The 69,973-nt window shown below is 38.4% G+C and overlaps 2 protein-coding genes across 7 annotated transcripts; one reads left to right on the top strand and one right to left on the bottom strand.

Annotated features, from left to right (window-relative positions):
• Positions 1 to 15,254: 15,254 nt before the first annotated feature.
• On the bottom strand, positions 15,255 to 30,786 carry TATDN3 (TatD DNase domain containing 3). 5 transcript variants are annotated; one of them, XM_004275261.4, is made up of 10 exons: positions 30,579 to 30,786; positions 28,656 to 28,688; positions 27,660 to 27,733; positions 27,362 to 27,446; positions 22,792 to 22,854; positions 21,764 to 21,873; positions 21,544 to 21,599; positions 20,068 to 20,180; positions 18,413 to 18,493; positions 15,255 to 15,466 (listed from the first exon to the last, which is right to left on the bottom strand). In XM_004275261.4, the coding sequence occupies exons 1-10, from the start codon at positions 30,642 to 30,644 to the stop codon at positions 15,323 to 15,325; spliced, it is 825 nt and encodes a 274-aa protein (XP_004275309.1). In that variant the 5' UTR covers positions 30,645 to 30,786; the 3' UTR covers positions 15,255 to 15,322. The 5 variants fall into 5 exon arrangements, with proteins under 5 accessions (XP_004275309.1, XP_012390421.1, XP_049565380.1 ...); XM_012534967.3 differs by having other exon boundaries at positions 18,413 to 18,490; XM_049709423.1 differs by lacking the exon at positions 30,579 to 30,786 and adding an exon at positions 30,033 to 30,566.
• An 11-nt stretch (positions 30,787 to 30,797) lies between these two features.
• On the top strand, positions 30,798 to 69,052 carry NSL1 (NSL1 component of MIS12 kinetochore complex). 2 transcript variants are annotated; one of them, XM_004275266.3, is made up of 6 exons: positions 30,798 to 31,031; positions 32,891 to 32,969; positions 38,684 to 38,814; positions 40,534 to 40,588; positions 65,317 to 65,384; positions 67,512 to 69,052. In XM_004275266.3, the coding sequence occupies exons 1-6, from the start codon at positions 30,798 to 30,800 to the stop codon at positions 67,788 to 67,790; spliced, it is 846 nt and encodes a 281-aa protein (XP_004275314.1). In that variant the 3' UTR covers positions 67,791 to 69,052. The 2 variants fall into 2 exon arrangements, with proteins under 2 accessions (XP_004275314.1, XP_049565374.1); XM_049709417.1 differs by lacking the exon at positions 67,512 to 69,052 and adding an exon at positions 66,780 to 67,020.
• The last annotated feature ends 921 nt before the right edge of the window (positions 69,053 to 69,973 follow it).

The raw sequence follows: 69,973 nt of genomic DNA, 5'->3' as shown, positions 1-69,973 counted from the left end.
GACAATGTCAAAATTGAGTTGAATTGTTGGACACTCAGAGGGTGTCACAGAATTGCTTGACATGGAAAAAAATCCCACACATCTGGTGTCGGAAGCGTTGTCAGTGTGATAGTAGTGTCAGAGTAAAGAAGAAACACATGGGAGGAAGAGTTTTCCCTATACAGAGCTTTCCAATAAAAATACTACAAGTGAGGCTTCCCCGGTGGCGCAGTGGTTGGGAGTCCGCCTGCCGATGCAGGGGATACGGGTTCGTGCCCTGGTCCGGGAGGATCCCGCGTGTCGCGGAGCGGCTGGCTCCGTGGGCCGTGGCCGCTGAGCCTGCGCGTCTGGAGCCTGTGCTCTGCAACGGGAGGGGCCGCAGCAGTGAGAGGCCCGTGTACCACCAAAAAATATATATATATACTACAAATGGGGGACTTTGCTGGCAGTCCAGTGTTTAAGACTCCATGCTTCCACTGCAGGGGGCACAGATTTGATTCCTGGTCAGGGAACTAAGATCCTGCATGCTGTGCGGATCAGCCAAAAATAAATACGTAAACAAACAAACAAAAGGACAAAAAAAACTACAAGTGGAATAGCAATTAAACATAAATTAAAATCACAAGTCTAGTAAGTCAGATTCTCTAATATATCAGGGTCTCTTAGCCATTCATATATTTAAACTAACAAAATTCATACTGATTATTACGATTACAAAAACATTACCAAAAATATTATGATTTCTTCATTTTCTTGTAAGCAAAAAAATTAATAAACAGAAACCGCAATTAAATAGAGTTGGGAGACCAGCAGGGGGCGCTCTCACACCCTGCAGCAACAGCAGAACGCAACAGGAAGAAGAAAGACTCCTTTCCTGAAAAGGACTCAGCCAATGAAAAGCCACGGACTCTTTGTCTACTATAGCCCTCCCAACTTCTTTCTCCCCTCAATAAAAGCATTCTCCTTTCCTTACTGTACAGGGAACTTGCATGTGGCTCGCCATGGTTGCAGACCCTGAATTGCGATTCTCTACTGATCTGAATAATCCCACCTTTGCTGGAAAAATATCTAGCAGTCTATTTGTTTCAGGCCAACAAGTCATGCAAACAAAGCTCAATTCAGTCCACTTTGTGAGACCAATACCATCTGGGTCCTCTTCCTTGCCTGCCTCTGGCTAAACTTACCAAGGTCAATAGGAGACAATCTCCGGATCCAACCCCATCATCTGAGAAAATTCCCACACTATCAGTTTTTGATAAATCAGTCATTTACGGGAAATCAGTCTCTTAGTCCTTAATTTTGTCTTCCTGAGGGCACACGCGAAAGATTCTCCATTTTATCTCCTCCAGTTCTATTTTGGATTGCAATTCTTTCACACTACCATAACAAGTCAAATTCCTCATGTCCAGGCTTGGGAGGGTGAGGTCGCTAAGACAGTGCCCCTTTGGTCAGGAGTGGTGAAGGAGCTGGGCATGGCTGAGTGTAGAGTGGAGACAATAACTAGAGCAGAGGAGGAGTGGCAGAGCAGAAAATAAATCACACCACATTAATCCTCGCAGTGCAGGCAGGATGCCATGTGCATGTTTATCATGCAATCGAACTCATGATCTGCTAAGATTTGCTCTCCATATTCTCTCAGTTAGGCCTAACTACCCATCCTTTAGGGTCCAAGTCAGCTCAGCTCCCACCTCCTTCCTTAGTCTTTCTCCATGACTGGAGCCCCTACAGACCTCTCTCTCTTCTGACCTCGTAGCACTATTAGAGCCACTAGCCGAACTCTTCCTGGCAATGTTACTTAGCTTCCCTTTGCATATTTTATCCCTTTTCTGGATTTGAGCTTGCTAAAGCCAGGGACTGTATTATATAGTATCTTATTTTATAACTCCCTCAGTACTTAAAAAGGCTTTTTACTTGGCAGTTCATGCTGTATGGAATCACTTGCACGTAACTTGGTAAATGCTTTTAGATGGCAGTGACTAACATTAGGAAGATAGCCTGCTCCATTATTGTAAAATTTTAATCTATATTACACATTAAATCATGCCTCTGTCCTTCTGAAATGTAACTAAACACAGTTTAAATTTAATTTTACATAGTTGGCCACAATTGTGCATGCCTAGTGTTGTATCCTATAACCTTAGAGTGGGGATGAAGTAAGACCTTGGTAAGGTTTGGTGAAATGTGAAATAAAATAGATTCACTTATGTCAAGGGGTTTTAAAATGGAGCCAGGAACCCATTAAGGAGGTGAACCTCACACACGGATGGAACCATGGACTTCTGAATTGGGCCAAACCACAAATATTCCAAGGACTCTGCAAGAACACCTGAAACTTGTCACAGTTATGGACCGGACTTTCCCCTCCCTTTAGTGTTAGCCTTATCAAACCTGTTTAGTCAACACTGGCTTCTGCCTCCAACTACAATTAAAATTCTTTGTAATACAAATCTCCCGTCTTTGCCTTTAAAAGCTCCTGACTTTTACTCCCCAGCAGGACGCTGTTTAGGTTGCTATCAGAATCTATGTGACCTGAATTACAATTCTTTGATCCCCAAATCGGTTCCTTCCAAGACACAAATTCTAAACTTTCTGAAAAAGATTTCTCAGTTACAGAAGACTGGTAACTCTTCTGTCACCCCCTCCAGCTCCTCAAGTCTGTCCTCCACACTTCCCCCCATCTCCCTCCTTCTTTTCCTCTTCCCTTGCTGAACTCCCTTTTTACTCCCCAAACCCTGAGGCCTCCCTTGATCCTCCACCCCCAACCTCTTTCATTCAACCAATTCAAACTCACAGGTTTAGGGAATTCCCTGATGGTCCAATGGTTAGGACTCCGCACTTCCACTACAGGGGTCACGGGTTCGATCCCTGGTCAGAGAACTAAGATCCTGCAAGCTGTGCAGTGCAGCCAAAAAATAAATACATAAATAAATAGACAAAATCATACATTTAAATTGAAACCTAATAATGAGAGCACCCTTTTAAATCTGATTTACATACTTGGGACTAAGGCAGAATTGCTAGCTATAGCCAAAGGGATTTCCAAGCTTACTGAGAACCCTCACCATTTTGCAAAGGAATTTAACATTGTCATTCAAATCTATGAGCTTGTGTTTCCTGATCGCTCAACTTTGGATGGCTAAAACTAGCTGGAATAATCCTTTAGAGGATCTTCAATGTTTCCTGCCAGCTGACAGCTCTGAAGCCAAAGAAATACCAAAAACTTTACATGAAGCCATTCCTTGGGCCTTCCCAAAACCTGTTGATTGGAATAAAATCAAAGCATGCACTCAAGGACTAACAAACTTGTGCATGACTATTACAACAGACTTGAAATTGTTTTCAAGGAAAATCCTGAACTTGTAACGGAGCAGGACCTTATGGGGCCTTCCCAGGACAGGCCTTCCCCCATATCCTCTGTTTTAGCTTCTCTCTGAAGTACCTAGATAATAGTTGTTTTTTTTTTTCTTAGAGTTCATCTCCATTTATGTCAACATTACATGTTTAATGATGACTTCAACATTATATTTGCAGTTTTAATATAAACTTAAGTAGGCTTTAATTTTTTTTAATAATTATCTATAGAACTACTTTTAGGCAGGCAAAACATGTTCAGTGATTTTTTTTATCCTCAGCCATTGTCTTATTGCTCATTTTATCAAATTAATCCTTCCTGTCCCAAAGAAAATTAAGAGATCACTATTATCTATAAAGTGGGGGATGAGTTATAAAGTTTTTGTATATTATATGTTACATACATATATACAATATACATATGCATTTTATATATGTAAAGTATCCTCCAGTTTTACAAATTTTTAGTTACAAGTCCTAAGAGGGATAGAATATATAGAGACTACTTATTAAATCTTATTTGGGAATTACTGAAATAGAATGTTACCATATTTGCCTCCTAATAACAAACACCATAAAACATAACTCAGGCAATAAATGGAATTCAATGAAAAATTTAAATATTCTTACAAACCACAGAGACTACAAATGCCAAAGAAAATCTGATGTCTATTTAGGTCACTAAATAAACATTTTTCAGTAAAATCTACAGATAAAGAAGATTTCAGACTGAATAAAAAAAAAACATTTGGAGGAAATTTATCTTTAAGTTCAAAAGTCACAAAATTAATCAACTGTGTCAAAAATTAAGTTCAACACATTTCTTAACAAACACAAAGAATTCCATACAAGAAACTGATTATAAAATTCTGATAGGACTTCCCTGGTGGTCCAGTGGTTAGGACTCTGGGCTCTGAACGCAGGGGGTCACGGGTTCGACCCCTGGTTGGGGAAGATCCCACATGCCACATGGCAAGGCCCCCCAAAATAAATAATTTACAAAATTTTTTAAATACAGAGAAAGGAAAAGAGAAATGAAAAATAGTAAGGTCTAATGAATAGTAAATATTATATAAATGAAAGCAAATAAATCATTTATTGCAAGAACTTTTTTTTTTTTTTTGCGGAACGCGGGTCTTTCACTGTTGTGACCTCTCCCGTTGCGGAGCACGGGCTCCGGACGCGCAGGCTCAGCGGCCATGGCTCACGGGCGCAGCCGCTCCGCGGCATGTGGGATCTTCCCGGACCGGGGCACGAACCGTGGCCCCTGCGTCGGCAGGCGGACTCTCAACCACTGCGCCACCACGGAAGCCCTGCATGTCTTTTTTTTTTTTTTTTTTTTTTCTGCATGTCTTTTTGAATTATGGGTTTCTCTGGGTATATGCCCAGTAGTGGGATTGCTGGGTCATATGGTAGCTCTATTTTTAGTTTTTTATGGAACCTCCATACTGTTCTCCATAGTAGCTGTATCAATTTACATTCCCACCAACAATGCAAGAGGGTTCCCTTTTCTCCACACCCTCTCCAGCATCTATTGGATGTCCAGGATGGACATCTTTAGATGGTTATTAAGAAATGGAATAAATAAAAATGACATTAATGGAATTAAAACAAAGGTTTTAATACAACACCACCTGTAACAGGGAAGAGCCCATTTTGACTCTTCGGATCTGTTTCTTCGACTTTAACCTTTGCTTTTCGTTGCTTTTGTTATTATAATCATACATAGTGGCCTGCCTCAGGGAACCCTGCCCCTCTGCCAGAATGTTAAACTAAAGTGCCTTTGTTCAGCTCACAGGGAGGCAATCTGACCCTGCCCACCTGTGAATGGCTGCAGAAAAGAAGGAATTAACACATTCCCTCCCCAGCGCTGGCCAAGCCAGGCAAAACTAATGGCCTTTTTACTTTACTTCCTCATCTCCTCCCCCTCTCTGTTCTATAAAAGAAACTGGCATCCAGACCCCATAAGATGGTTATTTTGAGACATTAGTCTGCTATCTTCTTGGTCTGCTGGCTTTCTGAAGAATAAAGTCTTTTCCTTGCCTCAACGCCTCCTGTCCAATTTATTGGCCTGTGTGGTAAGCAGAGTGAGCTTGGACTCGGTAACACACCTAGGATTGGATGGAACAAAGGGATCCCCTGCTGGTTCCCCCAACATTAAAGGGCCTGGAACAAGTCTGCTCTATTTCCCACAATTAAAAGAACTTTTTAAAAGCCTGCAAGAAAATTACACTGAGATACCTGACCAGTAATTGCTTGGGGACAGTTAGGATAATAAATCAAGTTAAATACTGACAAAAGGGCCTGAGTCCCTTGGCTCAGTCCCTCAATGGGGATCTCAAAGCCTTTTATACAAAAATGGGTAAAATGGCTGGGGATAAAACGTAAGGTTCTGAGACTTCTTGTTTCAGAAGATTTGTTGCTGGGATCCTAATCAAGGCTAAAATTAAAGGTATAAGAGTTGATAGAATTGAGGTGACAGTTTATAAAAATTGGTATATTTGAATGGACTTTATACAAGATGGTTAGATCTCTTTTGCCTAATTAGATTGTGGGATTGAAATTGTGCACCTCAGGTTGGGACTTGAACCCGTGTCGGGACTCGAACCCAGCCAAAACCCTGATTGGGACTTGGACCCATGGTCTTTTAATTAGAGTCACTCACCTAGTGTCTGGACTTACTGAAGCTCAGGTTCTTTGTGTCTCAGCACAGAAGGAATTCAGCAAGAGGCAAAGTGATAGGCAAGAAGTAGATTTATTAATATAGGACACTTGTAAGAGATGCAAGCGGGCAGGCGAGGGAGCTCTGCCCTGAGGATTAAGTGGGCTACAATTTTATAGTCAAAGGAAAGGGAAAGTGTTGGAAGCCATCCTGGAGTCCCTGCGCTGTGACAAAGTCATGATGCAATCAAAGGCAGGACTGCAAAGCAGCACTGTGCCAGGTCGGTGGACTACATCTCTATTGATGTTAAGTCTGCTTGTGTTAAGGAAACAGCACAAGGGGGATTTGTGCCCAGGGTTAGGAAAATGAGAAAAACTACTACCCCCCCCCTACTATTATTACCACAAAATGGAAAGTACCTATTCCGGCCTCAGGAAACTGGGAACGCAATACACAATCTGGAAATATAGGGATGTTCCTATGGAAAACACCCCCAATAGAACAACAGTGGCCCTACAAAGGGGTTGTTGATGATTTTGCTTTCATATGGGTCCACTATAAAGCAAGGTTAATACTCTGGCAACAATTGCCAGGTGATAAACAGGAGCGTAGGAGGTATTGTAAGTGCTACTAGTGGAGTCAGGTACACAGGAACTGTAGGATAAATTGTAAATATTTTCAAGGCACTATTCAAAAAACTTGCCCATGCAGAAAGAACACGAAGATTGCACTTCTGTAATAAAAACTTACATAATAGCTTGGCTTAACTACTAGAAAATAACCTGCAACTAATGAAAACTTAGAAAATTATCTTGTTAGTACATCTAAAAACTGGGGACATTTTCAAAACACTGATAAAAACATTTTGAGGTTAGAACATGTTAAGATTTTTAAATTTTGTACATGATGATGAAACCTGCCTACATATAAATACCTGCTCTAAAAAATAAATTTAGCTTAATGTGCTGACATCTACAAGGGTGTCAGGTCTCATTTCCTTCGCCGACGCCGTCCATCCCTCAGGTTTCCCTGGACTCGTTGGAGCTGGACTCCGACATGAAAGGGGAAAAAATCCCCTTCTTCGAGTAGACATGAGGCTTACATCACTAGTTCCTCCTTCGTATCAGGCTGGAGAGTGTCTGACCCTATGAGAGCAAACTAGGATTATCAGTAGAAAGGTGGTAACATTTTTCTTCCACCTAATGGCCTGGGGCATATCTCCAGAAATGTTTTCTTTAGGGAGTTCCCTGGTTGCCTAGTGGTTGGGATTTGGTGTTTTTATTTATGGCTTTATAGTTAAGCTAGGCTGCTTCGTTCCACAAGTTCCAATAGCTTTCTTGAGTGATCATTAACTTACAGTGGTCTCCCAAAGTTTTCCTAGGTTTCCCTCTCTATGTATAGTCCCCTATTGGGACTTCTACAACCAAGTGTATAACTATCCTATTCTACCCCTATCAGGAAAGGCATTATGTCTCACTAGGGAATGCTTCCTCTGCCTGGTATAAGACAGGCACATAAATCTGCTGCTCAGGCAATATTAATTAAACATACTAAAGGAAACCAATAGGGTTACCTGAGCCCACACAGTATAAAATAAAAACTGGGGGCTAATATTCAGGGGCTAATATAAGCAATAATGGAGGGTATTATTTTTTTTCTTTTTTTGCCCCTAGGGTAAATGGCTAGACCCATCCAGAAAGAGGGCCTCTGTTGTATGCCTTGCGCAAACTTTTGAAAGCATGATAAATTGAACCCTAAAGTTCTAAAACATAGAACTCTTGATATCCAGCTTAGTTGGAAATCTTCTCTCTCTTTTTTTCTGATATAAAAAAAAGAAAATTAAAGAAAATGTAGTTGGGACTTCCCTGGTGGTGCAGTGGTTAAGAATCCTCCTGCTGATGCAGGGGACACAGGTTCGATTCCTGGTCCAGGAAGATCGCATATGCCACGAAGCAACAAAGCCCATGCGCCACAACTACTGAGCCTGTGAGCCTAGAGCCTGTGCTCCGCAACAAGAGAAGCCACCGCTATGAGAAGCCCGTGCACCACAACGAAGAGTAGCCCCTGCTCGCCATAACTAGAGAAAGCCTGTCTGCAGCAACAAAGACCCAACACAGCCAAAAAAAAAAAAAAGGAAGGATGCTATCCTATCTGATTCTTACTATAATAAAAAAAAGATGAGAGCTGGAATAAGAAATGTTTTCTTTAGGGAGTTCCCTGGTTGCCTAGTGGTTGGGATTTGGTGCTATCAGTGCGGAGGCCTGGGTTCGACCCCTGGTCGGGGAACCATCCTGCATGCCGCGCAGGACAGCCAAATCACAAAAACAAATAAGTTAATACAAATTAAAAGAAAAAAAGAAAAAATATAGAAATTAAGAAAAAAACGGTTTAAAAAAGCTTTAAAAAAATTGTTTCCTTTAGTATGGCAGGTCACCATATGCATAGAGGGGAGAAGCTCTTTTTGCCTTTCAGCTGGGGAACAGCTCCTAGAGAATGCAAAAAGAGTTGCTTTTCCAGACCAATTGAGTTTATTCCTATTTTTCAAAAGGCTTAATGTTAGAAAATACTTGAGTAGTATTTAATACGTTTATAGGTTAGAGGAGAAAAATATGCATCTAAAAACAAATAATAAACCCAGTGAAGACATACATATTATCCAATATCCATTTCAAAGAGTAGTTTGAAAGATGAAATACTGGACTTCTCAACTGCAATCAGTTGGACTTACTGTCTCCATTCCCTTATTTATTTATTCACGAATTTTTCTTCCAGTTTTGTTGAGATATCATTGACATACAGCACTGAAAACGTTTAAGGTGTACAGCATAATGATTTCACTTACATACATCATGAAGTGATTATCACAGTAAGTTTAGTGAACGTCTATCGTCTCATACAGATACAAAGTTAAATAGAAAAAAATTTTTTCTTGTGATGAGAACTTTTAGGATTTACTCTTAAAAACTAACATGCAGGGGCGGAGTCAAGATGGTGTACTAGGAGGACGTGGAATTTGGGTCTCTGCACAACTAGGGCACCTACCAGGCACTGGAGGGGGACCATGGACACCTAAGGGGACGGGAGGAACCCCCAGCGACTGGGTAGAATGTGGGGCATGGTGGGGAGTGAAGGTGGAGGAGAAGTGGAGGCAGGACGGGACTGGCGTCCCTGAGGGGTGGCTGGGGGAGGGGAAAGGATCCCACGTCCGAAGGGGGAAATTGGAGAACCATTGGGAGGGCAGAGGATCAAATGGGAGCACGGACAAGTTTCCCGTGCCCACTTGGGCCCCCAGGAACCTGCTGAGATCCCTGGCCTGATCCTCTGCCCACCTAGGCCCCCTCCAGCCATGCGGGTCCTGAGGGAGTGGGAGGGAGGGAAGGGGGAGCAAAAGTAAAGGCCGGACCTCCAGGACCAGCACCCCTGAGGGGTGGCTGGGGAAGGGGATATGTTCTCACACCCAGCAGGATCCACCCACGGTTAGGGGGCCAAAGGGGATGGGGGAGACCCTAGGGGAGACCATGGTGGGGGGGCACGGAGGAATGGAAGGGAACGCGGCCAACGCTTTCCCTGTCCACTTAGGCACCAGGGAGTCTGTTGGGCTCCCGGGCCTAATTCTCTGTCCTCGGAGCCTCCCTCCTGTCGCCCAGAGCCCGAGCCCCACCCCTACACCCGCACCCAGGGCCCTACCTCTACACTCGGAGACCCCCTCTGAGACCCCCTCCAACTGCACTGTGCCTAAAACACACCCACACACCCTCACCCAGGGCCCTACCTCAAAACTCCGGAACTCCACACTCCAGAGGCCCTCCTTTGGACGTGCTGCCTCTCTACTTCAGCCCAGGTGCTAAGCAGAGGCACTGCCTAGGCCCCGCCCAGGCCCCGCCCTCAAGGTCTTTTCCTGCTGTGAGGGTCCTGAACCTAGGTCCCGCCCCACACTCAAACGTCACCCCCCCCACTCGCCTAGGTTCCACCTAACCCTAAACCTTGCCCCTGCCTAAGTTCCACCTCCACAGGCAAGGGTTTTTCTTTTTTTCCTCTTTCAGATTGGGGTTCTGTTTTACCTTGTTGATTCATTGTTGTTGATTCATTTATATTTTTATTTTTCCTAATAAATCTTTTATTTTTCTAATTTTATTTTATTCTTTACACTTTGTTATTGTTCTCTCCTTTTGGCTTGTTCCCCCTGTCCCCCCCTCCCCCCTTTTTTTCTTTTATCTGTTGTGGTTTTATTTTACCTTGTTGTAGTTGTTTCAATTATATTTTTATTTTTCCTAATATATTTTTGATCTTTCCAATTTTATTTTTTGTTTTAATTCTTTGATATTGTACTACTCCTTTTTTTCTTTTTTTCTGCTGCTCCATGCAGGTTGCAGGATCTTGGTTCCCAGGCTGGAGGTCAGACCTGAGCTCCTGCAGTGGGAGCTCCGAGTCCAAACTGCTGGACTAACAGAGAACCTCAGACCCCAGGGAATATTAATCAGAGCGAGGCCTCTCAGAGGTCCTCATCTCAGCACCAAAACCCGGCTCTATCCAAGTGGCTGCAAACTCCACTGCTGGAGGCCTCAGGCCAAACAACCAGTAAGACAGGAATAGAGCCCCAGCCATCAAAAACAAACAAACAAACAAAAAAACAAAACACAACAAAAAAATATGTTACAGACAAAGGAACAAGGTAAAAACCTACAAGACCAAATAAATGAAGATGAAATAGGCAAACTACCTGAAAAAGGATTCAGAGCAATGATAGTAAAGATGATCTAAAATTTTGGAAACAGAATGGAGAAAATACAAGAAACATTTAACAAGGATCTAGAAGAAATAAAGAGCAAACAGACAGTGATGAACAACACAATAACTGAAATAAAAATACTCAAGAAGAAATCAATAGCAGAATAACTGAGGCAGAAGAACGGATAAGTGAGCTGGAAGATAAAATAGTGGAAATAACTGTCAGTGAGCAGAATAAAGAAAAAAGAATGAAAAGAAGTGAGGATAGTCTCAGAGAACTCTGGGACAACATTAAATGCACCAACATTCGAACTGTAGGGGTCCCAGAAGAAGAAGAGAAAAAGAAAGGGTCTGAGAAAATATTAGAAGAGATGATAGTGCAAAACTTCCCTAACATGGGAAAGGAAATAGTGAATCAAGTCCAGGAAGTGAAGAGAGACTCATACAGGATAAACCCAAAGAGAAACACACTGAGACACATATTAATCAAACTACCAAAAATTAAATACAAAGAAAAAATGTTAAAAGCAGCAAGGGAAAAGCAACAAATAACATACAAGGGAATCCCCATAAGGTTAACAGCTGATCTTTCGGCAGAAACTCTGCAAGCCAGAAGGGAGTGGCAGGACATATTTAAACTGACGAAAGGGAAAAACCTACAACCAAGATTAGTCTACCCAGCAAGGATCTCATTCAGATTCAGCGGAGAAATTAAAATCTTTACAGAGAAGCAAAAGTTAAGAGAATTCAGCACCACCAAAGCAGCTTTACAGCAAATGCTAAAGGAACTTCTCTAGGCAAGAAACACAAGAGAAGGAAAAGACCTACAATGACAAACCCAAAACAATTAAGAAAATGGTAATAGGTACATACATATCGATAATTACCTTAAATGTAAATGGATTAAATGCTCCTACCAAAAGACAGACTGGCTGAATGGACACAAAAACAAGACCCATATATATGCTATCTATAAGAGACCCACTTCAGACCTAGGGACACATACAGACTAAAAGTGAGGGGATGGAAAAAGACATTCCATGCAAATGGAAATCGAAAGCTGGAGTAGCAATTCTCATATAAGACAAAATGACTTTAAAATAAAGACTATTACAAGAGACAAAGAAGGACACTACATAATGATCAAGGAGTCAATCCAAGAAGAAGATATAACAATTGTAAATATTTATACACCCAACATAGGAGCACCCCAATACATAAGGCAAATGCTAACAGCCATAAAAGGGGAAATCACAGTAACACAATCATAGTAGGGGACTTTAACACCACACTTTCACCAATGAACAGATCATTCAAAATGAAAGTAAATAAGGAAACACAAGCTTTAAAAGACACATTAGACAAGAGGGATTTAATTGATATTTATAGGACATTCCATTCAAACACAACAGAATACACTTTCTTCTCTAGTGCTCATGGAACATCCTCCAGGCTAGACCAAATCTTGGGTCACAAATCAAGCCTTGGTAAATCTGAGAAAATTGAAATCATATCAAGTATCTTTTCCAACCACAACACTATGAGACTAGATATCAATTACAGGAAAAACTGTAAAAATACAAACACATGGAGGCTAAACAATACACTACTAAATAACCAAGAGATCACTGAAGAAATCAAAGAGGAAATAAAAAAATACCTAGAAACAAATGACAATGAAAGCACGACGACCCAAAACTTATGGGATGCAGCAAAAGCAGTTCTAAGAGGGAAGTTTATAGCAATACAAACCTACCTTAAGAAACAAGAAACATCTCAAATAAACAAGCTAACCTTACACCTAAAGCAATTAGAGAAAGAAGAACAAAAAAACCCCAAAGTTAGCAGAAGGAAAGAAATCATAAAGATCAGATCAGAAATAAATGAAAAAGAAATGAAGGAAACAATATCAAAGATCAATAAAACTTAAAGTTGGCTCTTTGAGAAGATAAACAAAATTGATAGCCCATTAGCCAGACTCATCAAGAAAAAAAGGGAGAAGACTCAAGTCAACAGAATTAGAAATGAAAAAGGAAAAGTAACAACTGACACTGCAGAAATACAAAGGATCATGAGAGATTACTACAAGCAACTCTATGCCAGTAAAATGGACAACCTGGAAGAAATGGACAAATTCCTAGAAAAGTACAACCTTCTGAGACTGAACTTGAAGGAGATAGAAAATATAAACAGACCAGTCACAAGCACTGAAATTGAAACTGTGATTAAAAATCTTCCAACAAAACCCCATGACCAGATGGCTTCACAGGTGAATTCTATCAAACATTTAGAGAAGAGCTAACACCTATCCTTCTCAAACTCTTCCAAAATATAGCAGAGGGAGGAACAACCCCAAACTCATTCTACGAGGCCACCATCACCCTGATACCAAAACCAGACAAAGGTGTCACAAAAAAGAAAACTACAAGCCAATATCACTGATGAACACAGATGCAAAAATCCTCAACAAGACACTAGCAAACAGAATCCAACAGCACATTAAAAGGATCATATACCATGATCAAGTGGGGTTTATCCCAGGGATGCAAGGATTCTTCAATATATGCAAATCAATCAATGTGATACACCATATTAACAATTTGAAGGATAAAAACCATATGATCATCTCAATAGATGCAGAAAAAGTTTTTGACAAAATTCAACACCCACTTATGATAAAAACTCTCCAGAAAGTAGGCATAGAGGGAACCTACCTGAACATAATAAAGGTCATATACAACAAAGCCACAGCCAACATCGTTCTCAATGGTGAAGAAATGAAACGACTTCCTCTAAGATCAGGTACAAGACAAGGTTGCCCACTCTCACCACTATTATTCAACATAGTTTTGGAAGTTTTAGCCACAGCAATCAGAGAAGAAAAACAAATAAAAGGAATCCAAATCAGAAAAGAAGAAGTAAAACTGCCACTGTTTGCAGATGACATGATACTATACATAGAGAATCCTAAAGATGCTACCAGAAAACTACTAGAGCTAATCAATGGATTTGGTAGAGTAGCAGGATACAAAATTAGTGTACAGAAATCGCTTGTATTCCTATACACTAATGATGAAAAATGTGAAAGAGAAATTAAGGAAACACTCCCATTTACCATTGCAACAAAAAGAATAAAATACCTAGGAATAAACCTATCTAAGGAGACAAAAAATCTGTAAGCAGAAAACTATAAGACACTGATGAAAGAAATCAAAGATGACACAATCAGATGGAGAGATATATCATGTTCTTGGATTGGCGGAGTCAACACTGTGAAATGACTATACTACACAAAGCAATCTACAGATTCAGTGCAATCCCTATCAAACTACCAATGGCATTTTCCACAGAACTAGAAGAAAATATTTCACAACTTGTAGCCAAAGCAATCTTGAGAAAGTAAAACGGAGCTGGAGGAATCAGGCTCCCTGACTTCAGACTATATTAGAAAGCTACAGTAATCAAGACAATATGGTACTGGCACAAAAACAGAAATATAGGTGGAGGGAACAGGATAGAAAGCCCAGAGATAAACCCATGCACATATGGTCACCTTATCTTTGACAAAGGAGGCAAGAGTATACAATGGAGAAGAGACAGCCTCTTCATTAACTCGTGTTGGGAAAACTGGACAGCTACATGTAGAAGAATGAAATTAGAACACTTTCTAACACCATACACAAAAATAAAGTCAAAATGGATTAAAGACCTAAATGTAAAGCCAGACAGTGTAAAACTCTTAGAGTGAAACACAGGCAGAACACTCTATGACCTAAATCACAGCAAGATCGTTTTTGGCCCACCTCTAGAGAAATGGAAATAAAAACAAAAATAAACAAATGGGACCTAAGGGAAACCATAAACAAGAAGAAAAGACAACCCTCAGAATGGGAGAAAGTATTTGCAAACGAAGCAACTGACAAAGGATTAATCTCCAAAATATACAAGCAGCTCATGCAGCTCAATATCAAAAAACCTGGGCTTCCCTGGTGGCGCAGTGGTTGAGAGTCTGCCTGCCGATGCAGGGGACACGGGTTTGTGCCCCAGTCCGGGATGATCCCACATGCTGCGGAGCGGCTGGGCCCGTGAGCCATGGCCACTGAGCCTGCGCGTCCGGAGCCTGTGCTCCGCAACGGGAGAGCCAGAACAGTGAAAGACCCGCATACCGCAAAAAAAAAAAAAAAAAAAAAACAAAAAAACTAGACACTCTCCTTTCACTGGATAAATCCTGTGGGAAGTCAAACAGGTGGTAAAGGATCAAACTTTAGCCTATTCCACGCCATCACAGTAGCACTTATTTCTTACCTGTGGGAGCCACCCTTGCCAGAAGAAATGGTTTCAGTTCATTTGGTGGTTCTATTTAACAGGGCAAAGTAAGAAGCAGTGGTATTTCCCAATCTCCTGCTAGGACTCCGTTAATTGAAAAGCAGTGCAAGGTAGAATTAGAACCCAGGGTTTTAGGATCTAAGCCCAGTTTTACTTCTAAGAAAAATATTTCTCTAAAATTATAATCCCGATACAATGGCTTCTTCAGTTCAGACTCTTCATCAGAACATTTATTTTTCTCAAACAGTGCCCTCTGCACTTGATTTTGTTTTGAAGCTATTTCGAGAGCAGGTACTGAAGTTTGGGAAACAGTTTCAATGCGTTCTGTGTTGTCACTTCTATAACTTCCTCCACTGAGATCCCTTTCACCTGGGCAATATATTCTGCTGAAATGGAAATGTTTTGGGGCTCATTCCGTACCTGAGACAGACAAAGCAGACATTAATCAAACATGACACTCAAGGGAAGCAATCCTTGAAGACTGTAGATAAAAGAGATGAAAATGAGTTGGTAAAAACAACTGATGAGCTCTTTCTTTTTTTTTTAATGGGGGTGAGGCAAAGCTGAGGAAAAGGCCCTGAACTTCAGCTTGAAAGCTAAGGCTACAACATTAACTGTAAGTCTATCCTGCTCCTGAAAAGAGCTCTGGGGTATTACCAGTCGAGGTCCCAGCACCTAGCATATGAAGCAGTCTGCACAAAGTGGACACTTGGTGACCTGCCTGACTGATGAATTAACTGTGCTTTGGTTTGTTCCTCAAGTGAGTGCTTGCAAAGGTCAAGCTCTGTAGCTTGGCCATTTCAACTCACAGGCTACGTTACAGTTTGACTCAGTAATGCCATGGTGTCTGGAAGACTACACAGATTATGTAGTCATATTTCACTGATTCTAAGATGCATTTCTCCCCTATCTCAACATCTCTGAAATTGACATATATTTTATTTTAATGACATTCAGTGGCATGTGAAAGTATAATTGTAGTGTTTTTTCCTTAATGGTCACAAAACAGTGGTACATCTACAATCAGTGGCATTTAGATTTGATGAAATATATCATTGTTGTTACTATTAAGTTATCGACTCAGGTTGATAATGTTCAGAGGAATAAGATAACAAGGTTAAAAAATAACCTTGATAACGTAGCCTAAGAAAACAATGAAAAATGCACACCAAGATTTAGGTTCAAGGACATTCATCATATTGTTTATAATACAGTTGACCCCTGAAAAACATGGTTTTGAACTGTGTGGGTCCACTTATACATGGATTTTTTTTCAATAAATACTACAGTACTACACAATCCAAGCGTGGTTGAATCTGTGAATGCAGAACCACGAAAATGAGGGCTGAATCCGCAGATGCAAAACTGCAGACGTGGCGGGTGGACAGACATGTATTTTCCATGGTATGGGGCGGGGCTGGGGGGTTGGGGAGGGTGTTGGTACCCCTAAGCACTTCTTGTTCAAGGGTCAACTGTACTGTGTTGGAAACCAATAACCTAAATGACAGTATCAAGTTAAATATATTGTGGCACATTCACACACTAAAATTTATATACTTATTAAACATGATGAGGAAAAGTATATTTATTGATATTTACATGTGTTCACCACATAAAAGCAAGTTATGGGGGCTTCCCTGGTGGCGCAGTGGTTGAGAGTCCGCCTGCCGATGCAGGGGACACGGGTTCGTGCCCCGGTCCAGGAGGATCCCACATGCCGCGGAGCGGCTGGGCCCGTGAGCCATGGCCGCTGAGCCTGCGTGTCCAGAGCCTGTGCTCCGCAACGGGAGAGGCCACAACAGTGAGAGGCCCACGTACCGCAAAAAAAAAAAAAAAAAAAAAAAAAAAAATGCAAGTTATGAAATGATGTGTTGAGGCTAATCCTATTTTTATGAAAAAAATATTATGTATACATATATGGACATAAAGAAGTGTGGAAGGACATAAGAACCTTCATTTATTTAGTGCTTGTTGTAGGCAAGGTTTTGTTCTAAGGTTTTCATGGAATTTCTCATTTAATCCTCAAAATAACTCTGTGAGATAGGTACTATTATTATTAGCATCCCTTTTTTACAGATAAGAAGGGATCCTAAACAGCGAGTAAGTAGCCCAGTTGAGGTTTAAACCTGTGCAAGCTGACATCAGAGTTTATGCTTTTAACCACTATACTATAGTGGTAACCTTTCAGTGGTAGATGGTTCTATTTTCTTATGATTTTCTGTTTTCTATTTTTCTAGAACAAACACATTTTACTTAACAAAAAGCATATTCAGTTTTATTTTTTTTATTTTTATTTTTTGGCTGCGCTGTGCAGCATGCAGGATCTTAGTTCCCCGACCAGGGATTGAACCTGTGCCCCCTGCAGTGGAAGTGCAGATTTCTAATCACTGGACCACCAGGGAATTCCTCAGTTTTAAAATTCATTTATTCAATAAATGGTTTTTGAGTACCTACTATGTGCAAGGCACTATGTGCAAGGTACTATGTGCAAGGCACTATGCCAGAAACCCATAATTTTTATCAAATTATCTAAATACAAACATAAAACTGAGTTATAAGAGCATTTGAAATTCATTTCTGTTTAGGGTGAAAAAGCTAGGTCATTTTCATCCTATTTCACACTAACCAGGAAGGCAATTTTGTACCATTCTGTCCTATAGTCAAACAAGAAAATAAATGTGGTTATAATCCTCTATTTTCTCATTCCTCTTCTATATTCTTTTCTTTTTTTTTTTGCGGTACGCGGGCCTCTCACTGTTGTGGCCTCTCCCGTTGCGGAGCACAGGCTCCGGACGTGCAGGCTCAGCGGCCATGGCTCACGGACCCAGCCGCTCCGCGGCATGTGGGATCTTCCCGGACCGGGGCACGAACCCGTGTCCCCTGCATTGGCAGGCGGACTCTCAACCACTGTGCCACCAGGGAAGCCCTAGGCACTTTCATATACATTACTTCATTTAATCCCCACTGTAATACTTCAAAATATTTTACTATTATTTTACCCACATTTTATAAACGTAGAAACAGTTTCAGAGAGATTAAGGACCTTGCCCAAAGTTATACAGCTAGTGGGTATCAGAGACAGGATTTGAATCCAGCCCTTTCTGCCTCTAGACACTAAGCTTTTTACTATACTGGTCTGGATTTCAATATTACGTAAATTAGGACATGACCCATATCAAATAATATTCTGTGTAGCACAACAGCCATATTTACAAAAGACTTGAAATTAAGTCAATATAACCTTTCAACCTAGCATTAAAGTAGGATCCCATTATATTTACACTGGAATGAGAAACACAGCTAAACTGAAAATAGTTCAAATAAAAGACACAATCTAAATAATGTAGAAATTAGAAAATCATTTACCTTTTTTTCTGGCCCTAGCGCAGGTGAATCTGTTTCCAAGCAAATCGAAGTTAAAGGCAACTGTTTAACAAGTTTCTGCTTCTTAGAGAAAAGAGAAAGCTAGTAAGTTTAAAACATGAGAAGTAAAGATTAAATAAGTAGCATTAAACCCACATGTCAATGCATACTACTCTGCAAGAATCTAAAATTCATACTTTAATATTCAATTAATAAATGTTCACTATGTTCTCATCATTCTACATTAATGGTTAGATTTAAGAAGAAACATTCTTTGCCAAAAATTATCCGAAGCCTCTAGGAACCCAAAGAGTAGTAACCAAGAGCAAAAAATGAGGTAACATCCAGCAAGAACCCAAACATCTGATATCATATGCCTACTGAAAGAGCCAAGGAAGAGTGACTTCCCTGGTGGCATAGTGGTTAAGAATCCACTTGCCAATGCAGGGGACATGGGTTCGAGCCCTGGGCTGGGAAGATCCCACATGCCATGGAGCAACTAAGCCCATGAGCCACAACTACTGAGCCCACCTGCCACAACTACTGAAGCCCACGTACCTAGAGCCCGTGCTCTGCAACAAGAGAAGCCACCCAATGAGAAGTCTATGCACCACAATGAAGAGTAGCCCCTGCTCCCCTCAACTAGAGAAAGCCCGCGCACAGCAACGAAGACCCAACACCCAAAGATAAATAAATAAAATAAATAAATAAATAAGTAAGAAATTTCTCCACAAATGATAAAAGTAGGAAAAATAAAAGTAATCATGGACTATCAATTAACATGACCTAATTGACATTTCTAGAACTTTTCACCTGAAACCGTATATAAGGCCCAGTGTCCCTGTATTTTGAAGTAAATTGCTTTTGCTTCAAGTCTCCCAGGCCTCCCCTGGGCCTCAAAAGGCTGGTTCAAGAATTAGTGATTAGGAAATGTGAAGATGTAGGAGCAATGAATAGCTGTTGGGTCAGAAAACTGGTAACAACTTAGACTATAAATTCGCCACATAGCAGAGTCACCAAATTCCCAGTTCTAGATAGAGTTATAGATAGAGGCCTGACACACACTCCTAAGCTGTTCTTACAGGAAGCAGACCCCAACCAGATGGAAACTGCTGACCTCAAGCATGTAGACCCCAGACCAGCTGAAACCAGAAGATTGATGATGCTCAAAACTTCACCTTGACGCCAATCAATTTGAGAACTGAGCACAAGCTGCTCACATACCCTGCAGCCTCCTCCCTCACACTGCCTTTAATATCCTTTTTCTGAAAGCTATCAGAAGTTCAGGTCTTTTGAGTATGAGCTGCCCAATTTTTTGTTAGTGGAAGTTTATTTTTTTTGTGAGTGGAAGTTTATTTTGATGATATCCAATTTATCTATTTTTTCTTTGGTTGCTTGTGCCTTTGGTGTCATAGCTAAGAAACCACTGCCTGATCCAAGGTCACAAAGATTTAGATCTGTTTTCTTCTAAGAGTTTTATAATTTTAGCTCTTATTCTTAGGTCTTTGATCCACTTTTGAGTTACTCTTTATATGAGGTAGGGACCTAAGATTAATTTTTGCAATGAAACCAGAATAGTATCACAAGTATATAATAAAAGTTCATATTTCAAAGTATATTTCACAAAGTATAAAATGAGGTTTAATGAAAGAATTTACCTGTCCACTTCTTATGATAGAAGGAGGAATTGAGAAGAAGTACCCAGCTTTTACTCCTTCCATGGCTACAGATGGCCGACCATCAAATGCATGCAGCAACACTTTGTCAGCACCTCTCAAAAATTAAAGATAAATCACAGTTCCATTTTATTTCCTTAATGAGAGGTTTTACCACTAATCAAATTGAACAACACAGATTTTAAGTAAATATCGGTCACTATAAGGTTCTATGATTTCTAAAGAGTAGATAAACATATAGTGTTCAACCAGTAGAATAAAAATATAGCAAATTCTTAATCTTCAGAATAAAATTAATAAATATAATTGAGCAATTATTTAAACTTCCTATACCATCAAACCTTCTCCAAATCTTCAGAATAAAATTAATAAATACAATTTAAGCAATTATTTAAACTTCCTATACCATCAAACCTTCTCCAAAAGTTTCTGAACTGTCAAATTATTGTTCCTAATAGGTTTTTAAGCAAATTGTCCTTAAGAAGGATGCTAGTGAAAGAAGAAATGAGGAAATAAATGACTCACAAATTCAACACTCAGAGTTAGTTTCACAAAAACCATCTCCAGTTCTTAAAGGATGGCTGCTCAGCCTGCACAAAAATCATGTTCTTGGTGAATCCAGGGGGACTCAGTACTCATCACTGAGAAATACAGTGCTTTCTAGTTGTAGGCAATTATGTTTACTTCACTATTTGATACTGTTGGTAGGTGTGACATTTAGTGAGTTACTACTGTGAATTATGAAATCAAATTAGTGGGTCACAACTGGCCAGTGTGTGCTTATATATTTGTGTGCATAAACACACGCACACACACATATCTATACACACATACATATAGATGTACTGCTTCTTGAACTTTTGTCAGTTTTCTGTATATGTATATACTGAGTTTCGAAATAAAGTCAGTGCCAAAAACAGTATGTATGTGTATATATCGAGTTTCAAAATAAAGTATATTTCTTACCGTGGACAGCACTTTAAAATTTTGAAAAGTAATCCTATGAGAAGTATTTTTTCTTTAGGAACAACTGGTGAAGATGACAGTGCATTTTATATAAGATGGCCACAATCTGTATAATACCATTTTCTAAAGCAGCAGCCATAAAACATGCAAAACAGTAACTCAATGTGATCACCCTTCTTTGCTTTGTTTTTTCCTCTCTCACATAGGCTGACTAAAATGTTGGAGCTGCTAATTTTCAAATTAAGGCATTAAAATTACTTGATCCAATTTTTCATTTGCTTTATCCTGGCCTGATAAACATCACAATCACACTGAAAACCTTGTAAATAGTAGGCTGACTTGCAAAACCATCTTAGTTGATTTCCATCTCTACCCTTGACCCATTCCCTTCCCTTTAAGAAATCAAGTAAAGCATGGCTTGTTCTACTGGGAATATGGACTGGAATTGTCAAACTTAAACATTAGGCACATTTTTCTCAGGAACCTAAATACCTTGCTCATTTAAGAGGCTGATGGTGGGTCTTCCAGCTGAACGTGAGTGAACATTTCTGGTAAACAAAAAAAAAATTCCTTTTGAGTACTTAATATGAAATTATTATTTTTGTTATATTAAAGCAATTCAGAGAAAAAGAAAAGTAGAGCTCAATTTCAGGAGAATCATTACTTAATTTGCTCTGTAACTATTAATATAGAGAGATGATAATTAACCTACAAAGGCAAATTTAGTCTTTTGGCTAATTGGACCTGTCTGATTAGGACTTGTCTTTGCTCTTCCTTCTGTTCATCAGTGCCAGCAATTCTGGGGGAGAAATCTAGTCCAACCTATAATGGACAAATAAAACAGAATTACATGTTTATGGTTTAATGAATCCCCGAAGACATATTATGGTGCAGTACAGTCCAAGAGAAATATAATGGGAGCCACACACATAAGCCACATACACAACCTTACAGTTTCCAGTAGCTACATTAAAAACACTAACAAGAAACAGGTGAAATTAATTTTAATGATATATTTAATCCACTATATCTAAAACATTATCAATATTATCATATAGTCATATTATTATGTCAACACATAATCAATAAAAAAAAATTATTGAGTTATTTTACATTCCTTTTTTGAGGTATTGAGACTTTGAAATCCTCAGTGCATTTTATCCTGAGAGCACATCTCAGTTTGGGCCAGTCACATTTCAAGTGCTCAACAGCTGCATGTGGTAACCACACTGGACAGTGAAGATTATAAATGACTGCTTCCCTTGATCCTATTCTGGCATGCATCGTGATAACCTAGATTCTGAATGTAAGTGCTATTCTTATCTTTTATCTTTAATTATAAGTGGAATTACCAAGTGATAAGATGTTTCACAGCTGTAAATTATTTAATAAAAAATGTTCTTTAATTAGAAACTCTAACCTATTTAAAGTATGCTTGTATATACTATTTTAACTAACCAGAGAGATAACCCTATGTAAGCAAAAGGAAAAAAAGAGGAAAGTACATTGAAATGGTAATCGTTTTCTTTCATTAACATAAGCCCATGGGGAGACTTCTATTGTTTTATCCCTAAGCACTTTTGATTATTGAGGAAGTACTGACAAAGTATTATTCAGCTGAACAGGGTGAACATAATTATCCAAGTCTGTTATAATCACTAATACTGAATTAAGGACTATTTTCATCTATCACATGAAAGTCTGGATTAGAAATCATTTGATCAGGTAGTGGGTATTTACCTCTCCAACTGCCAACAATCGATCCTTATAATTCTCGATAATGGGCAAAGCTACATCCAAATCCTGGGATGAAAAAAAAGTAAATTTATTAAAATAGGAGAAGGGAATTTTATAGGTTTTGTATAAACACCCATTATATGCCAGGCACTATGCTACACTGGGTCCTTTACATAGTCAATACCTTTTAACCAGTTGAGGAACTAAGAATGTAATCCTTCTATAATGGTGAGTACTTCTGTCTGGAAATTTGAGTACAAACATCCCACATCCATTTATGTTACAAGAACATGACTTCCTTTTTTAAAAAGTATTTATTTATTATTTGGCTGTGCCGGGTCATAGTTGTGGCATACAGGATCTTCGCTGCTGTGTGCGGGATCTTCATTGGGGCATGCAGGATCTTTTAGTTGTGGCATGCAGAATCTTTAGTTGTGGCAGGCGAACTCTTAGTTGTGGCATGTGGGATCTAGTTCCTTGACCAGGGATTGAACCCGGGCCCCCTGTATTGGGAGCGCAGAGTCTTAGCCACTGGACCACTAGGGAAGTCCCAAGAACATGACTTCTTACGAAGATTCCCACTTAAACCCTTTCTTCTGTTCAGGAGGCATTTCCTGGCATTTAGGAGGAGTGAACTGGATTTCCTGGAATAGCTGAGCAAGAGAGAAGAAAGCCACCAAGTGGTCACCTTTGTGAGTTTTGGGGAGGGCACTGCTATGTTCTCCTCTTAGGGTACTGATGCCTTGTGAATTTTTAATAGTGATAATCCCATACATCCTTTGCACTATTTTCACTAATTTCTTTTGTCTTTATAGTCCTGTGTAGCCTATTTTTGTCCTAAAGGTTCAACAATATACATATTAAATACCACAAATATGTTGTTTGCCAACTATTGAAGTAACTGTGTACTGTTAGCTTCCATGATATTACTATTTCCACTTAAAGAGAATTCCCCCTGTGAGGGATCCCTTTAAGACAAGGGAAAGACAAATACATGGAAAATTTGCTTCTAGATATTTTAAACTACTTTGAGGATTTTAGTCTCAGAATATGTAAATTCAAGGTACTTCTAGTGAGGATAATCAGAACAAGGGAAAATTAAGAAAAGGGAGGTAGGGCTTCCCTGGTGGCGCAGTGGTTGAGAGTCCGCCTGCCGATGCAGGGGACACGGGTTCGTGCCCCGGTCTGGGAGGATCCCACATGCCGCGGAGCGGCTGGGCCTGTGAGCCGTGGCCGCTGAGCCTGCGCGTCCGGAGCCTGTGCTCCGCAACGGGAGAGGCCACAACAGTGAGAGGCCCACGTATCGTAAAAAAAAAAAAAAAAAAAAGAAAAGAAAAGGGAGGTAAACCATATGGTAGAGGAAGAAGAGGAGACTTTATAATTATACCTCAAGAGAGAGAAAAGAAGATGAGGAAGGGTAAATCAAGGCCTCAGACATTCCAGTAGACTCAATGAAGAAGAATTAATATTGTCATGTAGAGCTAAGAGTATATAACCCTAAATACCAGAGAAGATGTCTGGCAATAGCTGAGTAGGTCAAAGTGTCAGGCAAAGATTTTCCATATCAAACATCCAAACTACTGTGTGTCTGTGGGACCTCAAAGGGACTGAAGAAGTTGGAGAGATTACTCAGGAAATGTTTGACACTTAGAAAGTCTTCAGTCAGAAAGAAATTACACATTTGGATGAAGACCAGATACAGGGAAAATATGCTTCTTGGAATACGTATTAACTATAAAAAGAAGCAAAATACATTTACAATGAGACTGTTCCCATTCCTCATGAAATATTTTGGAAGTTTCTGGCAAGTCAGGTATAGTAAATAGAAATTAATATAATTCATATTACAGATTCAATATGTGTAAATGTATGTGTGGTCTTTATCATTTTAATAGATGTAAAAATATTTATAAGGACATTCATAGGTCTAAAACTGACTTCAGTTCTATTCCCACTTCCTCCATGAAGTCTCAAGTTCTTTAACAGCTAATGGTTCTATTGTAGGGTTTTAAAATATCCTATACCTCTATACCCTATGACTGGGCATACTACAACTAAATAATTATTCACGATTTACAAATGAGGAAATTGAGACTTGGCAAAGTTAAGTGCCACAGATCACAGAAGCCAGTAGGCCAAGTCTCTCTGACTTCAAAGCCCATGCTGTTTCCACTATGCTGTTGAAAGAAGAAAGGAGAGAGAAGGAAAGGATGGAAGAAAGAAGGGCAAGGGGAGGGAGGAGAGCTTTATTCTGAATGATTTAAAATAATTAGAATTGATTTTTTTATTAAAGAAAATGTTTAGTCTTCAGAACCTTTAGAACAGGGGTCAGGCGTGTAACCGAAATGAGTGAAGTGGGTTAAGTAGGGACAGGAGCCAAATGGACAGCACGTGCCCTGCCTGGAGGGGGCAGTAGCTTGTAGACAGTGAATTGTGATTCCCCAGGGTATCCCAGGGGCTTAAATTCTGCCTGGTAATAATATTTATTGAATATGCTGAAAGATTTGTGTGATGCTAGGCAATTTTCATTTTATAAACCAAGGTAATTTAATGAATACTTACATATTGTACATACCTACCTTTGTACCACATGGTAGGAGCTTGTAATCTAACCACAATGGGAAAACTAAACTATTGTGGGGACTACAAGCACGTTAGGAACAAAACTGCTTAACTCTGGTCTTTTCCAGCGGGCTATCTTGAGATTTGCTGAGTTCCTGTCTGTTTTGAGAATCTAGACTTATCTGTATATTGTTGGTATTTTATTTAGTTTTGTAAGTTAAATAGTCCCATCAGTTCTACATTCATGCCAAAAACATGCCAAATCCACTCACTTCTCTTCATCTCCACTGCTACCACTCTGGTCCAATCCACCATCGTTTCTCACATGGACTATTGCCAACAGTCTTTTAACTATTCTCCCTTCTTCCTTTTTTGCCCTCTTCAAAATTGATTCTTCACACCATTGCCAAGGGTATCTTTTCAAAACAGAAATCACATCTTGTCACTCCTTACTTTAAATCCCCCACTGATGTAAACTACAATCCAACAAGGCCCTGTATGAGGTGAGTGGGGATCCCTGCCCAATCCCTCTGACCTCACTATTCCTTCCTCTTCCATCTAGTCACATCAGTCGTCTTTCTATTTCTTGACCACATCAAACTTGTAACTACCTTAGGACCTTTGTGCTTCATTGTTTCCTTTGCCTTCAACACTCTCACCCCTCTCTTTGCATGGCCAACTGCATTCAGGTTGCAGTTCAAACATCACCTCCTCAGAGAGGCCTTCCCTGACTACACAATCTAAAAACCAGCATCCACAATCCCCATCACATAATCTTGTTTCATTGCCTTTAAAGCACTTAGTTCACGTATCTAATTGTTGACTGTCTTCCCCAATCCAGAATCTGGCTTCTGTGAGAGGGATTTTACTCTATAGTGCTTAGAACAGTGTTTGAAATATAGTACATGCTCACTAAACACTTGTTGACTGACTACTGAAATGAAGGACTATTAGTATAAATCTCTACATAAGTGAAAGAAATACTGTCCTGCTATCATCCCCAACATCTTGGGAATTGCAACTCTCTGGCAATTTAGCTAATTTTATCATATCAACAACTCAGGAAATCTACAGGATAAGTATTTATTTTTACCTGAAGTGAATTAAAAGTAATTTTGTTTCAAAATAAGTAAAACTACCTCGGGTACCCCAATGTAGGAATACAGATTTATTATTATAAAAAATGATAGTCTTCATATCTTAATTTATTCATAGATAACAAAAAGTCTTTACTTCTTCAACATGGGGCTTTCAATCTCATTATGTAATAAAGCACTCAGGACACTGTGCATCTCCCTGATGCTGAGTCAGGAGAAAAGTCTGAAACATAAGACATATTGACTACTGTGAGTCAGTGAGATCTTGTGGGTAGGAATTTTTTTAGAGCGGGTATAAAAGTAATGCAGTTTAACAGATCAAGAGCACTCCTATAGGGATAGTTCAATGTTCAAAGAAGACACTATGTACTTGAACTCATCTGTTCCCTTACATACCGCATCTATGAATTTGTATCTTTCTTTTTCTGGATATCTTATCACTTTTATTGCCAAAGCAATATGATAACATGATAAAAAATATGAAAACAAGGTGCTTATAACTCTACCAGACCATCACAACGAGTATAATTTCTGTACTTTTCCCTCTAGTCTTTTCCTTATAGAATATATTTTTACATGGATGTCACAATGAATAAGCCATTTGGTATCCTGCTTGTCTCCCTACACTATACTGTAAACATTTTCCATGTTGCTACATAAACCTTATAGTCCACACTTTCTATAGTTATATTTAACATTGTATAAGTTAACTAGTTATTTATCTCCTAACCTCTAGGCTCTTTCCACTTTTTCTCTATTTCAAGTAACGGCTGTAACAAACATCTTTGTGAAAGAAGACAGAATTTATTTCTTTGGATTATTGCCGTATAATATTAACTTGAAAGAGGAGGAGCACTGAGTCAAAAGATGTTATGACTTTTTTATGGTTCTTGTTTTATAAGACTGTTTGTTACCTTTAACGTGACACTTCTTTGGTCTTTTGGTGAAACTCCCTGAACTGGGTGAACACCCAAGCATGGCAGAACAAATCCATTATACCTAAAAATGTAGAACGAATTAAGAAAGCAGAATATTAGACTAGGAGACAAAGTTACTCTGAAGAACAAGTAGGAAAGAATTTTTTAGGGCTATGTTAATGTGATTGTTTTTCTTCTCATTCTCTTTAAAAATTGATGATCTTTGATATTATAAATATGAAATCATAACTGCATCCTTATTAACAACTTTCTAAATCTTAATGAGAAGTAACACCTTTCTGAAAGCTGCATAATCTTTTCAAATTCTCCTGAATGTTCAGCAACCACCACAAGAGCCATAACATTGGCCTGCAACAAAAATGAAGAGAATAGTTAGAGTCTCAAACAATATACATCCAATATAATTAAATAAAAATTTAAAGTTTTCTGTGCTTTTAGTTATCCTTGCTCACTCACACTCCATCAATATAATCATAATAGCTATCACTGAGTAGTTACTATGCTTCAGGTATTATGTTCGGTGAATATAAATATTACCCCCCATTTAATCTACATACTCCTATGACATAGGCATTGCTGTAATCCACTGTATGGATCAAGAGACAGAGTTTTGGATGGAGTCAAATAACTTGCCCAACATCACTAGCCCTGTGTAACTCCAAACCCCATACTCCTAATTAAGCTGCCACAGTGAAAGATGGCTGTATGTAAAAATGGCAACCATTTCTGACTATCAATTTTGGGGAAGATCACAAAATGCTAGCTTCATAAACACTTCCAAAGATTAATAATTTTTTTCCCACACAAATCAAACTGTTTCAGAAAACTTTTATAATTTCTCCAAGATCTCCAGAATAATGTTAATTCAAGAACTGAAAGATGGACCAATTTGTTCCATATTGCTGGTAAGCATGGTGGCTGTGGGAATATGTTTTGGATTCAGACTATCTTGTCTACATCACTCACTAGTGGTGTGTCTTTGGACAAGTTAATCTCTAGGCCTTAGTTTCCTCATCTATAAAATGGTAATGGTTGGCTATAAAATAGTAGCTTCCTCAGAAGCTTGCTCTGAAACATTAAATGAGATAATGTACAGGATGGGCTTAGCTCAGTGTCTGGCACACAGTAAACAATAAATGCTGTTTATTATTAACTTATTATTATTGAAGTAACAACAACATAGTATAACTAAATTTCAAGCTGTTTTAGATCAAAATTAGGAGGAAAATAAAAACAACCAAAAAAAGGGCAATTATAGGTATTGGCTTACTTTCTTGGCTTTCTCCAACACATCATCCAGATCCTAAAATAAACATAAGTAATCACAATCATTTTAGATGGATAAGTAAGTGTCCTTTGGCTGTGTATATCAATGTAATTGAGGCACCATAAAGAATGACAATGATGGCAAGGAACAAGGTGGTGGAATGTGAAGAGCCTGTGCTGACCCTACCTCCCACCTACTCTCTCAGTAAAATGTGGCTTCTGTTCCCACTCTACTAAAACAGAAACTGTTATTGTCAAATATAAAGGACACTTCTCTGTCCTCCTAACTCTACCCCTCAGCAGCATTAGAAACTCCTCACTTGTCCACTCCTTCCTTTTTGAGATATTTTCCACTCTTGGCTTCTGCAAATACTCCTCTCTAGCTGGCTGCTACTTTTCAGTCTCCTTGACTGGCTCTCTCTTCTCTGATTTCAGAACCCTATGCTTCTCTCTCTGACTCATCTTAAGTACTCTTATTACTATGCTCATTATGCTAATGAGTCCCCAGTTTTTATCTCCAGCCTATAACTCTCTCCTGAACCCAAGATTCACATTTTATTTTATTCATTTATTTATTTTAGTGGTACGCGGGCCTCTCACTGTTGTGGCCTCTCCCGTCGCGGAGCACAGGCTCTGGACGTGCAGGCTCAGCGGCCATGGCTCATGGGCCCAGCCGCTCCGCGGCATGTGGGATCTTCCCGGACCAGGGCACGAACCTGCGTCCGCTGCATCGACAGGCGGACTCTCAACCACTGCGCCACCAGAGTAGCCCCAAGATTCACATTTTTAAATGACCATATGACATCTCCACTTGGATGGATATTAGGTTTCAACATGTGCGGAACATAACCACTTCTCAACAAAACTATTCTTTCTGCCTGCCCTCTCCAGCCTGTTTTCCCTCATCTCAGCACCACCACCTCTCTACAGCATCCTCAAGTTCTCCCTTTCCCTCTCTTTCCTCAATTCCTCTCAGCATGTACTACAGATTCTATCTCTAAAATATACCTTGAATCCATCTGCTTCTCTCAAACTCAACCACTATCTTTAGTCTAAATACTACAAAAGCTTCTAAGCTGGTCTTCTAGCTTCCATTCTTGTTCTCTGTCCATTAGCCACACATCAGCAAAATGGTTTTTAAATGGATTATCAGATCTTGTCTCTCTCCTTAAAAAGCAAAGCCCTTTACTCGATCCCCATTGTGCTTCTAATGAAATGCGAACTCCTGACTCACTAAACCTCGGCAAACCTCTTCGGTCTTGTTTTACGCGTCTTTTTAGCTCATCAGGCTCCACCCAGCCTTCCGGTAGCTCGAACGTCCAAATTCTGTCTTGCCTGGAGGCCGGCAACCCGCTTGCTTTCCTCACCACCATGCACTCACCTATTTGTCTTTCCAGCACCAATTTAAGCTTAACCTCTTGAGAGGTTTTTCCCCTAAAATAGACCCCGCTCTTCTTTTTTATTAGCCTCTAGTTTCCAATGTAGCGGATAAAACACTTTGAAATTACGTGTGTGTGTGTGCGCGCGGTAGTTTTTGTTTGCTTCGCTCCCCTGTAGAACTGGAGCACGCGGCGTGCGGGAGTGAGCCCGAGTTTCGCGGACGGCGTCCTGGGGAAAGTGGATTCTCTGCCCGGAGCTGAGAGGCTGGTAGGATAGCCGAGCCAAGGCGGGGTAGGGGGAAGGACTCCAGTAGCCAGTAACAGCAAATAAAAGCCAAGTGGAGATAGAGGATATGGATATTCGGAATGAGAAAGAAAAATCAGTGTGAGTGAGATTAAATAAGGAGTAAGGAGCAAGTCGCACAGGACCACAGACGGGGGCCCGGGAGGATTTGGGGCTCCGCCCTAAGGGAGGAGAACAAGGATAGCCTGAAGGGAAAGAATGGGGGCCTCCCTGCTACCACGGGCCCGACCTCGCCCTCACATACGCGGTCAAAGTCCGGGGCGGAGAGGTGGCAGTGACAGTCCACCAGCCCTACGCCCACCGCCCCCATCGCCGCAGCCACTGAATCCCTCGACTTGCCCGCGGAGCCTCAGGCGGAACGCTGCTGCTGCAGGCCGAGTTTCCGGCCGGACGTATGCTCTTTCCTCCAGGGGAACCCGCTCTTCCGCTCCCAGAGTTCCCGCCCACAATTCAAGTTGGGAAAATGGAGGGGGCTCTTGCGTCGGTGGCCCTTTCTGCTCCGCGGGACGTGGAGAGAGTGGCCGGGACAGACGATGGGGCCCCGGTTCTTGCCACTTCCCGAAAAGACTTCCGGGTGCGTTGCACCTCGAAGCGGGCCGTGACGGAAATGCTAGAACTGTGCGGCCGCTTCGTGCAAAAGCTGGGGGACGCGCTGCCAGAGGAGATTCGGGAGCCCGTGCTGCGAGATGCGCAGTGGGTACGGGCCCAGTCTTGTTTTATCACCCCCTCTCTCCACACCCCAGGTCTCAGTGGTCAGAAAGAGCGCACGCCAGGCTTCGGCAGAGTTAACGGTGCCCCACGCTTGGTTAGAAGCAGCTCGGGACACGGGAGGGAACGAAGTAGATGCTAGAGGCAGCTGGGTATTGTTAATTACTTAGACCAGTGCTGTCCGACAGAAAAATACAAGGCGAGCCATGTATGTAACTTGAAATTAAAAGTAAGAAAAAATAGGTGAAATTAATTTTAATAACATTTAACCGTGTCCAAGATATCGTTTTAGCTTGTAATAATTAAAAAATGAACGAGATAGTTAAATGAACGAGATAGTTTACATTCTTTTGTTCATACTAAGCTTTTCAAATCTGTCTTAAACTTACAGCTCATCTCTTTTCCTACTAGCCACATTTTAAGGCCTCAGCAGCCATAAAGTGGCTAGTTGCTCCCCTATTGGGCGATGCAGACAGAGACTATGAGAAATTCTCCAGGAGAGGGTAATCCTGGAAGTCAGTCAGTCAGTCACCAGGCTAGCTTTTGGTCTTTCCTTTTGTTTGTTTTAGAACATCTTGTAAAGAGAGCGAGAACTTTTTCCCTACAAGTCTAAAGTCTTGCTTTTATAAACTTCAGTAAGATCACACACGCTGGCCCTTATAATACATTTCCCCTTCCTTTCTTAAATATTTTGCAAAGCCCTGAAGAAGATAGTTTTTTGGGGAAAGACATAACAAATTGGGGGATTTGTGCCTGTCAAAAGGAAGCACACAATCTATTTATATTCAGGAAAAAAAGTTAAAATGCTTATAATGCAGTACAGTTTTGAGTGTGAATGACCACAGTGCAACCAAAATAAAGGGTAAATGGATGAAGAATGAAGGAACACTCCCTGGGTTGTGATTCTGTATTCCAGTGTTGTGTACACTGGCTCTTACATCATTCTCTCCTCGCAAGCAAGGGAAGAATAGAGACATACCTGAGGACATTTTTAGTAGTTTCTGGGGAGAAGACTGTTTTGTTGTGTAATGATCTTAGAGTTTACCCCTTTCTAGGAAGTGCTAAGCTGCTTAGAACATTTAATTATCTTACAAAAAAGAGGAACTTGGCTTAACCTATTATACCTTATTTAATGGATGAGAAAGTGGATTAGAAGATAGAAGGTGTGAAGACTTAAACTACCAAGAGAATTAACTTGTGTTTTACTTTAATTAAGAGAACAGATAAAAGGCAGAGGCTTTAATTATGTTGACATCTCTTTATCTAAAACCACATAATATATAGTATTATCACAGTCTTTTTTTGTGATCGTTATTTTTAAATTTATTTTATTGAAGTATAGTTGATTTACAATGTGTTAATTTCTACTGTACAGCAGTGGTTCAGTTATATATGCATTCTTTTTTTTAAAAAAATTTTATTTATTTATTTTTGACTGTGTTGGGTCTTTGTTGCTGCGTGCGGGTTTTCTCTAGTTGTGGCGAGCGGGGGCTGCTCTTCGTTGCAGTGTGCAGGCTTTTCGTTGCGGTGGCTTCTCTTGTTGCAGAGCACAGGCTCTAGGTGAGCAGGCTTCAGTAGTTGCGGCACGCGGACTCTAGAGTGCAGGCTCAGTAGTTGTGGCGCGGGGGCTTAGTTGCTCCGAGGCATGTGGGATCTTCCTGAACCAGGGCTTGAACCCTTGTCCCCTGCATTGGCAGGTGGATTCTTAACCACTGCGCCACCAGGGAAGTCCCTGCTACTTTTTTTAATATTCTCTATCACAAATCTGAAATTGTTATTTTGCCAAAATGTTTGAATTCAGTATTTAAAGTTATTTTCAGTGACTTGACTATTGTGACTTTATTGCAGACTTTTGAATCAGCTGTGCAAGAGAATGTCAGCATTAATGGGCAAGCATGGCAGGAAGCTTCAGACAATTACTTTATGGGTATGTGATTTCGCTTTGTCCCTCTGTCATTCATTTCTGAGTTATTTTTGTGGCTAGTTTTATTTATTAATTTAATTTAATTTTATTTTATTTTTGGTCGTGCTGCGAGGCTTGCAGGGTCTTAGTTCCCCAACCAGGGATCAAACCTGTGCGGAGTCCTAACCACTGGACCCCCAGGGAATTCCCTCTAGTTTTATTTTGAGTGCTAATTCTTAATCCCCATTTTCAGTGTCACTTCTTTTAAAATTCCTTTAGTGGAAGAGTTCCTTTGCTGGAAAAAAGAGAAAAGTAATCTAGAAGACTATTGAGGTCATAAGCTGAGGCAAACACGGTAGTGGTTACTGTGATCCTTTATATTTATATATATACTATCTGGCATTCCCAACAAGACTTTCATCTGATTAAACTTCAAAAGTACCCTTGTCAATAGCTTATTGGAAAATACTGTAGAACTATCCCCAGATGAAGAAACAGGTCCAGAGAATCCCTATGCTTAATACTTTATAAATCAAGTTGTATTTTTACAAGTGATCCTTTGAGTAGATAGTGAAGTACTCTTAGAAATGTGAAGTTAAACTATAAAAGTACCATGTAAAGGATGAGGTCAGTATTTGTAGAAACCTCCTTGATAAAACAGAATATTTTCCTGGTGTAGAGCAGACTAGATTGTACCCTAACTAATGATGTTGACATATCTAAAGAAAAAGTTTTAATAGAAAGAAAATGGTTAGTGTAGGAAGGAAAAAATGTAGTAGAAAAAGAGTGATCAGTGTGGGAAGAGAGGCAGAACTCTCCAGCAATGTCCAGGAGAAGGGCTGCCCCGATAAGAGGACTGGAGTGTCTTGTTGGTCCCCATAGTAATAGTATGGAGATTTGACCAGCATAGATTGATATCAGTGCTAGCTGTTCAGCTTAACCACTTATACCCTTGAGCTTATTCCAAGCCCATCAGGATACCCTTGAGCTTATTCCAAGCCCATCAAGTCATTCTCTGTGGCTATAATTTTTCTCCTCAACATTAAGATAATTCTTTGCCCAGAAGACTTCACTGTTTAATCCTCGGCATTATTATAGTTGTCTCTTCAAAGTCACCAAAGTTCACTTTCCGGTTTATATATTAAAATGGAAAAAATAACATCAGATTTTCCAAATATTATCAGAGTGATTGACAGTTAGTGGGGGAGGGGCAGTGTATCATAATCACCTCGGAGTATTTTCAAACTACACAGCTTCTACTGTGTGTTCAACTGACTCTTGTTCTTTGAAGTTCACTTTGGAATCGCTTTATTGATTGGTCCAGACTGCCTTCAGCAATATGATTCATCAGTTTATAGATTACCATGTATTTTCTGACAGGTTGGCAGCCTGGGTAGATGGCTCTGAAGTGTGGATATTCTCTATCCCTTTCCCCCCTTATAACTCTGAGGGGAAATAGTTGAGAATACTACATTTTTACCTTCTTTCATGGGCACTTGATAAATGCCAGACACTGCCAAATTCCAGGAAATAGATGAAAAGATACGGTTCTTACCATTTAGGAACTCATCATTAAGGGAAGGAAATAGACAAAGAATCACTATTACTCTTCAGGAAGTAGGAGAAGATGTAGCAGAGTAGGTTGTTGTTAAAGGAAATGCATTTAATAAGTAAGCGTGTGCTAGACAGAAAGGAGGTAAGAAGGACATTTGAAGCAAAGAGAAAAGCATATGCAAAGGCACAAAGGAGTGATATGTTTGCAAAATGTCAGCTGTGAATTGGGAATACTAATGACAGATGTGGCCAGAAAGATAAGTTGGGACCAGACCACAAGAAACCCTGTAGGATAATGCTGAGGAATCTGCACTTTATCCTGCAGGTAATAGGAAGCTGGTGAAGGTTTTTAAAGTAAAATTACAGTAGTCCCTTCTTATCTGAGGGGGATGGGTTCCAGGACACCCAGTGGATGCCTGAAATCTCAGATACTACCAAACCCTATATCTACTATTTTTAAAAAAATTTTATTGAAGTATAGTTGATTTACAATGTTGTGTTAATTTTTTCTGTACAGCAAAGTGACTCAGTTATACATATATGTATATTCTTTTTCATATTCTTTTCCATTATGGTTTGTCACAGGATATTGAATATAGTTCCCAGTGCTATACAGTACGACCTTGTTGTTTATCCATCCTATATATATCTATGATAGAGTTTAATTTAGAAATCAGGCACAGCAAGAGATTAACAGCTATAACTAATAATAAAATAGAACAATTATAATAATACACTATAATGCAAGTTATGTGAATATGATCTCTCTCCCTCATTCTCAGAATATCTTATTGTACAAATTTAATGCCTTTTCCATCTTAACTAAGGACGTATCATGCAATATGGCTGTAACTTTTGCAGTTTGAGGTACGACAACAAAGCTAGTACAGATTTCTTTTTCCTTCTTCACAATTTCATGGATAGAAGATTTACTCTTACTGTCAATCGTAGCAACTTCAGCATACAATTTTTTTCCTTTGTTAAGTTGTGAACTTTCACCTTTTCATTTAACGGAAGCACAGCTTCTCTTTGCCATATTTGAATTGCCAGCATCACTACTCTTGTGCTTTGGGCCCATTATTAAGTATCAATAAAATAAGGGTTACTTGAAAACAAGCACCACGATACTGCAGCAATGGCTACCAAGTCACTAATGGGCAGGATACACTGGACAAAGGGATGATTCATGTCCTGGGTGGGACAGAGCAGGATGTTGCGAGATTTCATCATGCCACTCAGAATGGCGCACAATTTAAAACTTACAAATTTTCCATGTAATATTTTCAGACCATGGTTGACCATGGGTAACTGAAACTGCAGAAAATGAAACCACAGATAAGGGTGCACTACTATAACAAGAAAAGGCTTGTGTTTTAGAAAGCTAACTGCTGGCTGTGTGGCGGACAGATTGGAGAAGGGAGAAATTCCAGGGAGAACCTCTAAGACCTTAGGACGTTATTGCAGTAATATACCAAAAGGTGGTGAAGACTTACCCTAAGAAAGGAGAGAAGAGGACGGGTTCAAGAGATGTTAGCAGGTAGAATTAATAGGATCTGTGTCTGATCTGATACATAGAATCAATAAGTAAGCTTCACAAGGGCAGAGGTTTTTGTCTGTTTTGTTCATTGAGATCATTGTGCAAATGAGTGAATGAATAAAGAATGAATGAATGTGCAAATGAAACCAACTTCCTCCCTGCCCCTCTACCCTGAAAGGAATTGAATTCAGAAGGCTGGACCTGACACATTTAAGAATTAAAAGATAAGTTCCTTGAGAGCAGGGATTATATATTTTTTTCTCATCACTATGTTTTCAATACTTGGCTTGGCACACAGTACATATTTGTTAGATTAATGACAAATTCTTCCCTGCTCAAATTTATATATTTCAGTTTTGTAGCTTTATCATTAGGTGGCGCTAAGAAACCATTTTCTTCTCTACATGGAAGATTTAGCTGGGAGACTTGTTTTTTTTTTTTTGTTTGTTTGTTTGTTTGTTTTTTTTGCTGTACGCGGGCCTCTCACTGTTGTGGCCTCTCCCGTTGTGGAGCACAGGCTCCAGACGCACAGGCTCATCGGCCATGGCTCACGGGCCCAGCCGCTCCGCGGCACGTGGGATCCTCCCGGACCAGGGCACGAACCCGCGTCCCCCGCATCGGCAGGCGGACTCCCAACCACTGCGCCACCAGGGAAGCCCTGGGAGACTTGTTTTTTTAAACTGATTGTGAAATAGTTACAATATTCCTTTCAGGCTAGTGATTGAACTTTTTAAATAAATTAAAATATAGGGAAGACTGCTCATTTAAATGAGTATTCAAAGTAAGAAATGACTATATTTTATAATACTCTCAGAAGAAGTAATTTAATTGGACTTGGTGAATATTATTTTCACGAATGCAAGGCCATACATGATATATACCTCATTAATCTTTATGATATATATGTTCATGCTGATGTATGTCAGCAGTGTCTCAAAATGTTCTCAAAATATGTAACATGTTTCAGACTTCTCCCTAATGAAGCTCTACTCAGTAAAATAAATAGATCTATTTCTATGATAGACTTTGACATAGCAGAACACAAATGACGTAAGACCAGTTAAGCTGAGGACCTAGCTCTTTAGTATTTTTAGCTACTTAATATTTGCTACTTTTTAAAGTGATTTTCAAAATAAAGTTGATGTATCCCCTGCATTCATTTCATCTGGGGTGCTTAATTTCTGGGCCCCATTCCAGAGAACTCTACTAGGAATCAAAATTTCTGCACTTCTCCTTACCAAAGAGTATGTACTGTGTGATTTCATTTATATAAAATTCTAGGAAATGAAAACTAGAATATAGTGACAAAAATTTGATCGGTGGTTGCCTGGGGATAGAGAGCAGTTTGGGAGGAGCAGGAGGGAGAGATTACAAGGGAGCATTAGGAAACTTAGGGGTGATGATTGTGTTCATTATCTGGACTGTAGTGGTGGTTTCAAGGGTATACACATATGTCAAAACTTATCAAATCGTATACTTTAAATATGTGCAGCTCACTGTATGACAGATATACCTCAATAAAGCTGTTTTTTAAAAAGTAAAAAAATATGTCTGCACTTCTGACAAGTTCCCCAGGTGATTATTCATTCTTTCAGAGTTTGAGAATCAGTACATTTGACTCTTGAGCAGCTCAGGTTTGAACTGCAAGAGTCCACTCATACAGGGATTTTTTTCACCAAATACAGTACGACACCATTTGTAGTTGGTTGAATCCACAGATGTGGAAACTCTAAAGTTTCCACAGAGGGCAAACTATAAAGTTACGCTTGGATTTTTGACGGCAAGGATGGTTGGTGTCCCTAACCTCCACGTTGTGCAAGGGTCAACTGTACTTTAAAACATAGGAAAGCAACTGACAAGATAGCTTTAGCCAAATCAAAGAAACTCTAAAGTCACCATATCTTTTATGTTTTCCTACCATTTATCCAGTTGTACCTGTTTCAAATCTAGCTGCTCCACTCACTGCTATTGTCACTGCTTTGGTTCACCACATGACAAAGTCAAAACTTCTTAGCATCCCTGATGTTAAATATTCTTTACAGTGTGGCTCTTCTATATATTATCATCCTTTTTTCCTTATACTTTAACCTGCAGCCATTTAGATCTTTTTCTGTTTCCTAAAGACTCTTTGATCTTGCAGATACTGTTTTCTCTGCCTCAAATGCATCTCCCTATTATTTTTTTCCCTACCTTTTTTTATGCAGTGGATTTACACTTATATTTCAAGTTCCAAATCAAATGTTATTTTCTCTTTAAAGTCTTAAATTCCCAAGGCAGAGTTAGTGTTCCACTGTTCTTTGTCCAGATAGCATTTTGTTCATACCTCTACTGTATTTATTCAGTTGTTTTGCAGTTGTATGTCTGTTTCTTCCAGTGAACCGTGAGCTCTTAGAGAACAGGGATTATGTTATGTTCATCTTTGTATTTCTCTGATTTAGGCTTGGCTTCCCATAGGGGCTCAGTAAGTAATCGACTGTTCAATGAATAAATGAATCAGTTACCAAAGTGGAGCATCCATTAACTTGCCATATTTGTTTTCCTTAAATTTTGTGTTTTCTAAATTTAGTTTATTATGTTACATTTTCATATAGAATATTAAAAAATGTGTTTTAAGGAATTTTTTGATATTATTTTTCCCTCGAAATAGATTCTGATATCAAAGTCCTTGAAGACCAGTTTGATGAAATCATAGTCGATATAGCCACAAAACGTAAGCAGTATCCCAGAAAGATCCTTGAATGTGTCATCAAAATCATAAAAGCAAAACAAGAAATTCTGGTAAGATGATTTACCTTTAAAATAGTAAATTTTATGTAATGTCTGTTTTACTACAGTAAAAAAATTAAAGTATGAGATCCAAGTGGAGGTAAGTGACATTTTGTTTTCTTTGTCTTTCCTGCCTCAGTTGCTACTGTTTGTCTCCTTCAAAGTCACACTAGGTTTTGAATACAGCTGATGATAAAATAAAATAGAATTTGAAGATAGAAGACTGACAGTGACTTAATTCTGAGACCAGGAGGGAAAAAGAAATGTATTTTTTAAGCCTTTTCCTTCTATCCGTCATTTGTGTTTGGCACATTATTTGTATATGTTTATGTATTTTGGAAGACCCTTTAGTTAAATCGATGATGAAGATTGACTACCTGTTTTTTAACAACAAAATTTGCTTTATGAATTGTGTATAATTTGTTTTGTTCCAAAAATCATGATGAGGTGGAAGTAGGTTTGCTGGGAATGGCATTACCTGTGGAGTGAGACATACATGTTGCTTTCGATTGTGCTTTACTTTTTGTCATTAGTTTTTGAAATTAGCATACTTTCACATATAAATTTTCTAGTTGCTTTCCTTTCAGGAATTGTTTTAGAGAGTGAAGACAGGTACTTTCTCTAAAACATTTTAGTTATCATTCTGTGAGAAAAAAATAATTATAAGCAAAATTTTTCATTTTTTTCTTCCATAGAAGTCAGTCCTCCAAGAAATACCCCACTCCCTTTGCCTCATCCACTTTTAAAGTTTCCTCGGGAAAAACATTCAAAATGTATTTATTTTCCAGCATTTCCCTCTCTATTACTACCCTTCCTCCCCCACCCAAACCTAGTAATCAGTATTGCATAAAAGAAAGGAAGTTGGCCGGCCTAGGTGGGGTACTGCTGTGGAAGTTTAAAATTGATGCAAAATGGATGGGGTAAGGATACTAAAGACAGCTTTTTTAAAAAACAAACAAACAACAACAACAGTAACAAAAACTTTTTGGCTTCTGCTACTTTGGGCAAGAGAAAGGAGAGACATTCTTCTCTTTCTTTTTGCCTGAATTTTGGATCCCGTTCTTATAGTTCTGCTATTGCAGTCCCAGTGTATCACAGGATACGTAGGTAGGCATTAGTGTGCTGATATGGTAGTGGCCTGGCCACGTTTTTGTTTTTTTTTTTTTCTGGCCACTTTTTAAAACAGTTTCTATGGGAATATGAGTTCTGAGTTCTAAACACTTCTTAAAATGAACTTTTGAAAAACAGTCCATTCATAATTTGAAAACTACCTTGTACTTTATAAACACAAGATTCCATCTCTATGCCTCTAATTTGCTTGATTGCTTTTCTTATGCTTTTTGTTTTTCCTGGGTTTTTTTTTTGGCTGCACTTTAGTTCCTTGACCAGGGATTGAACCCTGACCCTCAGCAACAAAAGCGTGGAGTCCTAACCACTGGACCACCAGGGAATTCCCTCTTATGCTTTTTTATGGTGCTATATTTTAGTGTATGCAGTAGGTGGCAATACTATAAAAGGTATAATTCAGTCTTAGTTTGATCTTTTCTTTTCTCCTCCCTTTCCTACAGATTTTCAGGATCTAATTTTGGGGTTTTTTGTTTGTTTTTGTTTTTTTAGCAAAAGAATGGTACTACTGACTAATAATATATTTGCTTATATAAACTGAAGAAAATGTTTGTATGAGGCACTAAGTTGTTAAATTAAATCTATTTTAATTTATTTTATGTTTAGAAGCAATACCACCCTGTTGTACATTCACTGGACCTAAAACATGACCCTGATCCAGGTGAGTCAGTGTTTATGGTAAAAGTTAAGCATGAGCTTGTAATTTTCAGGAGTTCCTGATACTCTTTTAAAGGTTTCAGCATCAAGGGTATCTTCCCTTTGATGCTCTAACTCACTACCAGTCATCAGTGTTTAACTCTTTTTTTTACTTAGGATTATAAGAACTTGGTCTAAACCTTCCAACTCAGAATCTCCAGGGCTAGGACCCAGGAATCTGGACTTTTATTAAGCACTCTCCTGACCTAGACTATTATAACACCTTGTCAATCTCTAACTTCTGTTATAATACCCTCCCATCTCTAATGCTATTAAACCATCCATTCTTTGCATTACAGCCAAAGTTATACTATTAAAGCACTCATGGTGTCTCTCCTTAGTGTGATAACCATCACTGGTTTCTCATTATTTACAGAATAAAATCCAACAAAAATATAATGTTGAACTTAAGAAGAGATACATACACTTGTTATGCCTTTGAACTCAATTCTGTTTCCACTTAGGTGCATCCTCTAAATCACAAAGAAATAAAATTTATACCAATTTTGTAAATCCAGCAATAGAACTGACTTTGCTAAAAATGTGGATCATATGTATTTTTAAATGACTGTATTCTCACATTTAAAAATTTCTAGCAGTTTTCTTGAGACCTTTTGAAATTTGCCTTTGGTGCTCAAAAGTACCATTTCTGAAATATCAGTAAAACAGTTAAGTCCTTCATTTATTTGTATGGGATTTCTATACATATGGCTTTGAGTACCTCACCCTTGTTGAATTCTGATTTACTTTCTAACATGTCCCCTTGCCCTTTGTAAGTGTCCCAAGCCAATGGGATAAACTGAGAGGGGGAAGTAAAGATACTCTGAAATTGGTTAAAATCACAGCACTCACTGTATTTGATAATAAAAATTGACCTAGGACCTAACACTTAATTGTCATGGTTCACTAAAAAGGATTAGTTGCCAAAATGCAGTGGTTGACATATACTTGTTTTGGTTTTGAACAACAAAAAAATAATAATTGAAAAATGTATTGTCACAATATACTCAAGTATTACTTTTTAACTATAGTTAATTCTCCAAAGAAACTTGGTTAACCTTTTTATCTTAGGAGGGAAAACAGGTTTATTTAAATGATCCTTTGACAGTCTACGTGATTTTCTTCCTACCATTCCAGTTATGTAGTATTAGTGGAAAAATCTTCTTTGTCATGTGATTCTGACTTAACAGTTAAGCAAATAATTAGAATCTATCTTTTGGATAAATTTTGAGATTTTTGTCATTATACATTTTCATAATGTTTATAAGCTTAGAATAGCAGCAGCTCTTTAAGCACAGCAAAATTAACTTATTGTTTTATTAGCTGGATGTCCTTGGGCAAGTCACTTGACTTCAAGCCTCAGTTCCCGGGGGGAACTCTGGGGGATATGGAGATAAAAAAGATTCTCCCCGTAAAGAGCTTATGTCTGAGTAGAAATAAGAGATAAACATAAAACAGGATTCTTTCATGCTCTCCAACTGATTCCTTTCCCGGTTTTCTCCATCCGAGTAAACAGCACCTTCTCCTACGTACTGCTTTAGTGAGAAGTCAACTTTGATTCTTTCCTCTCCTGAACTCCTCATCTACAATCCATCAATAAGTCCTACAAATTATTCCTTTGAAATATAATCTCACATTCATCCACTTCTCTTCACCTCTCTATTATCACCTCTAATCTAGGTCACCATCACTCTAGCCAGGATTTGTAGACGTGCTTTCCTGAAGGTCTTCTGTTTCACTCTTATTCTCTTCCAATCCATTGCATGCACCTCAAGCAGAGTTGATTTTTTAAAAAATTCTTTGAAAATTTCAAACATATAGAAAACATGGAGTATAACATAATGAACATCTTTGTATTTACCACTTATTTTTAAGGGCTATTCAAATTTGCCAAACTTGGGTCAGACCTTCTTAGGAATTAAAAGATATGGATACAGTTGAAACTTTCTTTGTACCCTTCACCATCCCATTCCACTCCCTCTTACTTCAGAAGTAACCACCATCCTCAAGGTTAGTGGACCGTTCCTATCCATGTTTTTATGCTTTTATTGATACTTCATCAATGTATCCATAAACAATGTATGGCATTTGTTTTAAAATTTTACATATATTGTATCATACCAGTCATATCATTCTGCAACTTATTTTCCCCCTCAATATTTTATACACACATATCTCTCTATTCATTTAGTTTCTAAATAATATTCCTGAGTATGAATACACCTCTGTAAATCCATTCCTCTACTGAGGGACACTTAGTTTCTTTTTTTTTTTTTTTGGCTGTTATAAACAATATTACAATGAATATTTTTATACCTGTGTCCTTGTAAAGTGTAAATATGTCACATATTTTGTGGGGTAGATTTCTGAAAGCAAAATTTCTAGGTCCACAGGGCTTGTCTCTGTTCAGCTTTATTACATATGAGCTTTACTACCCCTCCAAAAGAGTCGTATCAGTTTACCGTCCCACCAGCAGTGTTTGAAAGTTCTTGCTTCTCTACATTTTGCCAACAATTATTACTGTCAGGCTTTCTGTATTTTTTTTTTTCTGCCAATTTGATGGACGTGCGATAGTATTTAAAGTGAGGTTGAGCATCCTTGAATTCCCTATTTATATTCTTTGCCCGTTTTTTGGTTGGGTTATTTGAATTTTCCTTATTCATTTCTAAGAGTCATATACACAGGCACATGAATGTACAGGCACATGAAGGTACATGCACACACACATTATGGATATTTAGGTTATGAGCACTGTAAATATTTGCTCTAAATTTTTGGCTTGTCTTATAACTTTATAATGACATTTTATATATGTTTACATAAGTTTTAATGTAGTCGGATTTACCAGAGTTTTTCTATTATAAATGCTCTTTCAGTGCCTTTAAGTGTCTATCTAAATGACATAAAGATCCTTTGTTATTTTATTTATAGACTTTTGATTATCATATTTAGGTCTTGAATACAACTGAATTTTTAAAAAAATTTTATAAGGAAGGGATCTAATTTCTACTGTACTGGTACCCAGTTGTCTTAGCATCATTTATTGAATAGTCCATCTCTTTTCCACTGCTTTGTAATGTCACTCTCTAATATACTAAGTTTCCATGTATTTGGGGGTCTGTTTCCGGGCTTTGTCTCTCTTTTTCTTTTTTTTTTTTTCTGGGCCCGCGTCTTGTGGGATCTTAGTTCCCTGACCAGGGATTGAACCCTGGCCCTTGCCAGTGAAAATGTGGAGTCTTAGCCACTGGACCACCAGGGAATTCCTCTGGATTCTCTTTTAACGTTATTCGTTGACTTGGCTGTCTCAGCACCATTACCACACTTTTTAAGTTTCTGTAGTTTAAAAAGAAGTCTTGATATCTTGCAATTTCTTCCAAATTTTGTTGCCTGTTTTTGGCCCTTTACTCTTCCGTAGGAATTGTTAGGATCAACTTGTAAAATTGCTTGAAAAATCTTATTGGGATTTGATTGGGATTGCATTTAATTTATAGATAAATTTGGAGAGAAGTGCCACGTTTACAATATATGTCTTCCCATTTGTGAACATATTATATCTCATTTTGGGTTTTTCAAAATGTCCTCCAATAGTGTTTTATAAACACATGTAATAAAGATGTTTATAAGAATGCTGCCTGCTTGCTATGTTGAAAACAGTGTTATTTAAGGGACTGGATCTGATAAGATATTCTGTAATGCATGTAGAGAAGTGTTTAAAGACATGTAATAAAGATGGTTTTAAGGAAAAAACAGTATTTTATAAATTTCTCCACATAGGTTTTACGCATCTTTTATTTGTTCCTAGATACCTTTTTGTAGCTATTGTAAATAGTAATATTTTGGGATTGCACATTGTAATTGAATATTCCTGGTGTTTAGGAATACCGTCGATTTTTATTTGCTGAACTCTTGTTAGTTCTAAATGGATTAGCTAATTTCAACTAGATTTTTAAAAATGTAGATAATCATCATTTGCAAGTAATGCTAGGTTTTATCTTTTTCCTAACTTTATACATGTTCTATTTTTGTCTTATTATTACATTGATTAGAGCCTCCATTATAAATATTTAGGGGGTGCGGGAAGGATAAATCAGGAGTTTGGGATTAGCAGATACAAACTACTACATATAAAACAGATAAACAACAAGGTCCTAATGTATAGCACAGGGAACTATATTCAACGTCCTATAATAAACCCTAATGGAAAAGAATATGAAAAAGAATATATATATATATATATATATATATATATATGTATAACTGCATCAGCTTGCAGTACCCCAGAAACTAACACAGCATTATAAATCAACTATACTTCAACAAAAAAATTTTTAAGGAAAAAAAACCAAAAACTGAAAAAAAAACAACCTCCAGTGTAATGTTGAATACTAGTAATGATAGTGGCCATGATATATATATATATTTTAAATTTATTTTATTTATTTATTTTTGGCTGCGTTTGGTCTTCGTTGCTGCGCGGGCTTTCTCTAATTGTGGCGAGCAGGGGCTACTCTTGGTTATGGTGCGTGGGCTTCTCATTGCGGTGGCTTCTCTTGTTGTGGAGCCCGGGCTCTAGGTGAGCAGGCTTCAGTAGTTGCAGCATGCAGGCACAGTGGTTGTGGCTCGCAGGCTCTAGAGTGCAGGCTCAGTAGTTGTGGTGCACGGGCTTAGTTTCTCCATGGCATGTGGGATCTTCCCAGACCAGGGCTCGAACCCATGTCCCCTGCATTGGCAGGCGGATTCTTAACCACTCCGCCACCAGGGAAGCCCAGTGGCCATGATATTTTAAAATTATGAATAAATGTTTAATTTTATTGAACACTTCTTTTGCATCAACTGAGATCATATACTTGTTTGACCAACTTTATTGAGGTATAGTTTACATATAATAAAATACATCAATTATATGCATACAGTTTGAGTTTTGACAAATGTATACAACTATGTAACTGTGACCACAATTCAGATATAGAATTTTTCATCACTCATGAAGTTCCCTTGTGCCCCTAGATCGTATGCTTTTTTGTCTCTAACTGTTAATATGGTGAGTTAACAGTGACAGATTTTTCTGATGGTTATCTTTGCATTCATAGAGAAAACCCCACACTCATTAGTATATTTTTTCTTTTATACACTTGAATTAAATTTACTTATACTCTATACCTGTATTTTATTTAGTATATTAACCTATAGTATATTTGCATCTGTAGTCACACAAAAAATAAACATGTGTTTTAAAACATACTGAACAGGCAGGAATAGAGACATAGACTTAGAGAATGGATGTGTGGACATGGTGGGGAGGGGCGGGGAGGGTGGGACGGGTTGGGAGATTGGGAGTGACATGTATACACTACCATGTGTAAAAAAGATGGCTGGCCTGAGCATGCTGTAAAGCACAGGAAGCTCAGCTCGGTGCTCTGTGACGACCTAGATGGGCAGGATGGAGGGTGGGGTGGGTGGGAGGTTCAAGAGGGGGGATATAGATATGCATATGGCTGATACACTTCATTGTACAGTGGAAGCTGGCACAACATTGTGGAGCAATTATACTCTAATAAGGAAAAAAATAATAGTAAAGCAGGTGAACTTCAATGAAAAAAACAAACCATACTGTCCCTTTCCAGTTTTGTCATCAAGGTTATGCTGCCCTCACAAAACAGTTTCTAAATGTTGGAGGTTTTTTGTTCCTTGAAGAGTTAAGGTTCATGTATAAAACTGTGTGAGCCTGGGGTATGTATGGGGGTAAGTTTGACTTAACTGATTTAGTATACTTAATGGTTATTGATTTCTTCAGGTTTTTAATTTTTTCTTGAATCAAATTTGGTAATATTTGTTTGGAAAATAGTCTGTTTCATCCATGTGTTCAATATGTTGGTATGAAACTGTTTGTAGTATTTGCTTGTAATTAAAAGAATTTGTTCCACATATGCTTATTTCTTAATGTTGTTTGTTTTTGCTTTCTCTTTTTTCTTGATATCTTGCTCTAGATTTCTTTGTTTTTATTGGTCTTTGCAGAGAGTCAGCTTTTAGTTTTGCTGAGTTTCTCTATTTTTTTTTACTTTTCTGGTTCCTTGAGTTCTGATCTTATCTTTAGTGTGGTCTTCCTGCTTTCTTGAGTTTTCTCTGTTATTTTTAGCTTCTTGAGTTAAACACTTAAGTTTACTTCAGTCTTATTTTTAATAAATATGTTTAAGGATACATTTAGATTTATCTCTAAGTCCTGCTTTAGCCATATCCTCGAGACATGACGTGTAGAACTTTCACAATTCAGCTCTGAATATTTTTTTGTTTCCAAATATAGGAGTTTTACTATTTTCCCTCTTTTTTGCCATCTATCATGTTGATAGATTTTTCTTTATTCTCTTATTTTCCTTTTTTCTGGTTTGGAAGCTATATGCAATGCTTCTTTTCCTTTAGTGTTACCTGTAAAATTTGAGCATACTATAATTTTAAAATTATCTAACACAGTCAGGAGTTATACAGTATTTCAGGTCCCCTCCTGGGCAAGAAAAGGACTTTATTACACATTACCCACTGAATAAGCACACCCCTCCCCCAATTTTCCTTCTTGTTTGTGTCTAGAACTTTAGTTCTTCTCTTGTTAAAAAACACTTCAATAGTTGCTACTTTTTTGCACTCAGTGATTAATTAAATTTATAGCAAAATGTTCCAAACTCTCTGTCATGGCTTCCTTCTAGGTTTACTACTCTGTTGATGGGTTCCTTAGGTACTTTGAGTAAAAGTCTGTGGGCGGTAGACTCCTGGTTTTTATTTCATGCTCTTGAATTTTGTTTTATTTACTTTCATTTACCATATGGAATATATTACATCATTATCTTTGACACTTATTTTTTTCTAGTGGCTTTATTGAGGTACAATTCATATACTATCCCATTCACCCATTTAAAGTGTGCAACTCGATATTCACAGGGTTTTATGCAGCCATCACTATAATTAATTTTTAAACATTTTCACCACTTCAAAAAGAAACCCCACATTCTCCCCCTAATCTCTCATCCCTCTCCCTTGGCCCTAGGCAACCATTAATCTGCTTTCTATCTCTATAGATTTGACTATTCTAGACATTTCTTATAAATTAAATCATGTAATATGTCATCCTTTAAGAATGGCTTCTTTGAATTAGCATGTTTTCAAGGTCTATGTTGTAGCATGTATCAGTATTTCATTTCTTTTTTTTGCCAAATATTCTATTTTATGGACATACTACATTTTATTTATCCATTTATCAATATATAGGTATTCTTGAGTTGTTTCTACTTTTGGTTGTTATGAATAATTCTGCTATGAACATTTGTGTACAAGTTATTGTGTGGACATATGTTTACAGTTCTCTTGAGTATATATAGCTAGGAATGGGATTGCTGGATCATATGGGAACTCTATGTTTAGAGGAACTGTTGAACTGTTTTCCAAAGTGGCTGCCCCATTTCACATTTCCACCAGCAGTGTTCGAGGGTTCCAGTTCCACCACATCCTCATCAGCTCTTGTTATTTTCTGTCTTTTTTTTTTTTAATTGGAGTAAAATTGCTTTACAATGTTATGTTAGTTTCTGCTGTACAGTGAAGTGAATCAGCTATATGTCTACCTATATCCCCACCCTCTTGGACCTCCCTCCCCCTTCCCCCCCCCCCCCCGCCCTCTGCCATCTAGGTAATCACAGAACCCAGAGCTGAGCTCCTGGTGCTATACAGCAGGTAGTGTATTTACACATGGTAGTGTATTTATGTCAAACCTAATCTCCCAATTCGTCCCACCCTCTCCTTCCCCTGCTGTGTCCCCATGTCCGTTTTCTACGTCTGTGTGTCTATTCCTGCCCTACAAATAGGTTCATCTGTACCATTTTTCTAGATTCCACATATATGCATTAATACGTGATACTTGTTTTTTTCTTTCTGGCTTATTCCGCTCTGTATGACAGATTGTAGGTCCGTCCACATCTCTGCAAATGACCCAATTTTGTTCCTTTTTATGGCTGAGTAATATTCCATTGTACATATGTACCACATCTTCCTTATCCATTCATCTGTTGTTGGACATTTAGGTTGTTTCCGTGTCCTGTCTATTGTAAATAGTGCTGCAATGAACATTGGGGTACATGTATCCTTTTTTTTTTTAATTTTTTTTTTGGCTAAGTTGGGTCTTCGTTGCTGCATGCAGGCTTCCTCTAGTTGCAGTGAGCAGGGGCTACTCTTCGTTGCGGTGTGTGGACTTGTCATTGCAGTAGCCTCTTGTTGTGGAGCACGGGCTCTAGGCACACAGTCTTCAGTAGTTGTGGATCAGGGACTCTAGAGTGCAGGCTCAGTATTTATGGTGCATGGGCTTAGTTGTTCCGTGTCTTGGACCAGGGCTCAAACCCGTGTCCCCTGCATTGACAGGTAGATTCTTAACCCTGCGCCACCAGGGAAGCCCTATGTGTCCTTTTGAATTATGGTTTTCTCGGTATATGCCTAGTAGTGGGATTGCTGGGTCATATGGTAGTTCTATTTTTAGTTTTTTAAGGAACCTCCATACTGTTCTCCATAGTGGCTGTATCAATTTACATTCCCACCAACAGTGCAGAAGGGTTCCCTTTTCTCCACACCCTCTCCAGCATTTATTGTAGATTTTTTGATGATGGTCATTACAGCCGGTATGAGGTGATACCTCATTGTAGTTTTGTTGTGTTTTGTTTTGTTTTGTGTGATACGCAGGCCTCTCACTGCTGTGACCTCTCCCGTTGCGGAGCACAGGCTCTGGACGCGCAGGCTCAGCGGCCATGGCTCACGGTCCCAGCCGCTCTGCGGCATGTGGGATCTTCCTGGACCGGGGCACGAACCCATGTCCCCTGCATCGGCAGGCGGACTCTCAACCACTGCGCCACCAGGGAAGCCCTAATTGCCATTTTTTTATAGATAATCTATTTTTTCTCTCCTGATTTTTCAGAATTCTTTTTGTATTCTTAATGTTCTGCAGTTTTACCATAATGTGGCTAGATGTTTATTTTTATTTACGTAGCATGGTGCTTGAGGTGCACTTTTTTTTTTAAACGTTGAAAGCAACTTTATTGCTTTTTCTTGATTATGTATAAATGCATTCACATTCCAAAAGTGTTAAAAGCGTAAGAAACAAATTTAAATCACACAAAATCATGTACTCAAGAGATAATCACTATTAACATGTTTATAACCAGTGACCAAGTATTATAATATATTGCTTGAGGCTACACCTTCAATCTACCTGAAGATCTTGCTTCCTTTACCTTGAAAATATATTCTGAATCCAACTACTTCCTACCAAATCCATCTGTACTGCTGTTGTCCTTGTCACTGTATTCTCCTAGTGGGACTGCTACAGTAGTCTCCTCACTGGTCTTCCATTTCAGTTTGCCACACAGCGGATTCTTTTTAAAGCATAATCAGATTATGTCACCCCCTGCCTAAAAGTCTCCAGTGGCTCCCCATCATACTTCCCTTGGTCTCTCTGACCTGGTCCCTGAGTGTGCCTCTTATTCCATCTCTGACCCCGGTTTCTTACCACTCTCACCTTTGTTTACTGAGCTCCAGCTACACTAGCATTCTTTCTGTTTCACCAAGAATGTGCCAAACACACAGTGGCCCTGTGGCTTTCACACTTGTTGCTCCCCCATTCCTATCTGAAACTTCATTCAGCTGTCTGTTCAAAGTGTTACCTCATCAGAGAGGTCTTCCCTGACAATCTGTGTCAAATCCCCTACTGACCCACTTGGTCATACTCTATCACTTTAACCTGCTTTATTTCCCCCACTCCTTACTGACATTATGTAATTTCTGTTCATTTTATTGTCTTCATCCCTTCCCCCCGCCAAGGACTTTGTTTTGTCCACTTTTGTATCCCGTAGCTCTAAGATCATTATCTGACATAGCACACTCAGGAAATATTTATGAAATAAGTACATAATTATACATGTTCTTTTTAAATTAAAAAATAAGGATAGCATTTTATTTTTTGTTTTTGGCTTCCTTTCTCCTTTCCCATCTACTGCTCCTTCAGATGTCCAACATTAATCTGGTATGAATCCATTTATCCATTTTTCTCTTCTCGTATAATCATATAGAAATACATATGTACTAGACATTTGGGGAGCATAATTTATTTTACAGAAAATTGATTTATGTATTCAGATTATCTACACCTGACTCTTCTAACCTAAGTATATGGGAGAATCCTCCAATTCAACTGCCATAGAGCTAACATTATTATTTTAAACTGTTTTATATTTTTATAATTAGTTTTTGTTTTGTTCTCTTAATAAGTGTAAGCTTAATATAAACTTTTAAATAATCAGTGGTGTATATATAGTAGAAAATGAAAGTCCACCATACTTGTCTTCCCAAGTCTATCTGATGCCACACACCTTCAAATAGATAACTACTGTAACTGTTTGATATGTCTAATTTTAGGTCTTTATATCAGTGCATTTGTATGTGGGCAGATAGGCACAGGGAGTTTTGAGTTATTTATTTTTTATATATAAGTATTATACAATATATTATATTCCATTATTTTTTTTCACTCAACTAGGTAACACATAGTTCAGCTCTGTGCTGCTTATTGGTAATTTCTTTATGTTTTTGTACATATACACACAATTTTATTTAAATAGATCATACACATATTTTTTTGGTTTGGGTGGATTTTTTGTTTGTTTTGCTTGCTTCCTTTTTCTTCTCATCTTCCACTCAGATCTCTGTGTGTACTTTCAATCTGAGGACTCCCATCTTCTAGAAAATCTTTAACTTAATCATTCAACTTCGCTTCTTTATCATTTTTTCTATTTTTGTAGTATTCTTGTTTTTATTTCATAGCGTATTTTTTTTCTGTAATGTCTGTTATGATTTCCTTTAGCTATTGGAGGATCCTAAACCTTTAAAAATCATTTTCAGATTGCTCTATTTTTATTCCATCTGCAGCAAGTTCCTCTCCTTGACATTGGTTATAGTGGCTGTCTTTCATGGTTGTAATTTCTTCATGCATTTAAGAATTTTGCTTAGCAAGTGCTTCTTGACTAAGTTTTTCATGTGCTTATTTTCTTATTGCTGCTTTCCCCTCTTCCTGTCTAGTAGTTTTGTGGTTTCCTTCCGTCTGGCCCTTGAACAGTCCCAGGCTAGAACCATATCTTAAATTGACACTGTGGGGCCCCTGTTCCACTGCAATATTGGAGATAGTGGATCTAGTCACTAAGTCAGCAGGCAGCTTAATCTAGGCCTGGGCTTTGAGGTATTTTCTGCTTCCCATCAACTTCTAGTGTAGCTTTAAGTATGCTGCAGCTCCTCTCAGTGGTTAATGTCAGGTTTTTTTTTTCCAGCCTCCTTTTCAGGGTAGGAAAACTCCATTTCAGCCCTTGGTTTGATTATGAGGTCGACTCTCCCCATTTCCTGCCCCTCTGGAGCACTTTGATCCCCTTTTATCTTGTGGGAAGCAAATTCCTGGTTACTTACTGCCTACCTACCATCTGCCTACCAGTGGATCTGCAACTTCAGCCTGACTTACAGCTTTTTCTCGTCTGCGTTTTTCTGGTTCAAAGAAATGTTTACTTTATATATGCTTTGGGATTTGTTTTTTTTAATTTTCTATATTTATCCAATGGTGTTTTGGACAAAGGTGGGGAGTTTATGAACTTCCAAGACCAACTTGAATAAAAATCTAGGATACTCTTAAAAACACAAATCAACTTTAATTCCTTTGCTTAAAATCCTAAAATCTTCCAATTTTAAATATAATAGACTTCAAACTTCTCAGCATTCCTTTACATGACCTGGCTCCTCTAAATTCATTTCAGGCACTTTTTGCTGTAGCCCTAGACCCCATCTTTCAGTTCTTTGAAAGTACCTCACTTTCACATATGCTTCTTCCCAATGCTTCTTTTTTTTTTAATTGTTATTGAAATATAGTTGATTTACAATGTTGTGTTAGTTTCAGGCATATAGCAAAGTGGTCTCTCTCTCTCTCTCTCTATCTATCTATATATATCCCTTTTTAGGTTCTTTTCCATTGTAGGTTATTATAAGATAATGAATAGAGTTCCCTGTGCTATACAGTAGGTCCTTATTGGTTATGTATTTTATATATAGTAGTGTGTATATTTTAATCCCAAACTCCTGATTTATTCCTCCTATCCTTTCCCCTTTGGTAACCATAAGTTTGTTTTCTATGTCTGTGAGTCTATTTCTGTTTTGTAAATAAATTCATTTGTATCATTTTTTTTAGATTCCACATATAAGCAATATCATATGATATTTGTCTTTCTCTGTCTGACTTCACTTAGCATGATAATCTCTAGGTCTATCCATGTTGCTGCAAATGGCATTATTTCATTCTTTTTATGGTTGAGTAGTATTCCATTGTGTACATATACCACAGCTTCTTTATCCATTTATCTGTCAGTAGACACTTAGGTTGTTTTCATGTCTTGGCTATTATAAATAGTGCTGCTATGGACATTGGGGTGCATGTGTCTTTTCAAATTATAGTTTTCTCCAAATAAATGCCCAGGAGTGGAATTGCTGGTAGCTCTATTTTTAGTTGTTTAAGAAATCTCCATACTGTTCTCCACAGTGGCTTCACCAATTTACATTCCCACCAGCAGTGTAGGAGGGTTCCCTTTTCTCCACACCCTCTCCAGCATTTATTATTTGTAGACTTTCTGATGATGGCCATTCTGACTGGTGTGAGGTGATACCTCATTATTGTTTTGATTTGCATTTCTTAAATAGTGATGTTGAGCATCTTTTCATGTGCCTGTTGGCCATCTGTATGCCATCTTTGGAGAAATGTCTGTTTAGGTATTCTGCTCATTTTTTTTTAAATACATTTATTTATTTTGGGCTGCATTGGGTCTTCGTTGCTGCTCACTGGCTTTCTCTAGTTGCGGCGAGCGGGGGCTACTCTTTGTTGCGGTGCGTGGGCTTCTCATCGCGGTGGCTTCTCTCTTGTTGCGGAGCACGGGCTCTAGGCATGCGGGCTTCAGTAGTTGTGGCTCACAGGCTCTAGAGCGCAGGCTTAGTAGTTGCGGCGCACGGGCTTAGTTGCTCCGCAGCATGTGGGCTCTTCCCGGACCAGGGCTCGAACCCGTGTCCCCTGCATTGGCAGGCGGATTCTTAACCACTGTCCCACCAGGGAAGTCCCTGGGCTCATTTTTTGATTGGGTGTTTTTTTGTTTGTTTTTGATATTGAGCCGTATGAGGTGTTTGTGTATTTTTGGAAATTAATCCCCTGTCGGTCACATAGTTTGCAAGTATTTCCTCCCGTTCCATAGGCTGTATTTTTGTTTTGTTGATGGTTTCCTTTGATGTGCAAAGCCTTTTAAGTTTAATTAGGTCCCATTTGTTTATTTTTGTTTTTATTTCCATTACTCTAGGAGACAAATCCAAAAAAAAACATTGCTGTGATTTTTGTTAAAGGGTGTTCTGCCTATGTTTTCCTTTAGGAGTTTTATAGTATCCAGTCTTACGTTTAGGTCTTTAATCCATTTTGAGTTTGCTTTTGTGTGTGGTGTTAGAGAATGTTCTAATTTCATTCTTTTACATGTAGCTGTCCAGTTTTCCCAGCACCACTTGTTGAAGAGACTGTCTTTTATCCATTGTACATTCTTGCCTCCTTTGTCATAGATTAATTAACCATAAGTGCGTGAGTTTATTTTCCCCAGGGCTTCTAAGGTTGACATCTTTTCAATTTTTCTTTCGCATTTAAACGCTACCTCCTCAGAGGATCTTCCCTAACTACCCTAACTAAAATAGCCTCTCTCCAGTTCTCTATCATAACCCTTGTTTATTTCCTTAATATCATTTGTTACGATATGTATTTGTGTGTTTCTTTATGGTTTCTCACAAAACTGAAAGCTTCATGAGCTTTTTACTTTGTGTTTGCATGATATAGTATCATGCTCAGTAAATACTTACTGCCTGATTATTATTCACCCATCCATTCAGCATATTTATTGAATGTCTACTATATGCCAGAACTGTTCTCACTGTGGAGGATGTAATGGTGAACAACACAGACAGGGTCCTTGCTCTGTGGAGCTTATGTTCTAGTGGGAGAAGAAAAGTATCAACAAATAGTAAAATAAATAAGTAAAATCAGTGTTACGGTGGTGTGTTTAGGTGATGGGAAACACTTTTCTGAGGAAGCAGCAAGAAGGAATTTACCTTGTGACAATCAAGAGGAAGAACTTTTCAGTTAGAGAGAAGAGCTAGAACAAGGTTCCTAAGTTAAGAATGAGGTTGAGTATAGAACAAGAGACCACTGAAGCTGTGGAGGAAGAAATAGAGGGAAAGAGCATTACAGGATAAGGTTAGAGACTTGGCTGAGACCAGGTAACACAAGCTAGGAGTTTGAAAGTATGTGGTAGCTTAAGACAGATGCAACTCTTCAGTATTGAAGGAGCTGGTGAGGTGCATGTGGGAGTGATTGCAGAGGATTACATACCTGCTACCTAGCAGGTGTGTTAAACAGATGTGTTTAAATTGTAGCAAAGTGTTATCTTCCAGAAAGTCATAAGTCACTGCTTAGTTTTTGGTTTCATTTTCACCAGGGATGGTACTTTTTAATTCATGGTTCTTATTCATGCCTTTGGTTACCCCTTTAGAAACTAGTACAAGCCAGACATCCTCTGTTATACATGCTTGCTCATACATGCTCATAAAATACAGTGGAAATAGAAAGGAAGCATTCAGTTAATGCTTTTTTGCTGAATTTCTGAATTTGTGCAGGCTTTTGGAATTTCATGTTTCCTAGTTTAGTCAGTGCAATGACCTGAAAGCCAAACAAGGTTGATTACTCAATCTTTCATTTCCACTTTTTCATTTCCCTATGTTTTAGAAGGCAAGTGACTAGGGAAGGCAGTGTACTCAAGGGTGCATAACTTCCACATTTTTAAGAGCAAACTTTTTAATATCTTTGCAGCAATCTTTTAATTAACTATCTACTAATAGGATGAGTTTTCATTTGTCACTTATAATGTTTTGTGATCCTATTAGTAAAACTAATCATTGCTTCCATATCGTCATTTTTTAAAAGTTATTTGAAGTTTATCGATGAGACTCCCTTTTAATTATTTCCTGTCCTTCTCTAAACATGTAGTGATGACAAGGAGCTATTTTAAGTTTCTCTGTAGTAGACTTTATGATAGTTCCAGTTCTTTTGCTGACCCTACAAGCAGAGGACTTAGAGGCTGTTCCTCTTCTCTCCTAATAATGACTTGCTTAAGCCACTGCCGGAATATTTACAGGTAGTCACCCACTTACATTTCAGACATTCATATTTAATCTGAGCATTGGAATTTGAATTGTATTTCCCCCCTGAAAAACAATTTACAAATGGTAATATAAATGAATAAGTTTCTAGGCTACCCTTTAAAGATCTACATAACCTACAGGGTAGCTGAAATATCAATACTGCACATTTAGGATGAAAAACATTAGGAGAATCACATTTCAGATGCACGTTAGTTCTACTACATGATGTTTAAATAGGAGGGATTCCTAAACACCTTTGTTTGTGGTGAGAGGATAAACAGTGGTCCCATGAAGATGTTCCCATTGAGGCTATGGAGAGAGCCATTGGGAACGCTTCTGGAGGAAGCCCATCCCCATCTCCTGCATGGCAGGGACTAGCTGTCTGCATGTGAGACATTCTTAAGTCAAATGGGTGTATATCAGGAGTATCTGTATGCTCTTACTAGTTACAAAAAGTGAAAAATTCATTAACAGGAATCTTAAGTGAGGGATTGAAAAGTTTATATATTTTGAAATTTCCAAAGCAGATGTTAATGTTGATAAATGCTTTTTTGATACATTTACAGACATTTCATGTTTAGTGATATTTAATTGTGTGTTCCCCTCCCCCTTGTTTTTTTTTTTTTAATCTTTGTGTGTTTTGGGACTTCCCTGGCAGTCCAGTGGTTAAGACTCTGCGCGTCCAATGTGGGGGCAGTGGGTTCGATCCCTGGGTGGGAAATGAAGATCCCACATACCGCACGGTGCGGCCAAAGAAAAAAATTTTTGTGTGTTTGGTTTTATTCCTAAAATTATTGATGATCTTTATTTTTCAAAGAAAGGAATTTAATTCACTTAACTAAAAAGAAAGAAAATGGTACTGTAATGTTAACATTTGAAACAAATTTAACTCTAGACTTATTCTACTTTTAATTCTTTACCAGGCATAATTTATTTTTATTTCAAGAGATTTTCATTATATTGGAGCTAATTTTTGATCATTCTTCTGAGTATAGTATAATTCCTGGCAAAGTGATAATTTGGAAAGTTATGTATAGAATACAGAAGAGCATGTGCTGTGGGTTCTAATTCTATTCAATGTTTATTCAGTTATTCATTCAGTTCAGATACATTTCTCAGCCCTCAACAGCTTCTTTTTCCCTATATATAAAAGGAGGCTGATGAAATCTGCTTGCCTCACAGAGTTGCTAAAGTTATTACATAAGATTGATTGGCAATGTATGACAACCCATAATACCAGCAATGGGCTGTCGTAGGATCAAGTAGGGAAAGCTTTCATGCCATTGTGTTTCTTTTCCCTGAACTCTCCTCCTTTTCATAGCCAGGTTTCTCAAAAGAATAATCTACACACATCAGCTTTACTTGTAATCTCTCATTTTTGTCAGAAATAATCACTAGTATTTAGCATTGATATTGTTATGTTAAATGTTCTTCAAATGAGTCAGGTAATCATACTATGAGTATATTTTCTTTCTTGAACATCTTCCCATCCCCCTTCAGAATGCTTTATTTTTCTGTTTGCTTTGTTTGCTGTTGTGTCTTTCACTAATTCTTTCCCAAACACTTCAATAGAACTGTAACATTCCTCTCAGTATAGTAAACACTTCCATCAAATGGTTATCCATCAAATCCATTTTAAAACCCTTTCCTTTTTTCTTGGAGGTATTCCTCTGGGAGTCTTTTGTCTTCCTAGTATAATCTGGACTGTTTGCTCTCTAGGCCTGCTGCAAAGCTTTCATCCTGTCTGTTCCTTTCCTCATCATCCTGGGAATTTCCTTTACTTCTTCTCTGTCTTGGATCATGTTTCCTGGTTCCTGTGTTTTCTTCTTTCTTGATTTATTCTCTTGTTTTGGTATAGCACATCCTCTACCACCCACCTCCTATTCCCACTCACCCCCAGCCATCCAAATCCTCTTAGGCTAGGCAACTCTCTTACAACATCTATGAAGTTTTTACTCTCCTTTCAATTCCCCTGTTGGATTGACTTCACCTCCCTTTGTGCCTCCATAGAATACTTTATCATAGCCTTGGTCTGTCATACTTATTAAGCACCTACTCTACATGTCAGGCACTGTATTCAGCACTAGACCGTCCAAGATGAAGAGAATGAGGTTCTTGTTCCCAGGGAAATTCTGAAAGGTGAAAAAGAACACCATGGTTCTCACTGGAGGCAGTACTGCCCCCTAGCGGCCCTTTGAAAAAGTGGGGGGAAGTTTTCTGTTACCACAGTAATGGGAGGGTACAAGCTGGCATTTTGTAGTCAGGAGCCAGGAATACTAAATGTCTTATAAGTGCAGCACAACTTTAGAATGTTCCACCAAACATTCATGTGTGAAAATCTGTTCATAGTTATCCAAGCCTGGGACCTAAACTCCATTTTACGCACAAACCCAAACTACTTGGTGCTTTTTACGTTGTCTTTGCTTGTGCAACAGATGGAAAACAGCTATTGTCCATCATTGTGGGTTTATAGAAGAAACATTTTTTTTAAGTAGCATATGTTTATAAAAAAAGTTAAGAATCCCTTGGATGATAGATTCATGCAATAGCAATGAAGAAGGAAATGATTGCCTTACTCTATACATAAAAGTAAGAACTTTCTAGAGTAAATGTTAAAAAAAGATTCTGTTCATTATTGTGTGTATGTTTGTATATACTGAGCTATAATATACAGTGCACAGCTTGATGAATTGGTAAACACACGTACACATTAAGACATGCAACTGCCACCTGGATCTAGATAGAGTGTCTGCATAGTTGGGAAACATAGGATAAACTTATTTTTAAAAAGTATGTTACATTTTCAAATAATGTGCCCGTTATATTTTCATGTGTACAATAAATTCAGTCAAAGTGTCCAAAAAATCTGGAAACATCAGGAAACTATCCTATTTATTACATTTTTAATACATTTTAGCAGTTGGACCCATTGTTTTATTTTATTTTTTTAACATCTTTATGGAGTATAATTGCTTTACAATGGTGTGTTAGTTTCTGCTTTATAACAAAGTGAATCAGTTATACATATATCTCCATATCTCTTCCGTCTTGCGTCTCCCTCCCTCCCACCCTCCCTATCCCACCTCTCTAGGTGGTCACAAAGCACCGAGCTGATCTCCCTGTGCTTTGCGGCTGCTTCCCACTAGCTATCTATATTACATTTGGTAGTGTATATATGTCCATGCCACTCTCTCACTTTGTCCCAGCTTACCCTTCCCCCTCCTCGTATCCTCAAGTCCATTCTCTAGTAGGTCTGCATCTTTATTCCCATTTGCCCCTAGGTTCTATATGACCTTTTCTTTTTTTTTTTTAGATTCCATATGTATGTGTTAGCATATGGTATTTATTTTTCTCTTTCTGTCTTACTTCACTCTATGACAGACTCTAGGTCCATCCACCTCACTACAAATAACTCAATTTCGTTTCTTTTCATGGCTGAGTAATATTCCATTTTATATATGTGCCACATCTTCTTTATCCATTCATCTGTTGATGGACACTTAGGTTGCTGCCATGTCCTGGCTATTGTAAATAGAGCTGCAGTGAACATTGTGGTACATGACTCTTTTTGAATTATAGTTTTCTCAGGGTATATGCCCAGTAGTGGGATTGCTGGGTCGTATGGTAGTTCTATTTTTAGTTTTTTAAGGAACCTCCAGACTGTTCTCCATAGTGGCTATATCAATTTAAATTCCCACCAACAGTGCAGGAGGGTTCTGTTTTCTCCACACCGTCTCCAACATTTATTGTTTGTAGATTTTTTGATGATGGCCATTCTGACCGGTGTGAGATAATATCTCATTGTAGTTTTGATTTGCATTTCTCTAATGATTAATGATGTTGAGGATTCTTTCACGTGTTTGTTGGCAATCTGTATATCTTCTTTGGAGAAATGTCTATTTAGGTCTTCTGCCCATTTTTGGATTGCGTTGTTTGTTTTTTTGATATTGAGCTTCATGAGCTGCTTGTAAATTTTGAAGATTAATCCTTTGTCAGTTTCTTCATTTGCAAGTATTTTTTCTCATTCTGAGGGTTGTCTTTTTGTCTTATTTATGGTTTCCTTTGCTGTGCAAAAGCTTTTAGGTTTCATTAGGTCCCATTTGTTTATTTTTGTTTTTATTTCCATTTCTCTAGGAGGTGGGTCAAAAAGGATCTTGCTGTGATTTATGTCATAGAGTGTTCTGCCTATGTTTTGCTCTAAGAGTTTGATAGTGTCTGGCCTTACATTTAGATCTTTAATCCATTTTGAGTTTATTTTTGTGTATGGTGTTAGGGAGTGTTCTAATTTCATTCTTTTACATGTACACGTCCAGTTGTCCCAGCACCACTTATTGAAGAGGCTGTCTTTTCTCCACTCTATATTCTTGCCTCCTTTATAAAAGATAAGGTGACCATATGTGTGTGGGTTTATCTCTGGGCTTTCTATCCTGTTCCATTGATCTATATTTCTGTTTTTGTGCCAGTACCATACTGTCTTGATTACTGTAGCTTTGTAGTATAGTTTGAAGTCAGGTAGCTTGATTCCTTCAACTCTGTTTTTTTCCCTCAAGATTGCTTTGGCTATTTGGGGTCTTTTGTGTTTCCATACAAATTCTGAAATTTTTTGTTCTAGTTCTGTGAAAAATGCCAGTGGCAGTTTGATAGGGATTGCATTGAATCTGTAGATTGCTTTGGGTAGTATAGTCATTTTCACAATGTTGATTCTTCCAATCCAAGAACATGCTATATCTCTCCATCTATTTGTATCATGTTTAATTTCTTTCATCAGTGTCTTATAGTTTTCTGCATACAGGTCTTTTGTCTCATTAGGTAGGTTTATTCCTAGGTATTTTATTCTTTTTGTTGCAATGGTAAATGGGAGTGTTTCCTTAATTTCTCTTTCACATTTTTCATCATTAGTGTATAGGAATGCAAGAGATTTCTGTGCGTTAATTTTGTATCCTGCTACTTTACCAAATTCATTGATTAGCTCTAGTAATTTTCTGGTAACATCTTTAGGATTTTCTATGTATAGTATCATGTCATCTGCAAACACTGACAGCTTTACTTCTTCTTTTCTAATTTGGATTCCTTTTATTTCTTTTTCTTCTCTGATTGCTGTGGCTAAAACTTCCAAAACTATGTTGAATAATAGTGGTGAGAGTGGACAGCCTTGTCTTGTTTCTGATCTTAGAGGAAATGGTTTCAGTTTTTCACCATTGGGAACTATGTTGGTTGTGGGTTTGTCATATATGGCCTTTATTATGTTGAGGCAAGTTTACTCTATGCCTACTTTCTGGAGGGTTTTTATCATAAATGGGTGTTGAATTCTGTCAAAAGCTTTCTCTGCATCTTTTGAGGTGATCATATAGTTTTTATCTTTCAATTTGTTAATATGGTGTATCACATTGATTGATTTGCGTATGTTGAAAAATTCTTGCATTCCTGGGTTAAACCCCACTTGATCATGGTGTATGATCCTTTTAATGTGCTGTTGGATTCTGTTTGCTAGTATTTTGTTGAGGATTTTTGCTTCTATGTTCATCAGTGATATTGGCCTGTAGTTTTCATTCTTTGTGACATCTTTTTCTGGTTTTGGTATCAGGGTGATGGTGGCCTCGTAGAACGAGTTTGGGAGTGTTCCTCCCTCTGCTATCATCATCATATTTCTTCAAATATTCTTTCTATCTCTGTTAGTTTACATGTGCAGGAAAGGTAAATTGAACTAAAAAGAAACAACTCTTTGCAACCAGTTACATTTTATCAGTCTAATTATGAAATGTTTTAGATCCAGTTACAACTTTCATACTCCCTTTTTTCAAAAGATGATGAATTACTTAGAGTGTTGTGTGTAGAACAAAGCTAATGGGAAATATGTAATAGAAGATTTGAGAGTCCTTTTAATAGAACCAAATGTTACTGAATTAATAGAACCACACGAAATATAGGAATCTCATTTTTTATTATAAAAATGATTTTTAAATACTTCCTATTATTGCCACATTAAATATTAAAAACTATTTTTGTACAGTGTTAAGAAATTATGTGAATATTAAATTTTTAATTCGAGTTTTAGATTGCTTTTCTTTACTCTTACTCTGAATCTATCCACAAAGGTCAACCACATATCTTCTCTGTAGTTTCTCATATTTCTGTTTTTGTCTTATCCATTCTCTATTGCCCACTGCCTTTCAACAGTGTGATCGATCTCTGAATTCTTTTTGAGTGGATGTATATACTGAATGTAATTTGAATTATGGTGGAATTTCAAAGTAGGAGATATGTTTTCTCTTGGATTTAATCTTATACTTTCTCATGTTTTAATGTAGGGAATTATTTATTTTTTTTTTTTGCGGCACGTGGGCCCCTCACTGTTGTGGCACCTCCGGCTGCGGAGCACAGGCTTCAGACGCCCAGGCCCATCGGCTGTGTCTCACGGGCCCAGCCGCTCCGCGGCACGCGGGATCCTCCCGGACCGGGGCATGAACCCGCGCCCCCTGCATCGGCAGGCGGACCCCCAACCACTGCGCCACCAGGGAAGCCCTCCATGTGTCTCTTTTAAACTGAAAGTTCCTTGAGGGGCAGAGACCATTTTTCCTTACTCTGAATACCTAACTACTGGTATTTGTCCATGGAAAGTACATAATAAATGTTAGAAGAATGGGCAGCTCCACACAGGTGTGCAAGTTTGATGAGGAGAGAATGTGGGCCTGGCTGGAAGCCAGATTGCTACAAGAGTACTGAAGGTTGGATCATTTATTTGCCATACCCAGGGGAAAATTTAATAATTGCCTGAGTGCTCTTGGGGGAATCTCCCCAAATCGTAAAAGAATTGAAATTAAATCAGCATACTATTTTAAGGCAAGGGTCCTGAGAATATAGGAGGCTGTGAACTTGGAGTGGAAAAAAATTACAGTGTTATTTTTATTAACCTCAAACTGAAATTTAGCATTTCCTTCGATTTTGAATGCAGGTAATGGTGGTAGTATTAGCAGTACCTGTAATTTTTTTTTTTTTGCTACTGGAAGCCACAGATATTTTCAGTTTCAGTTGTTGCAGACACCTCGCAATATTGTTTATACTCATTATTTTCTTATTATGGTAATTAGACCTGCCGCTCGATCTTTTTGTTTAAATCATTAATAAAGAAGCACCTGTATTACCTATTATAATTTTTAAGTAATTATATTTTAAAACATTGTTCTGAAATTCTAGAGTAAGCAAAACTGACGTATAATGATAGAAATCAGATGAGTGGTTGCTTCTTGCATAGAAGATTGGGAAAGGGGCACAAGAAAACTTTCTGGAGTGATAGAAATGTCCCATGTCTTTGGTGTACATTTGTCAAAGGTGGTTGAATGCTAAACTTAAGTTCTGCATTTAACTGTATGTACATTATACCTCAATTTAAAAAATAAATACATTAAAAAATATTCTGAGAAGGGGTCCATAGGCTTCTCCAAATTGCCAAAGAAATCTCTGGGAACTAAAAAAGGTCAAGAACCCTTTTTCTGAGGCTATCATGTTGCCTTTGCCTTTGCCTTTCTCCTTTAAGGGCCCATTCTCTCAGTTCCTTTTTTTTTTTTAATTAATTTTTATTGGAGTATAGTTCCTTTACAATGTTGTGTTTTTACTGTACAGCAAAGTGAATCAGCTATACATATACATGTATTCCCTCTTTTTTGGATTTCCTTCCCATTTAGGTCACCACAGAGCATTGAGTAGAGTTCCCTGTGCCATACAGTAGGTTCTCATTAGTTATCTATTTTATACATAGTATCAATAGTGTATGTCAGTCCCAGTCTCCCAGTTCATCCCACCCTGCCCCTTCCCCCTTGATATCCATGTTTGTTCTCTACATCTGTGTCTCTGTTTCTGCTTTGCAAATAAGATCATCTATACCAGATTCCACATATATGCGTTAATAAAAGATATTTGTTTTTCTCTTTCTGACTTACTTCACTCTGTATGACAGCCTCTAGGTCCATCCACGTCTCTACAAATGACCCAATTTCGTTCCTTTTTAAGGCTGAGTAACATTCCATTGTATATGTGTACTGCATCTTCTTTATCCATTCATCTTTCGATGGACATTTAGGTTGCTTCCGTGACCTGGCTATTATCAGTAGTGCTGCTATGAACATTGGGGTGCATGTGTCTTTTTGAATTATGGTTTTCTCAGGGTTTATGCCTAGGAGTGGGATTGCTGGGTCATATGGTAGTTCTATTTTTAGTTTTTTAAGGAACCTCCATACTGTTCTCCATAGTGGCTGTAATCAATTTACATTCCCACCAACAGTGCAAGAGGGTTCCCTTTTCTCCACACCCTCTCCAGCATCTCTCAGTTGCCTTTGCTATTCATTTTCTTTATTCTAAATGTGTTCTCACTTTTTTGAGCCAAGAAAGGTCAGAAAAGAAAAAGAGCAGCTATGAAAGAAATTCTTTGCTTGGCTTATTTGCCAATCTGTTGAAGTCAGTAAAACTGTGGCCTTCCTAACATAGTTATATACTTGCTTAGACTTTAAGAAATTTCTAGTGAGAACTACTCTTCTAAAAACTAATTTGTAGGGGCTTCCCTGGTGGCGCAGTGGTTGAGAGTCCGCCTGCCGATGCAGGGGACACGGGTTCGTGCCCTGGTCCGTGAAGATCCCACATGCCGCGGAGCGGCTGGGCCCGTGGGCCATGGCCGCTGGGCCTGCACGTCCGGAGCCTGTGCTCCGCAACGGGAGAGGCCACAACAGTGAGAGGCCCGCGTACCACAAAAAAACAAACAAAAAAAACCAAAAAAAACTAATTTGTAGATGATTTCATAATGGAATGATTTTTCTTATCTCCAGTTTCACTTGGAGTTTTATTAGGATTTTTATACAGAGGTATCATTAAATATGCAGTTCTGTTATGAAGTAGGCATGAACATTTGTAACACAGATTGGAAGAAAAGAAAATGTATTAGGAATCAGAAAAGCATTGAGTGGGGCTTCCCTGGTGACACAGTGGTTAAGAATCTGCCTGCCAATGCAGGGGACATGGGTTCGAGCCCGAGTTCAGTAGTTGTGGCTCGTGGGCTCTAGAGCGCAGCCTCAGTAGTTGTAGCGCACGGGCTCAGTTGCTCCACGGCATGTGGGATCTTCCCAGACCAGGGTTCAAACCCGTGCCAGGCACATTCTTAACCACTGTGCCACCAGGCACATCCCTGTCTATCATTTTATACTTATAACCATAAGTTTTTCTCTGCTATTCTAATATTTTCACGGTCTTTTTATTTATCTGGATAAACTTAATAGGACACTTGTTTTAAATAGATTACAAAGTATTCTAAGAAAGATTGAGCCAAGGTGAATAATTCTAACAGACTGTCGTCCAGATAGCATCTGCATGTCTTTTATGACTTCGTATTAGATAAAAAGCCTAAAATACTGTTTGACGGTTTCTTTGCAGCCCCTCGTATGGAAAATTTGAAATGCAGAGGAGAAAAAATAGCTAAGGAGATCAGTGAAGCCATGAAGGTAAAAGCTACATACTAAATTATAAGTGAATAACATGTGTGGCTAAGTGTTTGCTTTTAGCATTCTTAGGTGTTTTAGTCTGTTGTAACAGGTATTCTCAGTAGTCTTTTAAATAGATCTTTAATGAATTATTAATTGACGGTAACATTCAGAATAATTACCATTTATTAGACACCTACTATGTGCCAGTATTATACCTGGCTTCTTTAAAGGTTGGTTATATTTTTGAGTTCTGAGAGTTAGCAATCCATCACACAATTTTGGATGATAATACCAGTTAACATTTAGCCAGCATTTAGTCTGGATTAGGCACCATCTAACTGCTTTACATGTATTATATTTCCTCATTTAATCCTTACACTAACCCTCTGAGATAGGTACTGCTACTGTTTTACAGATAAGGAAACCAAGGCACAGAGGGGCTAAGTAGATTGCCCAAATAAGTAATTGTGCCAGGATTTAAACCCTAGATGTTTAGCTCCAGAGCCTATACTGTCAGCCACTATATTATTCTGTGTTGATGCAAATAATCAATAAACAATATACAGTAAGAATAGAAGAAGAGTTTTATTAGAGCCAAACTGAGGACTATAGCCCAGGAAACAGCTTCTCAGTAGCTCTGCTGGGACTGCTCCGAAGGGGTAGGGGAGGAGAGAAGATATATGAATTTTTTTGGCTGGAAAAAATGTGGTCAAGGTTACAGCTTGGTAAAAGATTACTGCTAACCACAAAGAACAGACATCTCAAGTTAATGAATTTAGGATTTTTTCTGTGTATGGGAAGATGCAAGAATCTGGGGTCGTTGAAATTCATCCTTAAATATGCATCTTAACTATCTAGAAGCCTATACATCCAAAGCACAGAATGCCTGAATTCCCCTGAGGGCTCACTGTCTTGGGTGGCTGCAGTGGGTTGCAGCTTAACCCTTTATGTAAGTGGATGATGAACAAATTCTTTTCTTTAATGATGAAAGCAGGTGTACAATGTATGTTTGACAGACCACAAGACAGGCTGTTTCAGTTAGCATAAAGTTCAGCCTAAATCATGTATAAGCCAGAGTGATTTCCCCATACCTCAATATGTGAAAATTTCTTCCATCAACTGTATATCCAACTTGGAGTTTAATATTATTATCATAAATTGTTTATATTATTGACATTTATTTTGCCCAAACAGAAAATATTTAGATTTCTAGTACAGGAAAATTATTTTAAAACTCCTTCAGAATCTCCTCTGTTTTGATCATCTTCTGTAACACTCTTTTGTGGTTTGTACTGATGCCATGATTTTCTGGTACTCACACTTCTCACTTCTCTCATAACGTTTTTTTTTTTTTTTTTTTTTTGCGGTATGCGGGCCTCTCACTGTTGTGGCCTCTCCCGTTGCGGAGCACAGGCTCCGGACGCGCAGGCCCAGCGGCCATGGCTCACGGGCCCAGCCGCTCCGTGGCATGTGGGATCTTCCTGGCCCGGGGCACGAACCCGTGTCCCCTGCATCGGCAGGTGGACTCTCAACCACTGCGCCACCAGGAAAGCCCTCATAACATGTTCTTAATCAGGAGTTGACAAACTGTGGTGGGACAGGGTAAAATCCAGCCTGCCACCTGTTTTTGTAAATAAAACTATTTTGGAACACAGCCATGTACATTCGTTTACTTATTGTCTATGGCTTCTTTACATTACAACAGGAAAGTTGAATAATTGCGACAGAGATGTAAAGGCCCTCAGAGCCTAAAATGTTTACTGTATGGCCCTTTACAGAAAAAATGTGCTGATCCCTGCTCTTGATAATTAAGATTTCTAAAATACTTACTATCGTAAAATATGGAATTTCAGACATTAAATTTTAAACTCTGAAATTCTGTTACCTCCTGTTTTGCCAGAGTTTTATTTTACTACCAGGCATTATAGGAACAGAACATATCTTTTTAGTTTTAGCTTTTTGTTAAAATTCCTCAGCTAAAACTGGTATTTTAAGGTAAAGTTGAATATCTATGACCTAAAAAATTAGGTTTTAGAAAAAGCCTTGATCTGAAGAGTTAAAATACTCAAGTGTTGTGTCTATCTCTGTGTGTTTGCGTTTCAACCTGAGATTAATGTTAAGTATTACTGTTGTTTGTTTTTTAAGTCCTTGCCTGCATTAATTGAACAAGGAGATGGATTTTCCCAAGTTTTAAAGATGCAGCCTGTTATCCAGCTGCAGAGAGTCCACCAAGAAGTGTTTTCCGGTTGTTGTAGGAAACCAGATGTTAAACCTGAGAGCTTTATAGCACAAATAGAAACCACACCAGCAGAGAGTTCTGCTAGGAAAGACACTGACTTGGTACTGAGAAGAAAGCAAACTAAAGACTGCCCCCAGAGAAAATGGTATCCACTGCGGCCAAAGAGGATCAGTCTTGACACCTAAACTCTTTTTGTCTTGGGAGTTGAGATTAGGCACTATCAACATTTAGATTCCAGCTTAATGCCTGGACGGGACTTCATTTAAAACAACAGATAAGTAGTGATTCTTTTACACAAATATAGTAGCTCTGTGCTGGGGTATGATGTAATATTGTATTTCTTTCCTCACCTTTGCATTGATAGTCAGTGAAAAGCGTATTGTTTGAATATTGGCACAAAGCCTGTCAATGGTCATTAAGAGTGCAAACTTTTACTGTCCTTGAATACCATCAACACTTGGCTGCCTTATAGCTTTTATGGAATTTCAGAAGTAACATATTCCATTGGGTTTCCTGGATATACATATTTCTTTTTAAAAAAGAGCTGTGTGACAGTTGTCATTATTTAAGGACTGAAAGTCATCATCAGTTCTGCACAGGAGCAGATGCAGTCCTCCCCCACCCCTGCAAAGCAGTTTGATTTATCAAATTAGCATGCAGGTGACAAGACTGGCTCTGACTTTGTTACTCTAAGTTCCGCTAATTTGGATTTGTGGGATTAATTTTAGGATTTTTTGGTTTTGTTTTGTAAGGTAAAGAAGATGATTATTTTGTGAAGATGATTATTATGTGTAAAAATTTCTGTTAGAAATAAAAATTGGCATGTAGCCAATGTTTCTTACCCACACTTTTGTTTTCCATAGATCTCTTAACTTTTAAACATAATTTGACTTGGAACTAATAAGTTTCTTTTCAGGATTTCTCATTATTTCTTTGTAAATGACTCCAGGTCAAAAATATATATCAGATTAATACATTAAACAAATTGTCATTGTGGAACAAATATAGATGCAATCATACTGAACTATTTTACATTTAAGAATGTTTATATATCAAGTATATAATCATTGGTAGAAGTCTGAGAAAGCTATATTGCCTATACTTCTAACATTAACTGCAGTTTCTTATCTCTTATTGTGTCTCTTACATTAATACATTGTAGGCAGTGTCATCTAATTTGCCAACTGTTTCCCTATTAATGACTGAATACCTTCATTCCTTTGCAGAGGAATTTACTAATCATGAGGCTGGAAAATCCGTACTTCTCTTGTTCATTATGTCTTAATAATCATAAAAGTCTAAATGTGACAGAAAATCTGTCTCAGTGAAGAAAACTTACAAAGCTACTTCATCGCATTCTGTATTTGAATGTTACAACTTGAGATCTGTATATTCGTACACAGCAGTGTGTTTTTTATTAAAATAATGTACAAAGACTTCAACCTTATACTGTGTATTTTTTTTTAATTAACTTATTTATTTTTGGCTGCATTGGGTCTTCGTTGCTGCGTGCAGGCTTTCTCTAGTTGCGGCGAGTGAGGGCTACTCTTCGTTGTGGTGCGCGGGCTTCTCATTGTGGTGGCTTCTCTTGTGGAGCACAGGCTCTAGGCATGTGGGCTTCAGTAGTTGTGGCTCGCGGGCTTCAGTAGTTGTGGGTCGCAGGCTGTAGAGCGCAGGCTCAGTAGTTGTGCCGCACAGGCTTAGTTGCTCCACGGTATGTGGGATCTTCCCCGACCAGGGCTCAAACCCGTGTCCCCTGCATTGGCAGGCAGATTCTGAGCCACCAGGGAAGCCCCTGTGTGTTTTTAAGAGTTGTCTCAGGCCTTCTTGAGCTCAGCTTTAGTTAGATGGTAGATCAGCACCTTGCATTTCAGAACATACTAAATTTCACTTTAAAACTGTTTTTAGTCTACAGAATATTGCTATACAAATGCAGTGCTAACTTTTTCATAGTACAGAATTCTGTATGAGTAGTTTCACTTCAGAAGCATGCAGACAAAAGAATTATTGTTAATTCTCCTAGATTAGATAATTACAATGTGTTTACATAAGAAAATGTCTCCCTTTTTTAAGAGATTCATATTGAGATACATAGAGTTTAATGACTTGATGTCTTAGATTTGTTCTGAAATATGTCAGCAAAGAAAAAAAAGGAAAAGGAATAGATTAAGCAAGTGTGACAAAAATCTTGTTAATGTTGGATCTGTGTGAGGCTCTAATCTTTCTACTCCTGGGTCTGGAAATTTTTGTAATTAAAAAAAAGTTTTATTGTTTTTAAAGTGCTCAGGCAGCTGAAACTTTTTTTTGGGGGGGGTGGGAATCGAACCCACACCCCCTGCATTAGAAGCACAAAGTCTTAACCACTGGA

Source organism: Orcinus orca, chromosome 1 (genome assembly GCF_937001465.1).
Source record: "Orcinus orca chromosome 1, mOrcOrc1.1, whole genome shotgun sequence".
NCBI classification, from domain to species: Eukaryota; Metazoa; Chordata; class Mammalia; order Artiodactyla; family Delphinidae; genus Orcinus; species Orcinus orca.
This window is presented reverse-complemented; position numbering and strand designations above follow the sequence as displayed.

What these genes read in the sequence shown, in the direction of transcription:
- TATDN3 (XM_004275261.4), bottom strand. Translation starts at nt 30,644, where the DNA reads ATGGGGGCGGTGGGCGTAGGGCTGGTGGACTGTCACTGCCACCTCTCC. An exon ending in TGTTGGAGAAAGCCAAGAAA is followed by an intron (nt 27,734 to 28,655) that starts GTAAGCCAATAC and finishes TTTTTGTTGCAG; the next exon opens with GCCAATGTTATGGCTCTTGT. An exon ending in CAGCCTCTTAAATGAGCAAG is followed by an intron (nt 20,181 to 21,543) that starts GTATTTAGGTTC and finishes AATTTTTGAGAG; the next exon opens with GTGCTGACAAAGTGTTGCTG.
- NSL1 (XM_004275266.3), top strand. Translation starts at nt 30,798, where the DNA reads ATGGAGGGGGCTCTTGCGTCGGTGGCCCTTTCTGCTCCGCGGGACGTG. An exon ending in AAGCAAAACAAGAAATTCTG is followed by an intron (nt 38,815 to 40,533) that starts GTAAGATGATTT and finishes TTTTATGTTTAG; the next exon opens with AAGCAATACCACCCTGTTGT. An exon ending in AGATCAGTGAAGCCATGAAG is followed by an intron (nt 65,385 to 67,511) that starts GTAAAAGCTACA and finishes TTGTTTTTTAAG; the next exon opens with TCCTTGCCTGCATTAATTGA.